Raw genomic sequence first — 72,089 nt, forward strand, 5'->3', positions numbered from 1 at the left:
TGAATTCTTTTCATTCAACATCAAACATTAGATCACAGCTAAGGCAATGCTATGATAGTAGGGTTGTTAACCAAGTAAATGGTCACAAACATTCAAATCTCATTTCTGCAGCAACCTATTTTGTTATTTTCAATGGAGCAATTTAGCTCACTGTTACGCTGAAAGTGGACAGCACGTTCTGGTGACAGCACATGTGCACTTTAAACATGGGAATCGGGAAGTTTCTTCTCGCGATACCCCGTGCCTTCAAATTTTGTACAATAAGGGATGGCGTGGTGGCACAGTGGTTAGCACAGCTACGTCACAATGTCAGGGACCCAGGTTCAATTCCAGCCTCGGGTGATTGTCTGTGTGGAGTTTGTACATTCTCTGTGTGTCTGTGTGGGTTTCCTCCGGGTGCTCCGGTTTCCTCCCACAGTCCAAAGATGTGCGGCTTAGGTTTATTGGCCGTACTAAATTGACGCTTAGTGTCGGGGGGATTAGCAGTGGGGTTAAGGGAATAGGGCCTGGGTGGGATTGTTGTCGGTGCAGGCTCGATGGGCCATATAGCTTCCTTCTGCACTGTAGGGATTTTATGACTCTATGAACAGTATGTAGCTATCTGCAGCCTTCAAATATATTGGAACTGTACATCGTTCTGGTACTGAATTGATATATACAAACTAGAATCACCAGAAATAGTTAGGGCCTGTCCATTTCAATGTAAATGCCCATTTAATGGTAAGTCTTCATTACTAAACTCTGGCACTGAAAATTAAAAGTGTGGAGTCTCATTCCTTCAGATTTTAATTGTTGTTGGAGATTTACAAAAAATAAAGTAGGTATTTTGTTATTACTTCTGGGTCTCATCGCTTAACCCAACTTTTCTTTGTCTCTCAATTTCACTTTCCATACCAGATTAGGCATTGAATGCAATATTCTGGCACTTCTTAGTTCACGCAGTGTCACTTATTAATGATTTTTCAACGTGGTGATGCACAGTTTTCCCTGTTGACACAGGACCCAGGTGCTCTGTGGAGGCTGCTGGGTGTCTTGGAAAGTTGGTTGATGGGGACTTCCAGTGCAGAAGCCCATAGAAAGTCTACAGGCAAATGCAAGGACACCTGGCACTACTACTTCACCATGTAACTGTAAAAACCTGCCCGTTACATTTCCTCTTTGAAAGTTAATACATACTCAAATTTAACTTGCAGCAATAGTGTATTGCAGTATGTATGTTCATCAGGAGCTGGCTCAGTGTTTAATTCTCAATTCAAATTAATCTGACATTTATAATTCCTGAAAGAAGAACCTGCAATAGCTTTTTTAAAGTTAATTTATTGGTGTCATGAGTAAGCTTACATTAACGCTGCAATGAAGTTACTGTGAAAATCCCCTAGTCGCCACACTCCAGCGCCTGTTCGGGTACACTGAGGGAGAATTTAGCATGGCCAATCCACCTAACCAGCACGTCTTTGGACTGTGGAAGGAAACAGGAGCACCCGGAGGAAACCCACGCAGACACGGGGAGAAAGTGCAGACTCTGCACAGACAGTGACCCAAGCTGGGAATCAAACCTGGGTCCCTGGAGCTGTGAGGCAGAAGTGCTAATCATTGTGCCCTAGATTAGGCTAGATTTCAATTTTGGGGTTCTGAGAATATTCCTATTTGTTGTTGATAGAACTACTCAGATTATAACATTGTAAGTCAATGCTAATTCTGTCCGACCTTATATAATTTTAATTCCTGAACCAATCATATATCTAATGCCATTTAAAATTGCTTTTTAATAAACTGTTTTTGAAAACGATTCTGTGTATGGACAGCAAATGCTCTCCATATTTCTGTGTTCTGCATGTTCAGTTACAATGGCCCAGATTGTGTGATGAAAGTAAATAATTTGGCTATCAGCGCTTTCCATTGTTAAAATGCAAATTGGACAGCAGCACGGTGCATGTGCAGTTAAACACAGGAAATTGCAATCACTGTTGCCCCGCTCCTGCAGGAGCTTAGCTATAACTGGAATTTAGCACTGAAACATATGGAATGGTACGAGGCCGCTTTATGAACACGGTATATACACACAAAATCACCAGAAGAAGTTAAGACCAGCCAATTCCGGTGTAAGTCCCTATTCAATCATGTGCAGATCTTAATTATTGCAAAACTATCTCTCTGGCAATAAAAAATAAGTATGATTTTAATTATCAGTGGCATGATGGCACAGTGGTTAGCACTGCTGCCTCACAGGGACCATGGTTCGATTCCTGGCTTGGGTCACTGTCTGTGTGGAGCTTGCACGTTCTCCCCGTCTCTGCGTGGGTTTTCTCCGGGTGCTCCAGTTTCCTCCCACAGTCTGAAAGACGTGCTGGTTGGATGCATTGGCCATGCTAAATTCTCCCTCAGTGTACCCGAACAGGCACTGGAGTGTGGTGACTAGGGAATTTTCACAGTAACTTCATTGCAGTGTTAATGTAATCCTACCTGTGACACAATAAATACACTTTAAAACTTATAAAATGTGAATAATTAAAATAAAAGCTTTTTGTCTCTTTCATCTTTCTCGATCCCATTTTTCTTTCCATCTCTATTTCACTTTCGATATATGAATTGTACAAAATAATTTGTACTTCCTGTTTCAGACTCAGCGTTGCCCAGTAACAATTCTTTCATTTGATTGCTTGGGGAGATACACAATTACTTTCGCTGTTTACACAGGTTCCCGGTCCCTTTTGAAAAGCATTGTGCCAAAATGGCTTTCTAATCACAACAAGTTCCAGTACAAAACCCATACAAAGCCTGTGGACATGTGGAATGTAATGAATGGTTAGTGCCAGCTGTTCACTGTCGATCAACGTTGCTGCTAGGATGGTGCACTGACCTAAAAGTAGCCACACGGGCTATGCACAAATTGACCCTATTCAGGTAATACATCTATGCCACGCAAAAACACTCAGAAAGCACTTAAAATAAATTTCCTGCTCATTCCAAAAGGAGGGTTCATTGCCACTGATCATAAAAATTCCATCCTATAGAGCATTAGATTCGCAGATCAGCTACATTACAAGCCTTTCTGCATTATTTTTATAATTTAATGAATCTTCTCTTGTTGGGTTTATCATCGAATCATAGAATCCCTACAATGCAGAAGAAGGCCATTCAGCCCATCAGGTCTGGACTGACAACAATCCCACCCAGCCCCTATCCACATATTTACCCTGCTAATCCACCTAATCTACACATCTTGGGACACTAAGAGGCAATTTAACATGGCCAATCAACCTAACCAGCACATCTTTGGACTGTGGGAAGAAACCGGGGCATCCGGAGGAAACCCACGCAGACATGGGGAGAGTGTGCAGACTCCACACAGACAGTGACCCGAGGCCGGAATTGAACCAGGGTCCCTGGCGCTGTGAGACACCAGTGCTAACCATTGTTTTTAAAGATATTACTGATCATTATAATTTCACTTGATTAATTCAGAGTAAATCATTCATTTCAATTTTCAAAAACATATGATCATTTGGAAAGCAGAGTATATTGTGCAAATACAAATTAAAATTTACTGCAAACACAGCTTTGTAGATATAGAGAAAATCAATGCTCCTGGATAATTGCACCATTTTGCACCACTCAGTGCAGAGGAAACTTTTGAATGATAATGTATAGATCATTCGGGGACAAAAGCTTTACCTGCAAGTAATCAAATGAATAATTTGTTTGGCATTTCAGATGGCAGCTTCATAGAATTTACTTCATTAAAAAATCTTGAGATTATATAAAATTATTACTGAAAGGTGCCACAGCTGGCACATTAATAGATGACACAGTTGTAGCCAGACAAGAATGAACAATGCATTCACGGAAATTGATTGCAAAATCATTTTGCGTGATCACTGTGCAAATTTGTGAATTATGGAACAAGATCCATTTTAAAAGCTACATTTAATAATGAACGCTTCAAGGCTAATCCCTCTTAGGAATTTAAGCATAATATCCTGTTGCCTCTTCCAGCAGAGTAATGTGTACGCTGCAGGACCATTTAAATTTGTATCCGCAATTTTTCCATTTCTGGTTGGTAAAAGGAAAATTCTGAACTGACCGGTGTTCATTTAGATTAATCACGTCAACATCCCTCAAATAAAAGCATATCTTCAGTATATCGGAATAGGAGACCACTTAATTCTCGAGCCAGTCCCACCTTTCATTGATATCAGACTGATCTGTGTACCAATTCTAAAAATCCATACCACGCTATAGGTTGATTGGCTATGCTAAATTTCCCCTTAGTGTCCCGGGGTATGTATGTTAAGAGGGCTTAGCGGGGTAAATATGTGGGGTTTCGGTGATAGGGCCTGGGTGGGATTGTTGTTGGTGCAGACCCGATGGGCCGAATGGCCTCCTTCTGCACTGTAGGGTTTCTATGATTTCTATAGTCAAGAAAGCCCACCAATACCTTTACTTTCGCAGGAGGCTAAGGAAATTCAGCATGTCCACTACGATTCTCACCAACCTTTACAGATGCACCATAGGCAGCATCCTCTCCAGTGTGATCACATCCTTCCTATAACAAAGCAACCATAACTGCATACAGTATTCCAGCTGTGGCCTCACCAAAGTTTTGCGCAGGTCCAACAAAACTTCCCTGCTCTTACAATCTATGTCACGACTGATAAAGGCAAGTGTCCTGTATGCCTTCTTAGCACAGTGCCACAATTGTTAGCACTGCTAACAGCGGTAGGGACCTGGGTTCAATTCCCAGATTGGGTTACTGTCCATGGTTAGGTGCATTGGCCATGTTAAATTCTCCCTTAGTGTACCCGAACAGGCGCCAGAGTGTGGCAACTAGGTGATTTTCACAGTAATTTTATTGCAGTGTTAACGTAAGCCAACTTGTGACTAATAAACTTTTAACTACCTTATTAACCTGTCCTGCCAGTTTCAGGGATCTGTACAAGAACCCCCAGATCTCTAAGCTCCCTAGTGGCCAGCGATTCATTGAGTACTCCCTTGTCTTGTTACTCCTTCTAAAGTGCATCACCTCTGTGTGTAGAAGTGTTTCCTAACTCTGCTCCCAGAAGATCTAGAATTATTTTTCAGTAGATTTAGGGAATGTCACCTAGTGAAAAAGAACAGCAAAAAACCCTGCAATTCTGGGCTTATACTTGCAGACAAAGGGAGGAGGAGGAGACCTATGTGCCTATCAGGGTTAAGCAAAAGGGAAGATTGGCAAGAAAGAGTTAACATTTTGAGTTGAGTAGAGCACCAGTTCTGAAGTCATATTCAATTGAAACATTGAATTGAATGTTTTCGATTGGGCGAGATTTTACAGCCTTGCTCAACCCAAGACTGGAAAATCCTGTCCAAGCTCAACGAACGTTTCCATTATCCACCCCTCACCCGCTCAGATTCCGTGGTGGTAGAATTCCGGCGATTAACTGTTTCTCTCTCCACAGATGCTCCGAGACCCCCTAGTATTTCCAGCACTTTGTTTCTGTTTCATATCTCCAGCATTCACAGTATTTTTGCTTTTCTTTTAACAAGGAAATTGAGAGACTAGCCTGTGATGTAATCAGGTCAAGACTCTTTTGCTTAACAACTCTGCTGCAGACGGAGACACAAAGGTTGCTCCTCTCTTCCCTCCACCTGCAAGTATAAGCTCTCAACAATTTGGGCCTGTAATTTAGTTATTCGGGAAAGACAGCCTGTTCTTCAAAGTTAAATGCGAGGACTAGCTTCAGTGCATCTGCAAATGCACTTCTTCCGTCGGGAAAAAAAATACAAAAGTCTGAGGTCACATACCAACTGACTCAAGAACAGCTTCTTCCCTGCTGCCATCAGACTTTTGAATGGACCTACCTCGCATTTTGATCTTTCTCTACACCCTAGCTATTACTGTAACACTACATTCTGCACTCTCTCCTTTCCTTCTCGATGAGCAGTATGCTTTGTCTGCATAGCGCACAAGAAACAATACTATTCACTGTATACTAATACATGTGATAATAAACCAAATCAAAAATGCAGGACTGCAGTGAAATCTGATGCAAAGTGTTGAATATATATTGTAGGGAGGCTGCAGTAGGGGCTGATTTTCTTTGGAGGACAAGCAAGTCTAATAATACAACAACATCTTCAAAGCAGTGCTGGTGCTGATTGAAAAGTTTCAGAAAGTTAAAGGCTCCTTTACACAATGTAGCTCCTCCTTCTATAATGAAAGATAGGATCTGGGAGACAAGTGAAAAGCAAGTAGCATGATATCAACATATAAAAACATAGGAAGATAGATACAAATAAAGTAACCATGGTAAAAGGTATAAAAATAGTACCAAGAATAAAAAATGTGGAGAGCAGAAAAAGGTGAATTATTTAACTCTACTTTAATATTCAAATCCATTTGCACTTTAAAAAAGTATTTCAATAAAACACTACAGATCAGTTTCAATTAAATTGAAGATAAAGGCAGTCACAAGCTATTCTTATGGTTAGACTGAAAAATATGCACTTGCAGCTGCACCCGTTGATCATGTATGTAAACTCAAGATACAAAGGCCAGAATTTACCCGCCGTTCATGCTGGTGGGATTCTCCGGTCCCGCTGCAGTGAACGGAGATTGGCTGAGCACCAAATTCTCCATCCTCACTTTCAGTGGCGGCAGGGTGCAAATGGCCAGAAAGTTCCAACTAAAATATTTAATGCCACAAATGAAATGAAACCACTTGATGGGCAAAGAACACAGCTCGAAATAAGTTTACAGTGTGAAAGGTGCACTGAAGTTCTCATGAATGTACAATGGAAAACTGGCTCAGCATCCAGATTGCATGCAAGAGTAGTTGGTTAGAGCTCTCTAAAATGGTAATCTTGGCACTGCGATAACCATGTTTGGTATTTAAATAATGAGTTTGTATTGACTCACTATTTTGGACTAATAAAAGTGTGAATGCAAATGTTTTGAAGAAAAAACATACAAATAACATCAGAACAGATTTTATTCACTTTATTAATCATTTTTCATACATTTGGCCTTCTACAAAAATCCTAGTTGCACAATTTCCAAAGAACAAAGTTGTGAGGAGAAGAAAGAGGAACTTTATTGATCACAGTCTGGAGTTGACGCTGGTCTTGCTGTGAGCTATGCCGATGATTCCCGGGAATCTCATGGGACCAGCATGTAGTAACCAGAAACCAGCATAAACGTTTGGAGCCTATGACAAGTGCCAATCTCGGACCATTATTTCCTCTTCAAGTCCCTCTTTACACATGAAAATTACAAAGTGCGAAACCACTGTACTATCCATGCAAATTTGGCACAGAATGCTAGAAAAAGGAAGCAATTGCAGAATTTTTCAAATTGTAATGCAACTTATTCTGATAGCATGAAGATGCATTCACAGATACAGAAAACATAGCGCTGGGCTCCGTGAGGGAAATAAAACAAAAAAGTTGCCATCAGACATTGTAAAAATGACTGATTCTAGTGATCAAAACTTGTGTGTAAATTTACAGTCATTCAGAACTGTTAAAATTCAGGAATTGAATGACTATTTTTGTGGAAGGGGAAGAAGGGGGAGAAGTGGGATTATGTTAATGAGTAGCTGAGGTTTAGCCAAATTGGAGTAAAAGATTCACAAAATTCAAGCGTACAATCTGTGCCAAAACCTGGCATCCTGCTGTACTTCTGCTGTTGTTGCAATGTATGTTTTTGGGAAGATCCTGGGGAATGTGACTTTTAGTATTATGATTTGTTGGACACCCTACAAGATCGAACGTGGATCTAGCTCTGTTTATAATATTTCAAAGGCCAGCCCACAAGTACAACCTGCAGGCAGATGGGTGAGAACTATGGATAGCCCCCATGGTTCTTCCTCTGTACAATGTATTCTAGAAGGAATAACATGGTAACAGTGTTGGACAAATACGCTCCTAAAATAGTGTTTTTAAAAATGACAGAAGCACAGTTTAGAGGCACGTGGAAAACTATACGGTCAATTATGGCAATGAATAAAATGCTAAATATTTAACTAGATTGTTCCATTACACAGAGGGTTCTGGACATTTGACAGAAAAGCTGGCGTTTCTCGTTTAGGTTTCTCTGCAATTGACAAAAATAGTATTTCTTCAATTTAGAGCTAATTGCATCAAGTTGACGAGGTATGAAAAAGATGCAAATGATCACTGAAAATGGGCATTCTATTACGAAACTACTATTAAAGTACCAATGTACAGGGAAGATATGACCAAATACAATTAGAAAATGCTTGCTGTTAAAGTATAAATAGTGATTTGTCTAAAAACAGTGCAATTATGTTTCCAGCTTACAGCAAATAGAAGTGCATCCTTCGAGAACTTGAAAACTGCACCCAATATATGGGGAAAAGTGCATTTGCTGTAATAAGAGAGGTAAAGTGTGAAATTTTATTTGAGACATGGATACTTCATATCTCAAAGGACACTTTAAGCTTTCTCAATTTTATTACTTAAAAAAAATTGGAGTATTACGTCAATCTACTGATACTTTTGCAGCATAATTTTGGCAATAGCAATAATCACTGATTTTAAAGTTATAACTTTTTTTGAAAAAATACATTATTTCAACATTTCACCATATTAAATCAGAGCAGCTCAAATCTATTCTAAAAGAAAAACTTTGCATCTTTTAAACAAACAGCAATGCAGACATAATACAGGAAATTAGACATGGACATATTCATCAAGACTGCTGCTTTTTCTCAGTCTTGTTTCTCAGTTTTGCGTTTCCAGGGATAAATCAGTTCCCCGAGGAACAGTTTCTGACACAGGGTTGTCCACGAATCCTTTGGATAACAGCTGTAGGTTGGCAGTCTGTAATGTCTGATTATCATCCCGTAGGTCAGGGGATTAATCTGTCATGAGAACAGCACTGATTAATGGAAAAAAAAAACCACTTTTCCATTTGGTTATTTTGAAAAGTCTATTTTTCTGACATTTAATATTCTCTCCCCAGTTTAAAGCTTTGGGGAAATGCAAAAATGCAAGTGTTGAGTGATAAAATCAAAAACTCCATCCAATAATTTCATATCCATTTCGGTATAAATGACAGCTTGATGTGAGTAAATAACACACAAAGAAGCTACCACTTCTTTTGTTCCTGAATTAACATACTTATCCAAAGTGGTTTCTTGATGACTAATGAGCTTTCAAGGTTTTAATGAACCAATTCGTGGATAACAGCACTGAAGGACACCCTAACCTACAATACTTGACATGTCTCGGAAGTTTTCATAACATGCACGGCAAAAAAAAAATTTAATATAATGAAATTTTTGAAGTGGTTCATAAAGGTAAAATTGACCACACTATTCAGAAAAGGGTGAGTCATGGTGCCTGCAGGTGTCAAGAAAGATGTACGTTTTGGGTAAAGAATTTGAAGGTGGCCGGGGCGGATGTTGGTAACAAGCCAGACAATTTTGGAATAAGCACTACGGATGACAAATATGCAGCTGAAGGTACATTTGAGGTAGAGGGCTCGAGATAAAGAATTACATGAATACTGAACTAAAACAGATTGCAGAGGCAGAGAAGACTAAGTCATGGAGGAATAAGGTGGTGAGGACAGCAATAATACACTGGAGGCTTTGTTCTGAGGGTAAAGCTGTGCAGAGGTGGGATTTAGTGTGGGTAGTGAAGCCTTTGATGCGTTGATATTGTGAAGAGCGAGGCTCAGGAGGAGCCCATTAAATAATCAAGTTTGGAGATGACAAAGGATAAGCATTTCAGCAGCAAATGGGAGTGAGGTGGGGGAAAAGGCAGAGATTGGAAGAATTGACCTTGGAGAAATCAGATTAGAAAATGTACAAAACAGATTATTCCTGTGTATATAAAATTCATGAAACTTTAATTTTAAAACAAACAAGTACTGTGGCCCTACTACAATCCTAAAAGGTTAAACCATCTGCCTTGTAGAAAACCAAATTAAGTTGTTCATTGTGGATAAAGTCAGTCACGATAAAATTACTGATACCCGTACCTGCATTAACAAGTGAAGAGGCTTGCCAGCAACCTTCTCAAAAACTTTAAACTTAACACCAACTGTGGATAAAGTAGAAAAAGATAAAACCGAGATCAACTTCTGAAATTCATATTTTCAATTCTAAATGATAAAAGGATACAGCAAGTATTTTGGTGTGGCACTAAGCTTTCTAGGAAAATTTAACTACTGCACAATTTCTTAGACAAATTATGAACAATATAACAAGCTCTGAGAAGGAAGAATCCATTGGATTTCATCAAATATCAATCCGGTTATCTGGCATGGTGGCACAGTGGTTAGCACTGCTGCCTTACAGCGCCAGGAACCCGGGTTCAAATCCGGGCTAGGGTGACTGTCTGTGTGGAGTTTGCACGTTCTCCCCGTCTCTGCGTGGATTTCCTCCGGTTTCCTCCCACAGCCCAAAAGACATGCTATTGGCCATGCTAAATTCTCCCTCAGGTGTACCCGAACAGGTGCCGGAGTGTGGCGACTAGGGGATTTTCACAGTAACTTCATTGCAGTGCGAATGTAAGCCAACTGTGACTAATAAAAACTTCAAAACACATTTAAAAAAATCAACATTTCAAAGTAGATTGGTCCAATGCGCTTGGTTGAACATGTGGATGGAGACTTTAACCACCCCCAGCAATAATACCAAACTTCAAAGAAATGACACCTGGGAGAGCTAAGCGTTAATCAAAATATCATGCATAGAAATTTAGAAATAGAAATTCATTTCCACAGAAAGATCAGAAAATGAATAGAGGTGTGTAAAATTCTGTTTATACAAGTACTAATGGAACAAAAATGGCAACTGCTGGAAAATGTCAGGATGACACTTTGTCAGCTCTGATCATCCAGACTCGAAACATTGGCTCTATTCTCTCTCCACAGATGCTGTCAGACCTGCTGAGATTTCCCAGCATTTGCTGTTTTTGTTTCGGGTTCCAGCATCTGCAGTAATTTGCTTTTATCAGAGTATTAATGGACTTGTGTTTACAACAATAGAGTTTTCCCGTTGTTCCTGCAAGCATCTAAAATGTGAAACCAAATGAACTAATAGCCCACATTTTGTAAATAATGATGGTGAAAGGAATAATCCTCACTGTTATCATGGATTACATCGGACAGCAACTACTGGAGCCCGCAGATGTGCAGTTAAATATAGAAATCTGGAAGTTGCTGTATGCCTTGCTTTTCTAGAAGCTACACTTGGCAATGAAATCATCTAAAGGTATGAAGTTGTTGTATTTCATTATTTATTTATTTAATGGGATGTGGACATCGCTGGCTAGGCAAGTATTTATTGTCCATCCCCAATTACTCTCGAGGTGGTGATGGTGGTGCCCCCCCCTCCCCCTCCTCTCTTGATCCGTTGCAGTCCATAATACACCCACAGCACTGTCAGAGTGGGAGCTCCTGGATTTTGACCAAGTGGCAGCGAAGGAAGGGTAACTGGTTCCAAGTCAAGATGGTGCGGGGCTGGGGAGGGAACTTGCAGGTGGTGGCATTCCTACTTGTGTACTAGTTATCCACTAAGTGGGTCAGAAAAATATAGGATTGGTGCATTCAGAAATAGATTAACAACGTGACACATCTAAATTATTGCTAAACAATGTCTAGCAGTGAAAATTTATTTTTCCAAATCTGCAGTCTCATTCGCTCAGAATGCATTCGCTCAGAATGTACGAAATTATACTATTTAAATATAAGGGGTTATCCCATTTAAAATGGAGATGAGGCAAATTTTTTTCACTCATAGGGTGAAGAGTCTTTGGAACCCTCTTCCTGTAAAAGGAGATGGAAGCAGATTATTTTTAAGGCAGAGGTGGACAGATTCTTGGTAAGCAATGGGGTGATAGATTTTTGGGGGTAGGTGGGATACAAGTTTGAGGTCACTATCAGATCAGCCATGATCTTATTAAATATGGAGCAGGCTCGAGGGGCTGAATGGACTCCTGCTCCTTGCTCAGAAAAACTGATTATTTTAGTTTTTACTTCTGTTTCTTTTATCTCTCAATGCCATTTTCTTTCCCTCTCTCCATTTGGCTTTTTGCATACGATTTTACAATAATTTTTTTCTAAATTTATATTCTTGGTTTAGACTCTACTTGCCCCACTGTTGCTTTCCTTACCCACACACATCACAGATCCCCTATACAGGGCATTGCGCTGAGAAAACTCTGTAAAGGCTGTGGAAATTTCATGGGACAGCTGAAAGTGCAATGAACGTGAGCACATTCCTTTATCACTAACTGCAAAATCTAGGCCATTGCTTCCCGGAAAACAAAACCATACTTATTCTGCGATTACCTGCAAGGATATAAGGTCGGCACAGTCTAAGTCCTAATGCATATAACGGGAGAGAGTTAATGAAGTCCACGAGCAAGTGAATGAAACCCTGCACGACAACCACCACCAATCTTAACTGTTGAAAAATCAAACAAAAAAAGTGTCGGTGGCAGACTATGAAATCCAAACAAAATACCGTAACACAAAATTCATCAATTCACATCACAATATGATTAAAACACATAACGCTACAAAAAAATTAATCTCTAATCATGCTCTAATACAGAAATATAGTGAAGCATAAACTACAGCAGCTTAAGAGATCCACTATGTAAAAACACAGAAGGCGATTTATCATAGATTATGTGCACTAATGATGTGCATCGCGGTCATGCTCGCTGAAGTACAACCAAAGCTCATTACCAGTGTAAATACAAGGTAGTAGAGTGCTGCAGTTGGCAAGAGGAAGAGGAGAATGGTGAACAGCAGTGTTCCAATAAACAGCTGGAAGCAAAAACAGAAGACGTGACTGTCATACAAAAGACCATTATTTAGCTTCAAAAACAAAAAAGTATTCACTATTAAACATTAGATAAGTTAATAAGTCTAACATAAGCAAATAGCGAGAACTGGTTATTGCAGTAGTTTACAGTTTCTATATTTAAGTTCTTTATAATACTAAACTTTCTGACAGAAAACAACAGATCATCTGAATGGGATAACTATGGAATGAGGACAGGTTACAATTTTTCTGTACTTAACATTATTTAGATCACATATGAAAGTTTTAGCTTCTTTCTGACAAAATCTGCAGTGCGTTTACAGTTAATGCTAAAATTACTGCTAATCTGAAAAATCAATGAATAACTGACAGTTGATTGTTAGGGAAAGTTTATGTCCTATATTTAGATAGTTGCAAACTTCTGAACTCGGTGCAGTGACTTACTTTTTCAGCTGTCATAGAAATCACAGAAACCCTACAGTGCAGAAAGAGGCCATTCGGCCCATCGAGTCTGCACCGACCACAATCCCACCCAGACCCTACCCCCATATCCCCACATATTTACCCACTAATCCCTCTAACCTACGCATCTCAGGACACTAAGGGGCAATTTTAGCATGGCCAATCAACCTAACCTGCACATCTTTGGACTGTGGGAGGAAACTGGAGCACCCGGAGGAAACCCAATGTCAATGTATTAAAAACCCATTGAAGAGATAGAGAATTCAGTAAAATCAAACAACAACAAACTAACCAAAGAAAGACATAGGCATCAGTGTCAGTGACAAAGACATTAGCTCAACATTGATGGTTGGGAAGATACTGGAACCTTTACTTAAAAGGTGCATTAGTGAATCACCCAGAAACTGAGAAAATAATAAAGAATGAATTTTAAGGGGAGGTCACTTTGCTCAACATTCCCAATTCTTTGAAGTAGCCAAAAGACTAAATCGGGATAATGTACTGGATAGAATTCATAGAATCCCTACAATGCAGGAGGCCACCCATTTGGCCCATCGAATCTGCACCGACCACAACCCAAGCCCTATTCCAGTAACCCCACACATTTATCCTGCAAATCCCCCTGACACAAGGGTCAATTTAGCATAGCTGATCCGCCTAACCTGCACATCTTTGGAGAGTGAGAGGAAACTGGAGCGCCCGGAGGAAAACCACGCAGACATGGGGAGAACGTGCAGACTCCACACAGGCAGTGACCCGAGGCCAGAATTAAACTGGATCCCTGGTGCTGTGAGGCAGCAGTGCTAACCGCTGTGCCGCCCTACAATACAATATATATCGATATATTGATGAAAATACATGAACATATGTCTTTGATATGATACGGCAGATTTGTGGCTAACTTCAAAACATGTGGAGTCACCGGCCAGGTAGCAGACTGAGAATCACAGAGACTAACGGTAGTTCTGCAGACATGGGGTAGGCAAGAAGTGGTATTCCATAGGCATCAGCGTCAGGACCAATATATCTAATTGACATTTTTTTAAAAAAAAGAGTGCACAGATGATTTGTTTAAGTGATTGACCCTTTAAATCTTTTTGTGCGGCAGCGCACACTTGGTAACTTAAAAGAGGCTGACTTGTGCAGGAATTTATGTTGTTGTGCAACCGCATGATATACAGCTTAGAGGAAGCACTGGTTGGGCCTATTTCTATAAACAATTTGGAAACTGGAAGCACTATATCGAAATTTGCACATGGCACCAAATTGAGGAGCATAGTTAACATGGAAGATTGTGAGAGAATGTAAGAACATATTGATAAACCTGGAGAATGGACATGCAAATTAAATTGAATATAGATAAGTGCGAGGTGGTACATTTTGGTAGGAGGATTGCGGAGGCCATTTACTCCATGGAAAATCAGAGAATAAATGGGGTAGAGGTGCAAAGAGATCCAGGGGACGGCATGGTGGCACATTGGTTAGCACTGCTGTCTCACAGCTTCAGGGACCCAGGTTCAAATCCTGGCTTGGGTCTGTGTGTGTAGAGCCTGCACGTTCTCCCTGTGTCTGCGTGGGTTACCTCCAGGTGCTCCGGTTTCCTCCCACACTCCAAAGATGTGCGGTTAGGTGGATTGGCCATGCTAAATTGCCCCTTAGTGGCAGGGGGACTAGTTATGATAAATGCATGGGGTTACGGGGATAGTGCCTGGGTGGGATTGTGGTCGGTGCAGACTGGATGGGCTGAATGGCCTCCCTCTGCACTGTAGGGATTCTATGTGGGTAGATTTGCAGACCTTAAAATAGCAACACAGGTGAACAAAGGTATAAAAAATGAAAAACAAACAAAACATCAGGGCCCATTCTCAGAAGAATAGAATTTAAAAGCAGAGAAGTCATGTTAAACCATATAAAACCTTTGTTTGATTGCAGAATGCTGTACACAGTCTGGACTCTGTCATTACCCAGCACTCAATGGGAGTGGGGGCATAAAAGGATGGAGTTTGACCACACCCTTAAATTGTAGGCAAATTAGATACCTTAGTTCAAAAATCAGCAACTAACCATTTCACTGGAAAAAAAAGTTTCACCCCATTAATTTTATCAGACGTGTGCAGCATCAAAAGGTCAACATCTCTGCCTCCTGTCCTGCCAAACTGAGGTCAAGACTAGATTAATTATCTCTCTAGTCCAGTCATACACATGACTAGTTTGTTGCCCAGCATACGGACCTGTGCAGTTTTCATTATCCACAGGGAGAATTTATATTCTAGTTGTGCAGCAACTCATCCCACAGGTATGCAGACAAGATATCTGTAAAATACACTGCTCACCTGATGCATGGAAAACCTAATGATTGGAAAGCACCAAAACATACAGGTCTCCATCTTATAAGCTCAGTTCATCCTACTCGCAGTGTCTCACTTCAGACCCATATCCTCTATTTGACTGCATCTGCTTATACTGCTGCCTAACTCGTTGTGAAGTTAGTGTTTGTAAAATTATTAAAAAATTATAAATACTTGCAAAAATCTCAAGTTGCAAAATTGTCTGTTTAAAAGGTGGTTTAATTTTTTTACTGTACAAAAGAGCAGCATGTGCAAAAATCCAGTACAGGCTGAAACAGTGCATCAGGCAAAAACAACAGGATTGCTTCGGTAACAGGCTTTAGACATTTGAATCAGAACATGTTTTTGAATTTTAACCAATCAATTTAAAATAGGCATTTGAATCACAGCAGCCTATCAAATTTGAATTTTATGTTTTGATAATCTGTAAACCAATCCTAGTATGCAAATTTTGGTATGTTATAGGGGGTATAAAACCACTCCCAGCTCCAGAAAACAGCCAGAAAGACAGCCACTGCCTCTGCCAGCAGCTACTGCCACAGTTTACAGCTCTCTCAGAGAGGGAGAGAGAGACAGACAGACAGACAGAAAGCAACTTTCTGCCAGTGTAACAGCCACATTTATGTCTTAAGTGAAAGCCTCATTTCATCTCAGAAGAACAGACCAACGGAGCACAGGAGAAGTCAACAACGGAGAAAGAACATTCCAGAAGGCGACAAACCTGACTGCATTTTGAGTGTGACTAAAAATTCTATCTTCTTTTTGTTAATAAGTGGGAATTATAATTATCTAAACAGCATTCCATTAGATTAGTGTTTTATTCCATTTGTCAATAGTTTAGTTAACCTGTTCACTGTTAATTAGATAAAATGAAGTGTTACTTGGTTCTTTTAAAGAGAGTGTCTCAGGTAGTTATTTTGATTTAACCACTAAAAATTGCTGTAGGCAGATCGTACTATTTCTCACATACTCTTTAAATGGATTACGAAAGGGAGGTACTTCTCTTTGAGTGGTTGAGTATTAGTTCTCTGAGAGATCACCCTCCCCTTCATAATATTATGCATAATCATCTATGTGCACAACACTTATTTCCACATATTCATGAATGCTTCTATGCATTCCATGAATGAAATGCACTTTAATATACTTAAGGCCTGTACCCAATATCTTCTCTAAGCTGTGTACGTGCACAACTGTAAAGTTACCGTGCAAGTCCGTCAAAAACTGTCCTCTTTAAGATGTCATGCCAAACATGCATAGCTGCACAAAAAGATCTAAAGATTCTGTGCACTGCAATAAACAAGCCATAAACTTAGAAAGATTAATGGTTGTACAATAAATAATCTAATAGATACATCAACCTTGCAGTGTCCCGGTCAGTCGAGGATGATAGCAAAACAAAAACTCCACCTGATCTAAGTCATATGAGCAGGAGTCAACGCGTTGTCTCAGAACATTCCACTTCTTTCCTCTGAACAATCGCCAAAGAGATGATAGGCCATAAATCATCAAACAATAGAGTCTATATAACAAGAAATGCATTAAAATAGTGTCTTATAAATAACACACTTCACAATATCAAGTAAATATCTTCATGGAATGCAAGTGCTTTTCAAAAATCAATTTACCAACTCAAAACTTTGCCATTTATGCATCAAATATCCACAGTTTTTACACAATACATTTACTGTGGACACTGTCATGGGAAGGAAACACCTGTCTTATGAGTTCTATTCAAAGCTTTTAAATATTTAGCTTCTCTTTCGATGGACTAATAGGTTGCAAGATTAAAGAAATGAGCTGGAATGTGCCAGTTTGCAGGGAGGCCTGTTATTCTCTTCTACATTCGTTCTACCTTCTCCGTTTCATTATGTTCCCATGATTTTGCCTTTGAGGTTCAAATGGTTCTTTCCTGCGCAGCATGTTTCCCCCCTTGAATCAGTTCCAATAAAAGCATGCTGACTTGAAACTTAACTCTGTTCCTCTCCCCACAGGTGCTGCCTGACTTGCTGAGTGTTTCTATCAGTACTTGTTTTTATTTCTCATTTTCTTTTAAAAAGTCCAAAGATGTGCAGGTTAAGCTACAGGGATAGGGCCTGGGTGGGATTGCTGTCGGTGCAGGCTCGATGGGCCAAATGGCCTCCTTCTGCACTGTAGGGATTCTATGATTCTTTTAGCTCTTGCACTTTATTTTAAATCCTCAAAATCTCCATGAGTTTTTGCTTTCTGGCTTTATTCATATATAGGAACAGGGTTAAGCAATCTAGTCCCTCGATGAGATCATGCCATCTAGTCGTAGACTTCCAAATCAGTGGAAACAGTTTCTATCTACGCGATTTAATTCATTGTGAAAACATAAAAGTGACCCCTTAAGCTTAAAAGTGACCCCTTAAGCTTTTAAATCACAGGGAATACAACCCTAGTTTCCTCGTAAATTTAGTCTTGGAATCCAGGTATCATTCTGATAAACTTGTGCTGCACCCCCTCCAAGACCTTCTCATGCATCCTTCTTAAGGTATGTTGCCCAAAACCGCTCAGTTACTCCAGGTATGATCCAACTGGTTTATTCTTCTCAATGTTGTCGGTTCTAACATGGACAACTCAATTCTTCCTATCCCACTCCAATATCCTTTCAAGATGTTCCTGGCACCAGACAGACAACATGCTATGTGAAACTCTCAAACCTGTTTACAAAGAATGCTACCTGACCCATAATTATTGAATCCCCGACAACCACATTGTGTCTCCATGTCCTCCCGCAGTAAATTGCTAATGGTCAGTCTATCTGTCTGTCTGACAATCTTTATCCTCACCCTCACAGCTAACAAGTACATTTTGCCTGTTGGACAGCATCATCAGTTTCTGCAGATCCTCACTTGGGTTCCCCTTATACTATCAGTCACACCAATCCCCATTCTGAACCTGCACTTCTCTACAAGGCGTGACTGAAGTCTGGAGCAAACTATTCACTTATTGCTTCCCTTCCTTTACATGAAGGAGAGTCTCCAGCTCCATCTAGCTCAACAACTTTGAAGAGGAGACATCTACAACAGATGCGTTTACTCTGGTTAGTCGCGCTGTCAACACATTTCCACGTACAGATTTCTGATCTACAAGGAAGTCAAGGGCGAAGCAGGCACACATACAAGTGGAGTTAAGGCCATAATTAGATCAACCATGATCTTATTAATGAAAGAGCAGGCTCGAGGGGCCGAATGGCTTCCTACTGCTCCTATTTCTTATAGCCGCCTCTTCATATTTTAATCCAGATTATTTATACAGTTTTAGTTTATTGTAACTTTTTCTCTTTTCTACACACTAACTTGCACTAACCATTAAATTACTGGACTTTTAAAAAAATACTTACAGCCTCAAAGTTCCATGAACCACTACAAGTACTGGAGGCAAGAATTTTCTCCTCTGCATTGAATTCCTTCTTGCATCAATCTCAACATGCACACTCTGTGCCAAACATCACAACAGTTGTTGCTACTTCCACCTAAAACACTATTATACTAACTGTTAAGTTTGTTAAAAATAGATTAAGTGACCAATTTAGCGAATTCCAAACTCATTAACATTCCCCTTACAGACATAGGGTTCTAAGTCAGCTGTTAATATTGTCCTTTGCTTGTAAAGGTTTCAAGAGCTGATCAAGACCCGAGTGTAGAAGTCTAAACATTACTCTATTACATGGCCTTTATAACTGTTAAGACATCTGCAAAACAGAACAATTAGATTCTTTCAAACAGTGGCGGACAGAAACTATGACATTTTAATTTATAATATTTTCTAAATCTTTATAATGAGGTTTATTGTGTCAGCTGTGTGCCTATACTCTGCCTCCTCATTTCAGATGTGCTTCAACTGCACAAGACCTGGGCAGGGGAGGAATTTGGTGAATTGGATCCACAAAATAGTAAAATGTAGAGTGAAGCCTGCACAGAAAGGAGGTGGGAGTTTCAGACAGAGGACAAAATGACAACACACACACACAAACACGAAGCAAAAAAAGAGAAGCAGAGAGGGAGAGCACAAGACAGAGAATGAGTGAATGGGAAAACAACCAAAGGTTGATTGTTGCAAAAATTTTATTTTTGAAAAACACATTCACAAGCAATGCCAAATGAAAATCAATAATAAAACATTATGACCAATTTTCACTGCACACTCTGAAAGCTGAAGTGATGAACATACTGGCTTGTAGCCTGCTGCACACCAAGAGTGGGAGGTGATCAAGTGCCCATATGTTTCATATAGCACACCTCATTAAGAAATGCAAATTGGGATATATAGTGTCATTGGGCAAAGTGTCGCCACACACAATCTTCCCATTGGAGAGCAACACAATCAGTGATCCTTAAGGTGGTCACTACAGACTGCTCAGAGGCTCAGAAAAGAAGCCATCAATTAATTTCCGGAGTGCCAGGGGGTGCATATATATTCCTCATAGCCACCCCCAAAAATCTTCTGCTTGTTGATGGTCCTTTTGTGCTCCCCACCTCACCTCCATAATTTCTTCCCCACTTCTTTACTGCAAAATTCTGATTGAGTGGATCTTCTTCCTTCTTGATCAGTGAACTAATGATTCAGTACCTACAGTTTGCCAATTACACATAAATGAGGCCCAACCATTAAAATGGATGGCCATCTCAGGGAGGACATCTTACAGTGGCATAGTGGTTAGCACTGTTGCCTCACTGCGCCGGGGACCCAGGTTCAATTCTGGCCTCAGGTCACTGTCTGTGTGGAGTTTGCACATTCTCCCCATGTCTGCGTGGGTTTCCTCCAGATGCTCCGGTTTCCTCCCACACTCCAAAGATGTACAGGTTGGGTGCATTGGCCATGATAAATGCCCCTTAGTGTCAGAGGGATTAGCAGGATAAATATGTGGGGCTACGGGAATAGTGCCTGGGTGAGATTGTGGTCGGTGCAGACTCAATCGGCCAAATGGCCTCCTTCTGTACTGTAGGGATTCAATGATTCTATGACATCAGGCTGACACTCTATCCATCAACTGTCTGATGTTTGTGCAAATTTAGAATTGGCCCCAATGTTTTATTTGGGGCAAACAAATTATTGTAGCTATTAAAGATTTTGTGCAATTCTTCAGCATGCAATAGGATGGGTTTGTCAAGCTAAAATTGTCAATTTTGCAGGTATATGATTGGAATATTGCCCCTCACCCATTTTAAGCAAAAATAGTTGGATTTGATGATGCTTGGGAACAACAAATTCTATGAAGAACTAACACAGAAAGGAGGCGGGAACTAAATACATTTTTCCTAGTTTTGCTTGTAAAGTTTAAAGTTAAAGTTTATTTATTAGTGTCACAAATAGGCTTACATTAACATTGCAATGAAGTTACTGTGAAAATCCCCCAGTCGCCACACTCCGGCACCTGTTCAGGTACACTGACGGAGAATTTAGCATGGCCAATGCACCTAACCAGCACGTCTTTCGGACTGTGGGAGGAAACCAGAGCACCCGGAGAAAACCCACACGGGGAGAATGTGCAAACTCCGCACAGACTGTGACCCAAGCCGGAATTGAACCCGGGTCCCTGGAGCAGTGAGGCAGCAGTGCTAGCCACTGTGCCACCATGCCGTCCTTACACAAGTACACAAAGTGGGAGAAAGTATTTGCACTGATCACTATTCATACTTCTAATACAGCCACAGTGGAGGCAGACCGCAGTCACAAGCTGGATCAAGAAGAAAGAATAAAGAAAAGTACAGCACAGGAACAGCCCTTCGGCCCTCCAAGCCTGTGCGATCATGATGCTCCAGCTAAACTAAAGAAAAAACCTTCTGCCCTTACTCAGTCCGTATCCCTCTATTCATGTACCCATCCAGATGCCTCTTAAATGTTGCTAATGTACCTGCTTCCACCACCTCCTCTGGCAGCACGTTCCAGGCACCCACCACTCTGTGTGAAAAACCTCCCTCACACATCTCCCTTAAACTTTCCCCCTCTCGCCTTGAACCTGTGCCCCCTTGTAATTGACACTTCCACCCTGGGAAAAAGACTGACTATCCACCCTATGTAGACCTCTATCAGCCAAGGTTTTATATAGCTGCAATATGATTTCCCAACTCTTGTACTCAATACCCCGGCTGATGAAGGCAAGCATGCCATATGCTTTCTTAATCACCTTGGCCATCTGTGTTGCCACTTTTAGGGAACTGTGAGCCTGCATGTCCAGATCTTTCAGTATGTTAATGTTCCTAAGGGTTCTGCCATTTACAGTATAATTCACACCTAAATTAGATCCTCCAAAAATGCTTCACCTCACATTTGCCTGGATTAAACTCCATCTAACGTTTCTGTGTCCAAGTCTCCAATCTATCAATATCCTGTGTTATGGCCTCTGAAAAATTCCTGCACTATTAGCAACTCTACCAATCTTTGTGTCACCCGCAAACTTACTAATCAGACCCCCCCACATTTTCCTCCAGATCATTCATATAGGGGTTCCAGCACTGATCCCTGCAGAACACCACTAACTACAAATCTCCATTCTGAAAAACCCTTCCATTGCTACTCTCTGTCTCCTATGACCAAGACAGTTCTGTATCCATCTAGCCAGCCCAGTTCTTAGTCTATCAATCTTCCTGAAATTTTATACTTTTAAAATAAAATGGAAAGCTGCAATGATGAAAGAAATTGTCCATGTCTATACTTGCTTACTTAAGTTGTGTAGGATGACAGCCTAGGAGTTAATCTTTTTCGGAACTAAAAAAAGTTTTTCAGTCCTTGATGATTGTTCAGGATTAACAGATGTTTCATTCTGTTACAGTACATCGCCACAGTTAGTTACACTAAGTATTTCATTAGCTGTAAAGTGCTTTGAGATGTCTGGCGATCATGAAAAATGCTATATAAATGCAAGTCTTTTTTGTTATGTCTCCCTTTAATTGTATTATCTAAAAATCAGGTAATATAACTTTTCTCAAAGATAGCAAAACATAGAAAAATTTAACCAAACCAAAGAGTTTTTACTGTTTAGAAGAAAACCCCCAAAACAAATTGTTTTGAAAAACTAGATTTTCTGTCTGTACTGCTGACACTAACCCTATTCATTTTCAATAAGGTATCGTCAGTGTTACAAATTTAAGCCAAACATGCATTAAAGCACAATGGAAGGAAATGGTCAGAAAAAGCCAAATCTTAGTACACTATTCACCAAGTTAAACGTTGTGACATTTACACATCCTCAATATTCACACCCACTGCAATTCCTTCAGCAAGAACAGCATGGGAAAACTGAATATAAAGTGACAAACAGCACTTTAATATTCAACACACATCAAGTTAATAACATTGCAACAGCTGACAAACAGGGCCATTCTATGATGAATATGTTTTCTTCTTGGAAACAGTGACTGAAGAGTACCTTTGTTTAAGATATAAAAATGTTAATTATTAGTACACACTGGGTGAAACCCTGCACAAACAACAATTGCCTTTTGCTCTCCAGACCAGGCCTCCCAGGTCAGGCTAAAGAAAGGCAACGATTGCTTTCAAAAGAAATGTTAATAAGGAAATCATAGATAGCAATATTGTATAAAGCACGATGGCTGATTGTATCACCAATTTGTGGCTGCAATTACAAAAAGCCACATTGTACAAACTACAAGTGCTGCATTTGCAACATCCTTACATGCGTGAACAAACTGGGTTGGTGATGTCGGTACTATTTCATAACATGATACCGAAGCAATGCAATAGATAATCAGGCATACAACAATATCTTTAACATCCGTATTTTCAATATTCACAGAAGAAATTCCCAATTTTATAACTCTGCTTGATAGGAACTAGGTAGGTCGACAGGGGAGGGGTTGGTGGAAGTTGAAATGAGGCCAATAACTTACCGGCACTGATCCCACTGCCTTTCCATCCTGTCCCAATGTTAACCTGCTCTTCTGAGAAGGCAGATGGAACACCTACAGGAATTAAGCAGGGTCTTGCCTGCTTAATTCCTGTAGGTAGGGGAGGTGATGGCCTTGTGGTATTTTCGCTAGACTACTAATCCAGAAACTCAGCTAACGTTCTGGGGCTCCGGGTTCAAATCCCACACATTAGATGGTGGAATTAAGCTTAATTATTTGTGTCACAAGTAAGCTTAAATTAACACTGCTAAATTCCCTAGTTGCCACACTCCGGCACCTCGGGCACACTGAGGAAGAATTTAGCATGGCCAATGCACCTTACCGGCACATCTTTCGGACTGCGGGAGGAAACCGGAGCAAACCCATGCAGCCACGGGGAGAACGTGCAAACTCCACACAGACAGTGACCCAAGCCGGGAATCAAACCCGGGTCCCTGGTGCTGTGAGGCAGCAGCAGTGCTAACTGCTGTGTTGAATTTGAATTCAACAAAAAAATCTGGAATTAAGAATCTACTGATGATCATGAAACTATTGTCAATTGTTGGAAAAACCTATCTTGTTCATTAATGCCCTTTAGGGAAGAAAATCTGCCGTCCTTACCTGGTCCGGCCTACATGTGACTCCAGAACCACAACAATGTGGTTGACTCTCAACTGCTCTTCAAGGGCAACAAGGGACGGGCAATAAATGCTGGCCATGCCAGCAATGCCCGTGTCCCACGAATGAATAAAAATAACTTAGTAGATTGAATCAGACAGTGGCAATAACACAATCAGCAACTTAAGGCAGAGGAGTGAATAGATGAGCAGTTTCTTCCGAACTGCCGGGATCTGTTATGGTGGGCCGGACAGGGCAAGCCAACAGAAGAGTGTGAAAGATATTATTTTAGGTTTTCTTGTGGGCCTGCAGGGGCAAGAGTACTCTTCCAGGTCTGGCAAGGATGCCTTGGGCAATCTTTTCATCAGGCTCTCCACCAGTACCCCTAATTTTGGACAGGACTGTGTCCACCCCGCCCTCCCCCATCGGGCCCATCCTGAAACAGTGGATCTGCCGGGAGTTAGAGAGGATTTATTCAAGCGAGGCCTCGATTGCCTCAAACTCCTGGGTGTGCCACCCACTTTGGAGCTCGCACACACCATTCCCACCCCCTCCACCTTCAAAATTGAGGCCAGCATAGCAAGAACATTTTTAGTTACGATCTTACAGGCATCAATGTGGTATCTCCCAGTGAGATGCTGCCAGCCAAAAGTAGCAATCTAACCAACAGTAACATTTCAAAACCAATTTTGCTTCCTAAAACATTCACTAGAAACAAATGAAAAAAAACAATCAATCATTGTGTTGCTAGCTGAGGATTATGACACTGTTGGTATTTTTACCATTGTTTTCATGGCAATATTGAGGACACTCATTCATCATTGGAAAGTTCATCAGATAACTATACAAATAGAAGTTGTTACATGATTCTTATGCTGTGACCCAGACCGTAAATCCAGACTTTCTTCACAATCCTTTTGTTGCTCTCCGTTAGTCATGTATAAAAAAACAACAAAAGTTACAGGAAGCACGATGAATATAGATTAGACGTCAGAGGCTGATTCATTTTAAATTTTGCTTCCTGCTGGAGGGGAGCATGATCGGCACCAGGTCAGATACATAGCACAGAATCATAGAAGCCTACAGTGCAGAAGGAGGCCATCCAGCTCATTGAGTCTGCACTGACCACAATCCCACCCAGGCCCAATTCTCAAAGCCCCATGCATTTACCGTAGCTAGTCCCCCTGACACTAAGGGACAATTTAGTATGGCCAATTCACCTAACCCGCACATCTTTGGACTGGAACTGGAAAGTAATTCAAGCAGTATACTGTAACACGGTGGCGCAGTGGTCAGCACTGCTGCCTCACAGCGCCAGGGACCAAGGTTTGATTCCGGCCTCGGGTCACTGTCTGTGTGGAGTTTGCACGTTCTCCCCGTGTCTGTGTGGGTTTCCTCTGGGTGCTCCGGTTTCTTCCCACAGTTCAAAAAGGTGCTGGTTAGGTGTGTGCGTGTGATCGAGCATCTTTTGGCAGCTCCTGCAGCCAAACAGATGCCAGATGTCATGCTTTGCACTCCTCTGGACCCCACCAGCAAGGCTGAGAGGGGTTTCTGACCCTTGTGCAAACCAGAACGCCCATATATATATAAAGCTGCAACATGACTTGCCAATTTTAGCACATGATTATTGGAAAATATGTAAATTATTTTTTAAAAATAGCCTTTCATAAAATTTGGTTTTGGGGCATGAGCAATACTAGCAAGGCCACTTTATTTCCTATCCCTGGTTAGCCTGATGTAGTGGTAGAAGCAGCAGAATCAGGCCTTTCCTTGTGACGAAGGCACTCCTGAAATGGTGTTACACAGGGAATCTCAGAGTACTGGCACAGTGATGAAACCTGCTGGTGGGAGAATGTAAAAGTCTACCCCAGATGTTGGAAAGGTTGGAGTGGCAGGAACACCAGTCAAGTGATCTGCCCTGCCCTCAATGATGTTGAGCTTTAAGGTGTTATGCCAATTCTTACTTGAACCTTATAGACGATGCAAAGATTTCAAGAGGTCAATAGGTAAATGATTCATTGCTGAATACACACATTTGCTATTATCAGGTGTGACACTAGTCACTGGAGTGATTTCCAATAATTCAGTTATTACGGAATAAAAACAAAACTTTTTGACAATGTTCTCTGCTTGAGGGGAAAAATGTACATGAAACAAACTGTGCTCACTGCAACAATTCACACTGCTTGTCATTTGTACCAACAAAGCTGTTATAAGGGCTTTTAAAATCTTAATTAATAATCAGAATAGAATTCCTACAGTCCAGAAGGAGCCTGCACTGACAACAATCCCACCCAGGGCCTATCCCCATAGCCCACGTATTTACACTGTTAATCCCCGACACTAGGCGCCAATTTAGAATGGCCAATCAACCTAACCCGCACATCTTTGGAGTGTGGGAGTTTCCCGGAGGAAACCCTTGCAGACACGGGGAGAACGTGCAAACTCCACACAGGCAGTCACCGAGGACGGAATTAAATCTGGATCCTTGGCGCTGTGAGGCAGCAGTGTTAACCACTGTGCCACCCCATTGTTCTGAACATTAAAAAAATATATGGCACCTTTCATGAGTGCAGGATACCTCAAAATGTTTTCCAACCAATATGGTTGAAGTATAACTATTGTACTGATGAAAACTGACAGCCAATTTGTGCAAGATCCTACAGATTGTAACATCATAAAGACTAAATAATCTGTTTATTAAATGTTGGTTGAGGGATTAATATTGATCAGGGCACAGGGAAATCTCCCACGCTCATCAAAACAGTGCCATGAGATCTTTTACACTCACCACAGAGGTTTTATGGGACAGAGGTTTTATGGGCCTCAGTTTTAACATTTTATCCAAAAGATGGCACCCCCAACAGTGCAGCACACCCTCAGTACTTCACTGGAAAATCAGTCTGGATTTTACGCTCAATTGAACCCATGATCTTCTGACTTCTACCAATTGAGTCATATATAGCCATCCTCTGGATACAGACATCGCAAGTCTATTGATTCTTGTACTCAACAAGACCTGCCTTGTAAGAGGCAAGCAATCGTCTCTGAGCTCACCAAAATACAATCATTTACTCAGTTCAAATTTTCTGGTCCTTAACTTCAATTGTTTTATTACTAGCCAGTAATCTTTTGCAAGTCCTTGGTTAAAAATAACTTACCTGGCCCCATATACATAAAAGCAGTAGATGTGAAAAGTCAGCAGAGCAATGATGTCTGAAACAATGGATAAGGCAACTGTCAGGCCGAGACATGCTGATAGGCCAACGTACCACAGGATCATCTCAATAAATGGAGACATCAGATGGATATAACCTATGAAATAAATACACACTGAACTGCTGTCGCCACACTGTTACAAGATGCTTTGGCAAAAGTTCTAAACAAACATCATTTTACAAACAACCAATCACCGGGCAGCGATTGTGACCCAGAATTTCATTAGCATCAAAACTTATCCTCGAATCACTTTCCATAGCCATTATTGTGATTTGATATTTTGCTGTTATGCAACTATAATTGCCATTTATCACATTCTTCCCAGGAATTACTAGGGAGAAATTCTGTGGCCTCTGCATATTTTCCAGCAGCAATGGTTCTCCGTAGGGAGACAAAAATGGAGGAGAATCAAGTTAATAATAAAATGTTTGCTTCCTTTTGAGCTCACCAAAGGCAAACTAAACATCTCCTCCAGTCTCTGAATAGCCTCTCCAGTCTTCCTGACATGGTAAGGAATTGCCCTATGACAATTCAAGAGTAATTTTAACCTCAAATTACAACAAATAAAGAATGCCATATGTAAACCTCACGAACAATGACAGTGACATTGCAGCTGGTATTGTGATCTCTGATACCAACTTTGCTTTCAACTTACTGCAGCATCGGTAAGTTTGCTATCTCAAATCCAACAGTGCCTTGGACTTGTGTCTTTTGATAGAAGAGTTAGTTTTATTACCATAAAGATGGGGCATAATAGTCTGATTATTTTTAGCTAGAACTAAAATTGCCAATAGCTAAAATGAGGTGTGGGAAGAAAAAGAGCAAATTTATGTAGGAAAACACTCAGTAACTAAAACAAAAATTATTCTGTGCCGCTATACACGAGTTTCAAAGGGCTTGGTCAAAGGAGATAGTATTACTTTAGAACCTTAAAGCATTAAAAAGAATGAATTTCAAATTATATCAGAGAGATGGTAATAAAATGCTTTGACAAAATGCTGCTGCCACAGGTGCTGCTGAGCGTTTCCCAACATTTTTGTCTTTTGTTACAGAGTTTTTGTTTTTTGCTCAAGAGAAAGCGAATTCTGTTAGCTTTATAACCGTGAAAATCTAAACCATCTTTGTCTTCAGAGAACATAAGAACAAACCAGCACATCCTGAACCACTTACTTTTAAAGTGTATGTGTACTGTTGTGTAGACAAGGTGATGCTTTCAGGAGGTGCAGGAACATAGAATTACTTACTTATCCAAAGGTGGATGTGATAAAGGAAGAAACGCCCCAGCACTTCATCAAGCGCTTTGTTCATTTTTAAACCAGCAGGAGCTCCCATCAGCCACTCCAGCAGTTCCTGTAACTCCTTGGCAACATGCTGGTATAAAAATATATATGTTAAATCATAGAATCATCTAATCATACAGTGCAGGAGGCCGCCATTTGGCCTATCGAGTCTGCACTGACCACAATGCCGCTCAGACCCTATCCCCATAATTCCCATGTATTTACCCTAGCTAGTTCCCCTGACACCAAGGGGCAATTTAGCATGGCCAATTAACCTAACTTGCACATCTTTGGAGAGTGGGAGGAAATAGGAGCACCCACAGGAAACCCATGCAGACACGGGGAGAACGTGCAAACTCCACACAGGCAGTGACCTGAGGCTGGAACTGAACCTGGGTCCCTGGCACTGTGAGGCAGCAGTGCTAACCACAGTGCCACCATGCAGTCTTATGTGCACAGAACTTTGGCATGTAAAATACTCAACAGGCTTAGATTTCACACTGCATGCAGCCCATCAAGTGAATAACGTCAAGCACTTATTGTCAATGTTTTTACTTTTAGACAGGCAGTAAAGATTCAGCCATGCTCTTTTCGCATTAAATATTAACTGATTGGCTAGTAGTCCACTGCCAGAAGCTGATGCACTGCTGTTATTTACGCTACTTTATTGATATTGTCTGAGACTATTAACTGTACTGTAGTTGTAATACAATTTAGTTTCAATCCACTACTATTAGATGTTAAATCATAAATTTAATAGTCTTCACAAAATGTATATCTGATGTTTATGTCCAATTTAATGTCTTCTTCCATGTGTATCATCTCTCCCAGTTGTCCTTCACTGCTGTATACCATCTGAGTAAGTGTGCAGGCAGCCGATGGGCAACTCTACTGCTAAAATTTCTCTTACTTTAGTCATATAGCTAAAACTGGACACTTGTATGAACAACTAACATCATCGAAGGATATTCTGCACTCTAATGGTGAGTCAAAGCTGCTCTCCTCTAAATTCAGCTTAAAGGATGAACTCAAACCACAGGATGACTCCTATGTTGTAGTCATGAACTGAGCTGCCATTTCCCCTTACAAGTTGAAGTTTATTTATTAAGGTCACAAGTAGGCTTACATTAACATTGCAATGAAGTTACTGCGAAAATCCCCTAGTTGCCACTCTAGGACATTAGGGAACCAGATCGGTGTTGGCAACAATCGACAATGGTTTCATGGTCATCATTAGACTCTTAATTCTAGATTTTGTTTTTATTGAATCCAAATTTCACCATCAGCCATGGTGAGATTTGAACCTGGGTGCTCAGAGTGTTACTCTGGGTCTCTGGATTACTGTTCGAGTGATAATATCACTGTGCGATCTCCTCCCTAAAATGTTCTAAAGAAAATGGGGGAAAGGCAGGGTCAGAATATTGAATTTGATGATCAGCCATGATGAAAATGAATGGCAAAGCAGGCTGGAAGGGCTGAATGGCCTAGCCGTGCTTCTCGTTCCTATGTTAAAACAGATATCCATAAGTACATTGCCCAAGAGGCCACTATTTACATCTGATCTTTGACAGTGAATGCCTACAGATTACTTGGCCATAAAAAGGGGTTGATATTATTGTCAAATCTAACCCTATCCACGTCTAGGTTTTTCAGCAGAGGTTGTTGGGATAGCAATCTGGAGTAACACTGCTTTCTTAGATAGTTCATGAATCATCCTCTATGCAGCTGGAAGTCAATTAACCCAGGAGGCTGAGGGGAGACCTGATAGAGGTCTACAAAATTATGAGTGGCACAGACAGGGTGGATAGTCAGAGGCTTTTTCCCAGGGTGGAAGTGTTAATTACAAGGGGGCACAGATTCAAGGTGAGAGGGGGAACGGTTGAGAGAGATGTGTGGGGTAAGAGCTGGAACGAGCTGCCAGAGGAGGTGGTGGAAGCAGGCACATTAGCAACATTTAAGAGGCATCTGGATGGATACATGAATAGGGAGGAAATAGAGGGATACGGACCGAGTAAGGGTAGAAGGATTTTAAGTTTAGTCAGAGTATCATGATTGGCACAGGTTTGGAGGGCCGAAGGGCCTGTTCCTGTGCTGTACTTTTCTTTGTTCAAAGATCAGAGATTAAACCTAAACCCTTCCTGTTCGGCCCAGTCACTTACCGATAACCATGCTAAGTTATTAGACATCACTCAGAAAAAGTTTACAAATTAAAATCTGTATAAGAATGCAAAAGTGGCAAAGTTTCTCTCAGCAGTTCACATTTTTCAAACCAATAACATGTACAAAATTTCTTACATCAGCGACTGGAAGGAGGGCATCCGCTAACTGGCCAATGCGGTTCTTCTGATAAAGCCAAGAGATGAGCAACAATCCAAGACCCACATCAATTAGGAATGAAACAAAGAGGTTGGCTTTTCTAGGAGAAAATATAAAATGTTTTCCAGCATTTAGAACATGCTGTCTTATCAAATACAAGATGGAGGGGTTCAATGACTAGTTGAGGATATAATGCCAAATAATGATGCTGCCAGAATCTTGAAATCGCTCTGAGCTTGTTTGGAGACCATAAAATAGTTCCTCAGTCCACTCAAAATACTCGAAGAACAAAAAAACCCACAAATGCCAAAGTTGTTGATAAACACATGGTTAAAATTAAATAGCTTAGTACCCCACATACATATGATTTTGCCTCCAATTTCTTTGCTTTATAAAAACTTTTCATGGATATGGGCTTCGCTGGCAATGCCAGCATTTGTTACCCATCCTTAATTAAACGAGTGGCTTGCTGGGCCATTTCAGTGGGCAGTTAAGAGTCAACCACATTGCTGTGGGTATGGAGTCATATGTAGGTCAGACCTGGTAAAGAGGGCAGATTTCCTTCCCTAAAAGGACATTAGTAAGCTGGATGGGTTTTAACGACAATTGATGATAGTTTCATAGTCATCATTACTGAGGCTAGCTTTCAATTCTAGACTTTTATTAATTGGTATTAAATAATTGATTTTAAATTCCACCAGCTGCCATGGTGGGATTTGAACTCTGGATTACTACCATACCAAGCTTCTTTGCCTCTCCAACTAATATTCCTCTTTTAAATTGCCTCTTTCACCAAGTTTTGGTCATCTCTGCTAACGAACACTTATGTGGCTTGGCGTTACATAGTGTTTAACAGTGCCCCCGTGAATTGTTTTGGAACATTTTATTATGTTAAAAGTGCTATAAAAATGCAAGTTGTTGCTGTTGCTATATGTTGAATAGTGCTTGTGTGGATCTCATGAGGGGGAAAGATTGGGTTCGACAGCAGCTCAATAGCTTCAGAATTGCCATCTAAATTCACACATGAAGAATAGTCACTTGGGAAAGATGTCAGGAGGTGACTGCTAGCTGTGGAATCAGTCTCTAGTATGTGTTAACACCCTTTTGATTTGATTTATTGTCACGTATTGGTATACAGTAAAAAGCATTGTTTCTTGCGCACTGTACAAACAAAGCGTACCATTCACAGAGAAGAGGATGTAGAATGTAGCACTGTTAGAGAGCTTATAAGAGTTAGAGTTTTAAAAGCATAGAACCAGAGTAAAAGATAGAATTAGAGGGTATGCTGGGCACAGCTCACAAGAAGTCGCCATGCTCTGGCCATCTTGAATTTGACTTAAATGAGAGGATGAAGGCAACAAAAAAAATTTAAGTTTAATTTTATTTATTAGTGCACAAGTAGGCTCACATTAACACTGCAATGAAGTTATTGTGAACATCCCCTGGTTGCTACACTCCTAAGGGAGAATTTAGCATGGCCAATGCCCCTAACCAGAATGCCTTTCAGACTGTGGGAGGAAACTGGAGCACCCGGAGGAAACTCACGCAGACACGGGGAGAATGTGCAAACACCACACAGACAGTGACCCAAGCCGGGAATCGAACCCAGGTCCCTGCTGCTGTGAGGCAACAGTGCTAACCATTGTGCCGCCCCACCAGAACAGGGCATGATAAGACAAGGTGCAGTAAAACACATTATGTCAAACAATGACATAATTTTGATGACCTCAACTGAAGAGTTATGCAGCCTGCTAAATCTTTCTTGATAATCGGGCCCTCAATTCTGGTATTATCCTTGCAAATCCTTTGCATTCTCTAATGCTTCAACGTCCTTTTGTAATATGGAGGCCAGCATGCCAAATAGAGTTTAAGGTTCTACACAAGTTTAACGTAAATTCTTTACTTTCTGTTCCTCTAGAAATGAACCCCAGCAAATTGTTTGCATACTTGAAAGCTTTGTTAACCTATGTTGCTACATTTTAATTATTGAATCTGTACCCATTGATCCCTTTGTGCTTCTACTCCATTTAGCTTATCTTCCAAGTAGGTAACCTAATTATTCCTCCTAAATGTACCACCTCACACTTGCCCATCTTGAAATTGCTTTGCCATTTACATGCCCATGCTGCAAGTCGGTTAAATACTGCTCTCTTGTGTCAGTTTCCCTTTGTGTTAACTATTTATATTGTACTTCTGATTCTAGGGTCCAAATCCTTTATTTAAATGCAAGTAACTCTGGTCCCAACATCATCCCCTGTGGAACACCATTGCCCTATCTTCAGTCCATCTGAGTAACCACCTTTAACTCCAGTCTCTGTTTTGCAGCCAGTTTGCAATCCATTACATTACTTATCCCAATTCCTCAAGTTCCGACTGTGGTCTAACTAGACCTAGTTAAAAAACTTATTTACTTCCCTTCAAATGCTTTAGTCTTTTTTTCCAACAAGTCTGAAGTCATAGCTAACAGGATGGGGTGTAAACTTGTGCCAAATTATCTGCTAATCACTAATTCCGAAAGCCAATGGACCTCTATCCAAAAATGTCTGTATATCGGTACAAGCTGACACACAGTTTAGCAGGGCAAGGTAAACATATTTTAATTGCTTTAGCTTTGCAAACTGGATGCAGTAGATCCCAGTAATTGAGTTTAGAAAAAAAATGCAGCTCAATGGTAAGAAAACTAGTTTGATTTGATTTGTCACATGTATTAACATAGTGAAAATTATTGTTTCTTGCACGCTATACAGACAAAACACGCCGTTAATGGAGGAGGAAACGAGAGAGTGCAGAATGTAGTGTTGGAATTACAAACTACACATGCCTTAATAACAGCTTCATTGCCCATCCCTCATTGCCCTCGAGAAGGTGGTGGTGAGCTACCTTCTTAAAACAATGCAAACTCCAGTGGTGTAGGTAGCTCCTGCATTTTGACACAGTGACAGTAAAGAAATGGCGATATTGTTTCAAGTCAAGATGTTGCGTGACTGGGAGGGGAACTTGCAGGCGGTGGTGTTCCCATGTGTCTGCTGCCCTTGTCCTTTTGGGTGGCAAAGGTTGCGGCTTCGGAAAGTGCTGTCTAAGGAGCCATGGTGAGTTGCTGCAGTGCATCTTGTAGATTTTTGACACTGCCATCAATCAAGCGAACTGCTATCCTGGTTGGTGGCGAGTTCCAGTTGTTGGAACTGCACTCATCCAGGCAAGTGGAGAGTATTCCAGCACACTCCTGATTTTGTAAGTTGTAGATGGTGGACAGGCTTTGGTGAGTCAGGAGGTGCGTTACTTTCCACAGAATGTCCAGCCTCTGACGTGCTCATGTAGCCACAGTATTTGTGTCTGGACCAGTTCAGTTTCTGGTCAATGGTAATCCTCAGGATATTGATAATGGGAGATTCAGAAATGGTAATGCCATTGAATGTCAAGCAGTGATGGTGAGATTCTCTCTTGTTGGAGATGGTCATTGCCTGGCACTCTGTGACACAAATGTTACTTGCCACTTATCAGCCCAAGTCTGAATGTTGTGAAAATCTTGCTGCAAATGGGCATGGATTGCTTTAGTATGAGTTGTGAATAACGCTGAACATCCCCACTTCTGACCTTATGATAGAGGGAAGGTCATTGATGAAGCAACTGAAGATGGTTGGGTCTAGGACACTACCCTGAGGAACTGCTGCAGTGATGTCCTGGGGCTGAGATGATTGACTCCCAACAACCAAAACCTTTTTCCTTTGTGCTAGGTAGGATTCCAACCAGTGCAGAGTTTGCCCCAATTCCCATTGATTCCAGTTAAGCTCAGGCCCCATTATGCCCTACTCGGTCAAATGCTGTTAATGGCAGTCACTCTCACCTTGAGTTCAGCTCTTTCGGTCATGTTTGAACCAAGACTGCAATGGGTCAGAAACTGAGTGACCCTGGGGAAACCCAAACAGAGCTTCAGTGAGCAGGTTATTGCTGAGTAAGTGCTGCTTGTTTCCATCACTTTGCTGATGATTGAGAGTAGGTTGATGGGGTGATAATTGGCTGGGTTGGATTTATCCTGCTTCTTGTTGTGGACAGGACATACCTGGGCAGTTTTCTACATTGCTGGGTAGATGCCATTACCAATTATAAATGTAATTACAATGCATTTTTTCTAAAGTGGCAGTATTAGCATTGAAGTGGTTTGGTTTCTTTCCTGTGGAGAAGTTAAGTCTGTACTAAATATTGTATGCAAACTGTCATCCACAGCTGTGGCGACTGGTGCACCTTCAAGGATTTAGCTCTTCAGGCTAAAAAGATCAAGGATATAGGGAGGAAGGCAGGGTCAGGATATTGATTTTGATGTTCAGCCATGATCAAGATGAATGGCAGAGCAGGTTCGAAGGGCTGAATGGCGTATTCCTGCTTGTATTTTCTATGTTTCTATGTTAATTGATATAAACAGACTCTGATTTTGTTTGTCCTTCTGTTTTAGTGTGCCAATCTAACTGGATATATAGTTGGCACCTTGGCTAAATAAACCCAAGGGGCTGTTAAATGGACCCAAGCCAGATGGTGAAGTATGAAATTAGACACAGATCCCTTTTTCTTGACAATATGTTTATTCACAGAATGCAGCATTGCATACCTGTCTCCTACCTACCAACACCCTAGTGTCCCAGCAGGCAAGACCCTCCATCCATTTACCAATAAACATATCAACAGTGGCCAGTTGTCACTTTATGGTCCAGGTTTGTTAATGTGCTGAATGCGTCATTGGCAAAGGAAGAAGCTGAAGCCAGCCTGTCTAAAGGATAGTTGAATTTTCTGCATTTATACACTAATTAGCAATTATACTCGCTGCAGAAAGGGCTGGTATTAACCACAAGGACATTTTTAATACCAAGATTTACACTCATTCAATGCCACTCAAGGAGCAATTGAAAATGTGAAGTCTTCATCCTGCAGGTAGTAAATTGCTTTGAGATGTTCAAAATTTTATTTATTTCCCTTATTTTTTCCCTTAGGTTAATATAAACTTCTTTTTCCTCACATCACTTATTCCCCTATCCAGATTTGACTATAATCATCCTTTTCCATCGCTTTCATTCCTCAGTTTCTTTCTCAATCCTTCAATTTCATGGATCACGGAGGTTGATCCCAAACACCAAGATCCCAGATGCCCATGTATCAGCTCACACTTCCAGAAAATTGCAGCAAAAAAAATTCAACTACAAGGTCAAAGTCCTGAAACTGCATTTGGCTATTCCTACAACACATGGATGGCAGTGGTTCAAGAAAGCAGGTCACCTCCACTTACTCAAGGGTAATAGAAATGGCAATAAATACTGACTTAGCCCACAACATCCATATCCATGAACAAATATAAAAAAAGACTCCGTTTCCCTTGCATGCAGTTTTCCCACCCAGGCAGAAACTGGTTCCTGTGCCCTAACCTTTCCCCAGTTCACACCTGCTTCACTTATTCATAACTAGAGCATGCACTCAATTGTCACAGTATTTGGGTTAGGTACCAGATTTATTCCCATTATGGAAAAAGGCTAAACCTACAGTACCTCATGAACTCGGAGTGACTCTGTGCTTTTGTAGTACTTGTGGTTGTCTGCAAGTGATCCAAGCGATGTGCAAGCTGTACACAGGTTGAGAGCTTGCTCCATAGAAAACGAAGAGGCCATATATTTAATGCTCTGCAGCAAAAAGGACAAAAAGAACATTCTTTAATCTCTAATGCATAATGTAAATACAGTTCAGTAAATTCAGCTTCAAAATGTTCACCTGTCCTTGAAATGTCAAAAATTGGAAACGTTTACTTTATGATTTACTACAGCTGTGAACTTTGTAGCTATATGAAAATAAAGCAATTAAAAAAGCAAATTGTACAACTTAAATGGCTTTTGCACAATGGTTTCTTTGCCGACTGAATTAATTACATACAACACTAAAAGTAGCACTAAGATTAAATTTCTACCTTATCAAGATTGTGTAGATAAATGTCCAGATTTTGCTGGAATAGGGTACCTCGCTGTACACCACTTGCTCATGTACCTTTAGGTTCTAATTGTTTTTTTGTCCACAAATTAGATGGGTGTGTGAACATATAATACAGCAAGGACAATAGGGCATTAGATATCACGGTGAACAATGGGGCGAATCATGTAACTTCTTAAACAGTGAAACTGAAGGATGAAAAAAGGGTGAGATGGAAGGTGAATTAAAGTGAGTAAATTCAACATCCAGTCAAGTACAGAAGAAAAATAAAGAGAGGGAAAGAAAAATTGGATTAAGAGAGAGGTACAGAGGTGAAAGGAAAAGTTTGTTAAAATATCAATTAGCTTTTATGGAAACAATCTCCAACAACAATTTACAACCTAAAAGAATGAGGCTCCACACTTGCAATATGTTTCGTAAGATTACCTCTCATTCTACTGCTGCTTCACAGTGCCAGAGACACGGGTTCGATTCCCGGCTTGGGTCACTGTCTGTGTGGAGTTTGCACGTTCTCCCCGTGTCTGTGTCGGTTTCCTCCAGATGCTCCAGTTTCCTCCCACATTCTGAAAGACGTGCTGGTTAGGTGCATTGACCTGAACAGACGTCGGAATGTGGCGACTAGGGGAATTTCACAGTAACTTCATTGCAGTGTTAATGTAAGCCTACTTGTGATAAATAAACTTTAACATTTTTCAAATATAGACCCAACTTGCTCAACATTTCCTTACAAGACAGCACTTTCATCCCAGGAATCAGCCTAATGAAGCTTCACTGAACTGCTTCCAATGCAAGTATATTCCTGCTTAAGTAGGGGATCAAAAACTGCCTGCAGTACACTAGGTATGGTCTCACCAATGGCCTGTGCAGTTGCAACAAAACTTTCCTACTCCATCTCCCTACAATAAAGGCCAACTTTCTATCTGCCTTCCTAATTACTTGCTGTACCTGCATGCTAACTTATTGTAAGCCATGTACAAAGACACCCAGATCCCTCTGTATTGCAGCATTCTGAAGTCTCTCTCTATTTAAATAATATTCTGCTTTTCTATTCTTCTTGTCAAAGTGGACAACCTCACATTTTCCCACATTATACTCCACCTTCTTTAAATCTATAGGATATAATTCTCCTACTTGCAAGCCTGAAGTGTCTGACATGAAATTAGTTGGATCAGTCTCCATTTTTATGCGAATACCAATCATACCAATTTGACACTCTCACGACTGACTGACGTGGGAAATTTCTATTATACTGGTACAGTAGAGGATATTCTGCTGAGACTATATCCGAGACACATTTTTGTGTGAGAGGAGGAAGTTCTACTTGCGCTGTACCAGAGGTAGAGGATGTGGACAAAATTGTCCAAAAGGTAAAGGAAAGGTTTAATTTATCAAGGAAAACCTATTTTACCTCATTAAACAGAAAAATCATAGAATCCCTGCAGTGCAGAAGGAGGCCATTCGGCCCATTGAGTCTGCAGTGACTCTCTGAAGACGATCTTATTCAGACCCTCTCCTCCACACTATCCCCGTAACCCCGCACATTTTACCACGGCTAAGGTATATCTTTTGGACACTAAGGGGCAAGCTAGCATGGCCAATCCACCTAACCCGCACATCTTTGGAGCGTGGGAAGAAATCAGAGTACCCGGAGCAAACCCATGCAGACGCGGGGAGAACGTGCCAACTCCACAGTCACCCAAGGCCGGAATCGAACCTGGGTCCCTGGCGCTGTGAGGCAGCAGTGCTAACCACTGTGCCACCCAAAACCCTTCTAAAAATCTCAAAAATAGAGGTGATCCAACTCAGTGTGAATTTTTGAAGAGCTAATCATTTCGATTATCAAATTTGTGGAGACATCCAACTTTGAAATGCGAATAACTCTTACATTTCAAATAGACCAATCGTTATTTCAGATTATTTAATCTGGGTACAATCAGGCTGCCAGCACCAAATCAGGCATCTTATTTTGCAGTCCTGTTTTGGCACATTACATGAGAACCTAAGAAACAAGGAAGAGACCATGTTGCCCATCAAGCCTGGTCATTCAGTAAGATTTCAGCTGAACTTCTACATCAACTTCACTTTCCTACACTATCTCATCCTTGATTCTCTTTGTGTCCCAAAATCTATCAATCGGAGTCTTCAATATAAACGATTGAATGGCCACAGCCCTCTGGATTGCAGAATTCTGAAGATTTATACTTCAGGTGAAGAAATTTCCCCTCACCACTGTTGTGAATGAAAATTACATTTGCACCATGCAAGTACCAAACAAGGACCATGTCCAACAAGAGAAAACCCAACCATCTCCCCATGACATTCAATGGCATTACCATCACTGAATCCCTCATTATCAGCCCCCCCGCCCCCCCGGAAGCCTGTCCACCATCTACAAGGCACAAATCAGGAGTGTGACGGAACACACTCCACTTGCCTGGATGAGTGTTGCACCAAGAACACTCGAAGTCTGACACCATCCAGGATAAAGCAGCCTGCCTGACATTCAACACCAACTCTCTCCACCACCATAACACAATAGTAGCGGTGCATAGCATCTACAAGATGCACTGCAGCAACTCACAAAGGCTCCATTAACAGTATCTTCTAAATCTAGGACTTCTACCACTTCGGACAAGGGCAGCAGATGCATGGGAACACCACTACTCCAAGCCACACACCATCCTGACTTGGAACTATATCACTGTCACTGGGTCAAAATACACCACATGGACTGCTGCGGTTCAAAGCAGTGGTTCATCACTACCTTCTCAAGGGAATTAAAGATGGGCTATAAAATTGCTGGCCTAGCCAGTGATGCCCACGTCTCGTGGAAGAATAAGAAAAAAACATCTAATCGTGAGGCTGGACTTTCCAGCCAATGAGAACAGTTTCTCAGCATCTACCCTTCAAGCCCTCAGATCAATCTAATGTGCTGGGAAATAGGTTGAGGCTTGTGTTTTTTAATTTTAGACTTGCTTTAGTGACACGTTTCTAATCCTGTGAACAACAGCAGCTACTAATAAAGGGACAGCATAGGCTAAATGCAAAGTAAACCTCCTCCACTCTGTGCCAACACTGAACCGCATATTTCTCTCCCCACATTTCCCTAATTTCTTATTCCATAATTTGTAACGCAGAGTTAAAATTTTATGTTTTAGTGTCACAAGTAGACTTACATTAACATTGCAAGTTACTGTGACAATCCCCTAGTTGCCACACTCTAGGGCCTGTTCGGGTACACAGAGGGAGACTTTAGCATAGTCAATGCACCTAACCCGCACATCTTTCAGACTGTGGGAGGAAATCGGAGCACCCAGAGGAAACCCATGCAGACACGGGGAGAATGTGTAGACTCTGCATAAACAGTGTTCCAAGCTAGGAAGCGAACCCGGGTCCCTGGCGCTGTGAGGTAATAGTGCCACTGTGCCACCCAGAAAGTATTAAAATATAATTACTTTTATAAAGTGAAATCAAACATGAATAGGTAAACACTTTGGTGGACAGCTACTGAAACAAAAATGTCCTTAGTGCAAATGTTCAACCAGGAGACACCTGGGTCCCACAAAGTCTACATATTTTCAGATTTCCTCCAATATAAATTACCTGCTTTTGCGGATACTAGAAATAAAAGACAGCAGGAAGGAAAGTACCACACACACAGGTACTGATGCTTGCTTCACAAGTTCCACAACAACACTAGCTTCACGACCTTCTGACTGCCAGTGTGTAAACTTTATCGGTGTCTCATCATATTTATCAATCATAAACAACAGCTCACACTTAGCGACAGTATCAAATATTGTGGCAAAATCAGAGCTAATAGCTTCTGAGTTTACTCCAGCATTATGGTTCTCCTCTGCAGTCTTAGTGTCCAGACAATGTAACTTTGACAGCATAACCTTGCGTTGATCATAGTGGATTAAGATAACATTTTCCTTGTTTTTACTGCCTTGTTGAACCAGTTGATAGTCGAAAACCGATTTGTTCTCTTTCTCCTGCGTTAACTGGAACCAAAGATCATGAGGAAAGATGGAACTCAGATCTTCCAGAAACTGGCTGAGGTCTTCCTTTGCCTGAGAGTTGTGGCTGCTCCAGGACCCAAGCACAGAAACATTTACCTTCGTCACCTCCCTAATCTGCACAAGGTATTGTTTCACTTGGCCGGGGATGAAAGGATAGTGAATAACTGCTAGGACAACTGCAGCATTCTGCTCTGGAATCCAACGGCCTATCAGTAGGCCACTTTCTGCTTCGGGGCAGCAACTTGGAAAGAACACCTTGATAACCATGTTATAACTTCACGAATCCCTGGCTCTGTGTCTGTAAAAAAAAACCCAGAGATGTGGTTACTTAAATACTGATCTGTAATGAGAATGGTGGACGTTTAACAATCACTTTTTGTTGAATATACTTCATGCTGCACAAAAGATAACTAGCAATAAAATTAAAATGACATCCATCCCCAATCCTAATTTGTTATCACAGTGTCAAACAGCCAATATTTGCACAGTACTTTCAGTGCCCTGGGCAAAATCAACTGGGTCATTGCTACTCAATGATTCCTGGTTTATGTACAAACATGAGCAGAAATAGGCTTGATTGTTAACACGTGCCCTCAAGAACATATTAAAATCTGCCAATTTAATGCTTATAAATATACGTCAAAGTTTACTCTAGAGGGCGAAGACAAATCTGTTCTGAGTGATCAAATATCACACCCGGCCTCTACCCCTCCTGCAATGTCAAGTGCAAGGAGCTTATGTGCTTCTTTGCTTCAAAGGATATTATCTTGCTTCATTCACTAAAGTCTTCTCCTTCCCAACTTCCTCGAATTTCCCTGCCACATGCAACTGTTCCCCAATTATCTACAACCACTTTCTCACCTTGAACTTTGCCGTGGACATTCATTCCCTTGATGAGAATTATCCTTCCCTCTTTCCATCCTCCCCAACTATCTTCTCATTACCAAATCTGTTCATCTCCAAGATGCTTGCCGGAATCGTTGCAATCCAGTTGTAGTCTCCACACCCAAAATTATCATTTCAAATAACTGCATAGAACAATCTACGTTTACAGAGAGTGGCTATTTCTTCCACAGCTCCTTACTTATTCTTTATTTGAGCAATCCAAAACAAATCCCATTGCCCAGTTTGCTACCTGTAGCCCTATATTCTCTTCTAATAAACGTTTTGAAAGCAAAGTGATGGTGTCTACCTCAACTAACCCTTGTGGAAAAGCATTCTATGACTTAACACTATTACATAAAGACATTTCTCTTAACCTCTCATCACTCTTGATAACAATTTTAAATTGGGAACCCCCTCACCAATGACCTGCCAAACAGAAAAAAATAGCCTTTCCGATTCTCCTAATTAAAACACAACATAGGTTTCAATCTCTTCTTTGCCTTCTCTGTTCCAGTGGAAACATCTCATGTCCACTTATAACTATAGTTTCTACCCCTGGTTTCAACCTGATTTTTCTACTTTGCAATGTCCTACCCAGTCATCCTCTTTGCTGCATTAAGGCCACTTTTGTTAGTCAACATGGCATTCTCTGTGAGAACTGAGATTCATTATTACCCCCTCAATCGGTGTGGTATGTAAAATAGTCAAGAAATTCACTTCCGTCTCTCTTCATCTGTCTTAAAATCGGTGACCCCTTACTTCTTAACAGTGATCTCCAGTTCTAGATTCTCCCACAAGAAGAAAACATCCTCTCTACATCCACCATGGATAGATTTAAATCAAGACACCTCTTACTCTTCTAAACTCCAGTGAATGCAAATTGTCCAATCTTTCCTCATAAGACAATCTGCCTAAGTTTGGTATCAGTTTAGAAAGCCTTCTTCTGAATTGCTCCTAATGTATCTTTCCTTAAATAAGGAGGTCAATAGTGTACACAACACTCCAGGTGTGGTCTCACCAATGCCCTGTACAACTGAAGCATAACTTCCCCGTCTTTGTAATCAATTACCCTCTCAATAAATGATAAATTCTATTAGTTTTCCTAATTACTTGCAAACATGAACCTATATACAATATAGCACCAGAACCATTCTCGGAAATCTTTTCTGCAACTTCTCCACTGCTTTCATATCCTTCCTAATTTTGGTGCACAGAATTCAACTTGAAACTCCAGCTGAGACCAAACAATAGTTCCATTAAAAAAAATCACCACAACTTCCTTGCATTTAAATTTATTCTAAGCTTCTACTTATAAAGCTCAGGATGCTGTACACCTCATTAAAGCTTTCAAAAGCTGCTTGCCACCTTGAATGATTTGTGCATGAATGCCTCCTCCACCCCTGTACCTCCCCCGCCCCCCCCCCCCCCCCCCCCAAAAAAAAAGGTCCACCTGCTCCTGCACCTGCTTTAGAATTGTATACATTATTTTGTATCTCCTTTCCTCATTTTCCTGTTCCGGGCAATAGGGAAAAGGCAGGGGTGTGTGACTACTTGAGTTACTCCTGCAGACAGCCAGCACTGATACGACAGACCAAATGACCTCCATCTGTACTGGACCCATTCAATCTACACAATAGCTAAGCCATTCCTTTGCAAACACACAGCACTGGTGCACAGATTTCCACTTACAAGGTCAAAAACAAAAAATGCTGGAAAACCTCAGCAAGTCTGACAGCATCCGTGGAGGGATAACAGAGCTAACGTCTCATGTCTGGATGACTCTTCATCAGAAATCTCTCTACAGATGCTGTCAGACCTGCTGAGATTTTCCAGCATTTTCTGTTTCAGATTCCAGCAAATGCAGTCATTAACTTTTATTTACTTACAAGGAGATTGATGCTGCTTCACTGCATTGGGGACACATTTCCCTCTCTTTCCATTGGTTTAAAATCCAGCATTAAACACCCTGGTGCAGCAGATAGTGGGATCCAAGAGTGTGGGGCGTGTTCCCCTGGGTTACTTTAGGGGTGTGGAGGTGGGTTTGGGGCTAAACAATGAGGAGAGTAGGAAGGGGGAACAGTTAACAGGAGGGGGGTTTGGTTATCAGGGGCTCTATTCTGAGGGGTGGTGGGTAGTTACACCAGAAAGGGGGGGGGGGGGTAGTGAGGTGAGGGTGGTGGTTGGGAATAGGTCGGGGGGGGGGGGGGTGTCTGGATGTGTGGGGATTATTGGGGGATTGGATCTGGGGAGGAGGGGGTTACCTGGTGTGCACAGGTTAGGGGGGGGGGGGGTTAGTGAGGTGGAGGCTGGGTCGGGGGTTATCCGGGGGGGGGTTACCGCGCGCTCGCGCTCTCTCTCTCCGCCCCGGGCTGCCGGCCGCCGGTTGCTATGGAGACGGAGCCCGGGCCGCCTCGCCGACACACTGAGACCGCCCTAGAGCCCATGGCGGCCCCTCCTCACACACATCCCCTCGGCGCCTGGGGGAGAAAGCAAGGCTCAGACCCGGGATACCATACCGCCACTGAGTGCACCACAAAAAACCGACCCCACCAACCCACGTCCGCCGGAAGCCAGCGCAACCCCGAGAGCAGTCCCGACTGCACACGGGCCCTCAGCGCCGGGGTCCGGGCAGCAGCCAGACAGACAGTGAGTCACTGAGCTGTGTGCAGGAATGTCCACAAACCCCTGCAGACAGGCTGCAAACAACCACTCAGTGCCACACAACCTGAATATTGCTGAAGGAACGGCCTAGTGGTATTACCGCTAGACTATTAATCCAGAAACTCAGCTAATGTTCTGGTGTAATAGCAAAATACTGCAGATGCTGCAATCTGAAAGAAAAACAGCAAATGCTGGAAAATCTCAGCGGGTCTGACAGCTTCTATGGAGAGAGAATAGAGTCAACATTTCGAGTCTGGGTGACCCTGCGTCAGAATTCTGGGGACCTGGCATTCAAATCCCACCAGGTGGTGGAATTTGAATTCAATAAAATGTATTAAGAATTAATTGGAATTAAGAATCTACTGATGACCCTGAAACCATTGTCGATTGTCAAAAAAACCCATCAGGTTCACTAATGTCCTTTGGGGAAGGAAAGCTGGCACCTTTATCCAGTCTGGCCTACATGTGATTCCAGAGCCACAGCAATATGATTGACTCTCAACTGCCCTCCAAGGGTAACTAGGGAAGGACAATAAATGTTGGCCAGCCGGCGACGAGCAAATGTCCCATGAATGAATTAAAAAAGTGAGAGACAAATTGCTGAAACTTTTCCCCATGCACTCATCAGGACAAACACAAGAATACCAAATTTCCAATGATCACAATAATTTAGTCTGCAGGAGCAAGGTGAAATGATTAAGGATGGTTTAATGAGGTACACTGGATACGTGACTTTAGTGGTCAAGGACTAGCATACAAGAGCAGGAAGTTTATGTTAGAATTGTATAAAACACGGATTAGACCTCAGCCAGCGTACTTAAGTTGTGGTCATTGCATTACAGGAAGAGTGTGGTCACACTACAGAGGACACACAGGAGATTTAAAGGATGTTGCCAAGAATGGACAATTTTAGCTATGAAGAAAGATCAATAGGATTTGCAGCGGGGGGAATGGGGGGGGGGGAGCAATGCAGTTTGGAATAGAGGGAGGCTGAGGGGAAATGTAATTGACGTGTAAAATTATGAGGAACCTGGATAGAGTGGGTGGGAAGGAGCCATTAGCAGTGAGGTTGATAACTGGGAAGCATCAATTTAGAATAGAGGGGAGTTGAAAAATTGTTATTACACAGAAGGTGTTGGGACTTTTGGAACTAACCACCTGAAAGGATAGTAAAGACAGGAACCCTCATTTCATTTATAAATAAAACATGGATATGAGGTGCTGTAACCTACAGGACTACAGATCAAGGGCCTGTCAAATGGGATAGCTGGCTTTTGGTGTGAACATGATGGGCTGAATGGCTTCCTGTGCTGTAAATTTTCACAAGTCTATTAAGAATGTGCAATATTAGATAAAATTTATGCAGATTAAACAGCAGTGAAATCGGCCATTTCCTCAGCCTGTCTATGCTGCCCTTATTTTCTATTTGAGTTTCCTCCTTTCTAATATTATCAGCATTACTCACTATTGCTTCTCCCTCTGATACTTATCTACTATTCCCTTAAATGCTCATTCTTTTTTAAATGCACTATTGTGATGGAGTAGCTGGTTTTAAATTTGGAATGTTTTTATTATTACTTAGCATACCCACACTTCAAGATTTTCTAACTTATCATCATACATATGTTGAATTATTGAGTGTATGATTAGCGTGTTAATTTAATTGCTTTAAAATGCATTTTGATTTATGTTTTCGTTAAATCAATTGAATATTTAAAGAATCACAGTAATGGCTCCTAGAGTTGAATGTAATAAATGCTCATAAATGGCCAAATTTGTCTAATTTTTATTTTAACAGCACGGTGGATCTCATGATACTCAGAGTGATTGGAGATTGTTGTGTTTTATCAAGACCTATTAAGTAACAGTCTCCCTCCAAATAAGCAAAGACAGACAAACTTCCCTCAAAGGGTAGGAGTGACGTAGTGGTATTGTCTGCCTACTCAGTTCAAGGGCAATTAGGGATGGGCAATAAATGCTGGCCCAGGCAGTGATGCCCACATCCCACATCAAATAAAAAAACCTTGCAAAGCAGTGTGGCCCTCTACGATGTCCTCTACTTCCTATATTTACATGTCTCTCCAGAAGAATATGGTCCTCATGTCACTCTGAAGGGTCGTGTCCCATGACCTTATTGGATGTGATCTCTCTGTTCTCCCATTTGGGGTCCCAAAGAGGAATTCATTTTTTTCCCAGTCTTTATTTTATGCATGGGATTTTTCGTGTTTTAAGTTCAAATGAACTTTCAGTGTAAAATATATAAGAGAATATCTGAACTGCATTTGCCATAAATGCAACAGATTTGTTGGTAAAATAACAGAGAGTTTAATGAGCTTAGGAAGAGTTGCCATGCCACAAATTGCTGGATGATTAGTTCCACTCCATCATTAGCTTTGTGGAAACTGCAGCTTCTTCTCAACTTCCCCATGAATTTGCTGCATTTACACATTAATTAGCAATTAAACTCGCTGCAGAAAGGGTTGGTATTTAACAATAAAGACACTTTCAATGCCGAGATTTACATTCATTCAAAGCCACTCAACTTCTCTGATCTAAGAAAAGAAGCAATTGAAATTGTGAAGCCTTAATCCTGCAGGTAGTAAATTGTTTTTAGAGCTGTTCAAAATTTAATTTATTTTCCTTATTTTTTTCCTTTTTGCCTCTTTTTCCTCATCTGGGGCAGCACGGTGGCACAGTGGTTAGCACTATTGCCTCACAGCGCCAGGGACCCGTGTTCGATTCCAGGCTTGGGTCACTGTCTGTGCGGCGTCTGCACATTCTCCTGGGCTGGAAATTTACCGCTCCACCCTGGAATTCTCCGTTGGCCTTGGTGGGGGGGGGGGGGGGGGGGGGCGGGGGGATTGTACGAGCCTCGCCCGAGTGAGGTTGTAAAATACCGGCTCTTGTGTCTGCATGGGTTTCCTCTGGGTGCTCGGGTTTCCTCCCACATTCCGAAAGACGTGCTAATTAGGTGCATTGGTCATGCTAAATTCTTCCTCAGTGTGCCTGAACAAGCGCTGGAGTGTGGCAACTAGGGGATTTTCACAGCAACTTCATTGCAGTGTTAACGTAAGCCTACTTGTGACACTAATAAATAAACTTAAAACTTAAAGCAAATTTTCTCTCACTCACTTTATTTATTCCCCTGTACCCGATTTGACTATAAATCACCCTATTTCTATCCCTGTTGCTCCTCAGTTTCAAACCATGCAAAAGTCCGTTGACCTCGGGTAGGACTTTCCGGTCTTGGGGTGAGCGTGGCTGGAAAATCCTGCCCTTAGTCTTCAGATAGCCCCACAGTGAGGAATAGAACCAGAGCCAAGTCTTTATGCAGCTTTTATTTGGAGATGCAGATTACAAACAGGCTCTCCAAACCCTAACAAGTTCAGCTCCAGTCAGCTGCTATATAGGAACACAAGTGAATCCCCAATTAATGCCACTACCTGAATACAATTGAATACAAATCATTTACAATGAACATACAGTGGGCTGGAATGTTATGTTGAACCTTGCCGGACATTATGTCATCACTTCAGTTTTTCAGTTCCCTCCCTAGCCTCTGGGAAGGCAATATAATATTAAAACAAGATTTAATTTTAATTCACTAGTCTAATCACACAATGTTATCGACTTCCTCTATAGGAGATTCTTTACGAGTGTGAAAAGACCCCAAACATAGCACCAGATCCTGCTACATGGAACAGCTCAAAGAAAAATATCTAATTATAAACAGACGCAACATTAAGCTTACTAAGAAATAGGGGCAGGAATCGGCCATATATCTGCGAGAGCTTCCTTCGTCATTCAATAAGACCGCGCCACATCTGCCATCTTAACTCCACTTTCCCGCCTTATCCCCATTCCTTTCATTTTAAAGAACGTTTCTGCTAGACAAACATTTGTTTCTTAGTATAACAGATTTCAGTACAGAGAAAAGAATCCAGTGTATAATTACCAAGAGTGAATGCGGGAAGCTTGGCTCGAAGGGAGAGCTGCACTTGTCAAACGTGGCATCACCTTGTCAGGAAAGGTTGCTGTATCTGTAAGCAACACTCGAGTTATGATGATTGTGCATTTGGTGATGGGGTAGATAGGATGGGTGTGATACTGTGTCTGAAACTGCACATGGTGAATTGATACAATAGGGAGTGGTTGGATTGTTAAAATTTTGTCAAATTCCAAAACTCCACAAATTAATTTAAATTTGACTGCACTCTATACATTAGGACCTTGCTTTCTATGCACCTACTCTGACTCAGGTGAAAACCAGGGGCAGATTTTGTTAGTTAAGCACTTAAGCTGTGCATTTACAGTGAAACTGTTTATTTACAAGGGAATTACAACAGAATGCGGATAGAGCTAGCTAAAGTGGACTGGGCGGATAGATTAGCAAGAAAGACAGTACACAAGCAGCAGCAGACATTTAAGGAGGTAATTCATGACTCTCAGCAGAAATATATCCCAGTAAGGAGGAAAGGTTCTCAGAGAGAGATAAGCCAACCATGGCTAACCAAGGAAGTTAAGGAGAGTATTGAGTTAAAAGGAAAAGCATACAAGGAGGTAAACGGCGATAGTCCCGGAGACTGAGATAAATGTTAGTGATTAGCACTGCTGCCTCACAGCGCCAGGGACCTGGGTTTTATTCCGGCCTCGGGTCACTGTCTGTGTGGAGTTTGCACATTCTCCCCATGTCTGCGTGGGTTTCCTCCGGGTGTTCCGGTTTCCTCCCACACTCCAAAGATGTGTGGGCTAGGTTGATTGGTCATGCTAAATTGTCCCTTAGTATCAGGGGATTAGCAGGGTAAATATGTGGGTTACGGGAATAGGGCCTGGGTGGGATTGTGGCTGGTGCAGACTCGATGGGCCGAATGGTCTCCTTCTGCACTATATGGATTCTATGATTCTATGAAATTCAGAATCCAGCAAAGGAGGAGTAAAAAGATAATAAAGAAAGAGAAAATAAACTAGCGAGGAATATAAAAACTGACAATAAGAGCTTCTTTAAATATATGAAAGGAAAGAGAGAGGTCAACATGAACATAGGCCCCTTGGAAAATGAATCTGGGGAGATAGTTTTGGGGAATCAGGAAATGGCAAATGATTTAAACAAATATTTTGCATCCGTCTTTACTGTGGAAGATACTTCGAACATTCCATTAATACTAAAGAACACGGGGAGGAATTAAGTACCATCACCATCACTGGAGAAGTAATATTAGATAAACTAACGGGGCTAAAGGCAGACAAGTCCCCTGGCCCTGATGGCTTGCATGCTAGGATCCTAAAAGAAGCAGCTACAGATATCGTGGATGCATTGGTTGTAATTTTCCAAAATTCCTTAGATCCTGGAGAAGCTTCAGAAAGCGAGGGAGGCAAAAAGCAGGTAAATATCGGCCAATTGGCCTAACATCTACTGTTGGAAAAATGTTGGAATCAATTATTAAGGAAGTAATAGCAGCACATTTGGAAAATCATAATCTAATTAAGCAGAGTTGGCATGGCTTCCTGAAAGGGAAATCGTGTCTGACTAATTTATTAGAGTTTTTCGAGGAAGTCTCAACCAGAGTGGATAGAGAGGAACCAGTAGATGTGTTGTATTTGGACTTCCAGAAGGTGTTTGACAAGGTACCTCACAAAAGCTTAAGTCATAAGAGTCCATGATGTTGGAGGTAGTTTATTGGCATGGATAGAGAATTGGCTAACGGGCAGGAAACAGCGAGTGGGGATAAAGGTTCTTTTTCAGATTGGCAACCTGTAACCAGTGGGGTTTCACAGGGATCAGTGCTGGGACTGCCACTGTTTCCAATATATATTAATGACTTGGAGGAAGGGAGCAAATATACTGTAGCCAAATTTACAGACAACACAAAAATAGATGGAAAGACAAGTTGCGAGAGGGATACAAACAGTTTACTAAGAGATATTAATAGGTGAAGTAAGTTGGCAAAAAGTTGGCAAATGGAGTATAATGTGGGAAAATGTGAAGTTGTTGATTTTGGAATGGAGAACAAAAGAACAGAGTATTATTTAACCAGAGAAAAACTGTAGGGAACTGCAACACAAAGGGACTTGGGGGTACTTGTGCACAAAACACAGAAAACTATCACACAGGTACAGCATGTAATCAGGAAGGTTAATGGAATGCTGGCCCTTATTTCAAGGGGGTTGAAGTATAAGAGGAGGAAAATCTTGCTGCAACTGTACAAGGTACGGGTGAGACCACATCTGAAGTATTGTGAGCAGTTTTAATCCCCTTATTCAAGTAACGATATTATTTCATTGGAGGCAGTTCAGAGAAGGTTCACTAGGATGATCCCTGGGAGGGAGGGAGTGTCTGATGAGGAAAGGTTAAACAGGATGAGACTTCACTCATTGGAATTTAGAAAAATGAGAGGTGATCTCATTGAAACATAGAGGATTCTTTAAGGGACTTGACAGAGTAGATGCTGAGAGGATGTTTCCCCTCATGGGAGAGGCTAGGACCAGAGGACATAGTCTCAGAATAAAGGGGTGCCAATTTCAGAATGAGATGAAGAGGAATTTCTTCTCTGTGAATCTTTGGAACTCCTTGCCACAGGGAGCTGTGTGGGGCAGAGTCCTTGTGTATATTTGAGGCTGAGACAGATAGGTTTTTGATCAACAAGGGAATCAAGGGTTACGGGGAAAAGGCAGGAAAGTGGACGTGAGGAATGTCAGATCAGCCAAGATCCTATTGAATGGCGGAGCAGGCTCGAGGGGCTGAATGGCCTACACCTGTTCCTATATCTTATGGTCTTATTTGGCGATATTTAATGTGGGTGCTCTTCTGATGATGTGGGTGTAGGCAACTAAAAATTCAGAATGACAATATTACTGTCCAATGCTACCCACAAGTATATAGACATCACTGTGTTAGCAGGAGCCAAGGCAAAGCACAAAAGTGCGCTTTAGTTCAATGCAACCATTCTGATGAAACTTTTGAGGTTATTGTGAATAATTGAGTTCTTTAGGAGATGTTTTGCATTTCAAAATGCTGGATACCTTCTGGTCCAGGAATTGTGTTACATTCCAAGTGGGAAAAAATAGCTGAAGGATGGCAGATTTCCTTCCCTAAAGGATGTTAGTGAACTAGATGGGGTTTTATGACAAACAGTCATAGTTTCCAGCAATGAGATTGGCTTATAATTTCAAAGTTTAGTAAGTGAATTTAAATTCCACCGGCTGCCTTGCTGAGGTTTGAACCTGTATCAGCAGGGCATTAGCCTTTAAGTTTAAGTTTATTTATTAGTGTCACAAGTAGGCTTACATTAACATTGCAATAAAGTTACTGTGAAAATCCCCTAGTCGCCACACTCCGGCGCCTGTTCAAGTACACTGAGGGAGAATTTAGCACCTAAGCAGCACGTCTTATGGACTGTGGGAGAAACCAGAGCACCCGGAGGAAACCCATGCAGACACAGGGAGGATGTGCAAACTCCTCATAGACAGCGACCCAAGGGTGGAATCAAACCCGGATCCCTGGCGCTGTGAGGCAGCAGTGATAACCACTGTGCCACCGTGCCACCCCGGGGTCCGTGGGGTCCTTGATTATGATGGCAGTTTTCCCGAGGCAGCGGGAAGTGTAGTGAGAATAAGGTTGAGGAGGCGGATCATATCGACAAGATGAGGTCATGAGACCTCTCAGAGAGGGCATGAAGAGAGATAGGAGAGTGACTGGAGAGTGGAACACGTTCAGAATAGAGGGAACCTGAGGATAAGCTTGGACTGGTGGCCTGGGAGGGGCATGTCAGGAGCAGCTGATTGAATGCTCAGTCTTGGTGACAAAGAATGTCATGAACTCCTTGCACTTAACTTTGAGCTGGAGGAGACAGGGAGGAGGATTTTAGCAAATGGTTTGCAGTAATCCGTGGCTAAGCATCCAACCCCATGACCCTATGCCAAAATACATTGACATGTGTCTTGACCATATGTTGACCTACCAGCAACACCTCCAGGATACCAGAGGCAGGGTCAGGATGGGAGTGATTCTCATATAGAGTCTGTTAGATAGCACCTAGGGTAGCAGAGCTAACACACTATGTGTTGCTCCCGTTGGCCTGGCTTCCTGTGTCGGTACACATTGAGAGTCCTGATGTGCGCTAGGTAAGCCTTCTCCTCACACAACACTGCTGTCTCACAGCTCACAAAGCACTCGCACTGACACAGGATCGCAAAGAAAAAACATACACCCACCTGAAATCCTGCCGCTCCATTCTTGAACACACTCGGCACCCTGTACAGAAATAAATCCTGGGCCAGGATTTTACACTTCCCCCATGCTGGGTTCGTGGGCAGGGGGAGTATTGTAGCATCACCATAAGTGAGATGGGAATACCATCACATGGACGGCATTCCCTCCGGAATCCCCCCCTGTCCCCACCAGCTCACAATTCTACTTCAGGGCAGCAGGCCCTCAGAGGGGGGAGTCTACCCTTGCCCCTGTTAAGGCCCTTAGGAGGCCATTGTGGAGTCTGCCTGTGTGTGCGTGGGTTTCCTCCCACAGTCTGAAAGACGTGCTGGTTAGGTGCATTAACCATGCTAAATTCTCCCTCAGTGTATCCGAACAGGCGCCGGAGTGTGGCAACTAGGGGATTTTCACAGTAACTGTATTGCAGTGTTGATGTAAGCCTACTTGTGACAATAATAAACCAGCTTAAACTTTATGAAGGGCCTATTCCTGCCTAACCTCAATTTCTAGGCTGAACATAGAACATAGAACAGTACAGCACAGAACAGGCCCTTCGGCCCACGATGTTGTGCCGAGCTTTATCTGAAACCAAGATCAAGCTATCCCACTCCCTATCATCACTCTATGTGCCTATCCAATAACCGCTTAAATGTTCCTAAAGTGTCCACTATCACTGCAGGCAGTCCATTCCACACCCCAACCACTCTCTGCGTAAAGAACCTACCTCTGATATCCTTCCTATATCTCCCACCATGAACCCTATAGTTATGCACCCTTGTAATAGCTCCATCCACCCGAGGCTGGCCGTGATAAATCTAGCAAAAACCCAAAACTAAACTATGTTCGATCTTGGGTGGGAAGGGGATTGGGGGGCACTTGAGCGAGGATGGGGGGGAAGTGGGTGCTCCATCGCACCCCCCCCCCCTCACCCCCACCACCACCACCATAAAATCCTCTATAAAACAAAAAATACCATGGAGGTTCCGCTTTCTCTGCAAAACAAAAGAGAAGATCCTGCCCAAAGAATCTAAACGGGGTCGAGGAGCAAAGGGATCTGGGAGAACAAATAAAGACTTCACTAACATTAGAGGAGCAGCTTAATAAAGTCACTGGAACAATATTAGCACCAGGGTTGTTTCTAGAGGGTTAGGATTGAAAAGTAGGGAAACTGGCGCTGAACTTGTAGCAATCCTTAATGGGCCATACTTGGAGTACAGTCTACAATGTTCTCCTTATAAAGTAGATATGAAGGCACAGCAGGCAGAGAGAAACGAGATATACAAAAACAATCCCAGACACGTGAATTATACTTGTCAGGAAAAGATAACAAGCCAGAGCTCTTCTCTTGAGAAGGTTTGACAGGTGACCTAGAATCATGGAATAGGTTCCCTACAGTGCAGAAGAAGGCCATTAGGCCCATTGAAACTGCACTAACTACAATCCAACCCAAGCCCTATCCCCGTAACCCTTCCCTGCTAATCCTCCTGACACTAAGGGGCAATTTAGCATGGCCAGTAAACTTAACCTGCATATCTTTGGACTGTGGGAAGAAACCGGAGTCCCCAGAGAAAACCAACGCAGAAACGGTGAGAATGTGCAGACTCCACGCAGACAGTGACCCAAGCCGGGGGAATTGAACCCGGGTCCCTGGCACTGTGAGGCAGCAGTGCTAACCACTGTGCCACCGTGCCGCCACATCTAATAAAAGTGTTGAATTCTAAAAGATTTTGAAGGAGCAAACAGATTGTTTCCACTTAAGGGAGAGCGTGAAACTGGAGAAATATAAGGCAGTCACTAAAAATAAAATGACATGGGGAATTCAGAAGAAACTTCCTTACATCAAAAAGTGGTGAGAATGGGGATCCTATGTTCACAGGGTTATGAGGGATGGGAGAAGGGACTGGACTAGATTGTTCGAATGGTCTGTTCTGGTGCTGTGCTGGACGAGGGTGCATAAGTGTACCTTATCCAGTACAGAGCAGGAAATCTGTGTCACAGTGATTACTAGATCTTTACGGCAGCTTTCTTTGAGGTCAGCAGCAAGTGTTATAATTTATTGCTGACAGCAAAATCTGGGGGTGCTGCAGTGGTTGGATTTTGGACTTTCAGTTCTCTTCACCATTTGTTGATCTAAGGACTCAAGGCAACTCCGGTTTATCTAGCTGTCAAGTGGGTGCCAGGGAAGTCGTGAAGAGTCCTCAATAAAATGAATGCCTTACTTGCAGGAATTGAATGTCTAAGGCAATGAAATGTTGGCTGATGCCGCCTCTGACCACACGATGGCTGTGCCGTGTTTTTAATACTGCTGAACGTAAGTTGTGGTGAAATTTTGGTTTTAAGAATCTACCTCGTGCAAAGTATCAGTGTTGAATCTTTTTCACAGTGAATCAATGCTGCCACCCAATGGAATATTTATTACATTGCAGTAGTTAATTTTTATTGAACAGATTCTGGCTGGTCGCCCTGAAATGTTACTTACTGCTCCATTACTTTTATAATATAATTTATTGATTAGAATGTATTTTAATTTGATTTTTTTTCTACTGTTGTGGTATGCTTTGATCGCCACTTATAAATGTGAGCTTTCTCTGAATCAAATGAGGGTGGCACGGTGGCACAGTGATTAGCACTGCTGCCTCACAGCGTCAGGGACCCAGGTTCAATTCCCGGCTTGGGTCACTGTCTGTGTGGAGTTTGCACATTCTCCCCATGTCTGCGTGGGTTTCCTTCAGGTGCTCCAGTTTCCTCCCACAGTCCAAAGATGTGAGGGTTAGGTAGATTGGCCATGCTAAATTGACCCTGGTGTCAGGGGATTAGCAGAATAAATAGGTTATGGGGATAGGGCCTGGGTGGGATTGTGGTCGGTGCAGATTCAATGGGCTGAATAGCCTCCTTCTGCACTGTAGGATTCTATGAAAGAGCCTGTATTTATATGGTGCATTCCAGGAGATCCCTAAAACGATTATTAACCAGTAAATTACGTTTGAAGTGATGACCCTGTTGTTATGTGAGCAAACATGATGACTAATTTATTCACAGCAAAGCCTCACAAACAATAAAGAAATAAATGTCCAGTGTTGGTTGAGGGATATGCATTAGTCAGGACGATCTTATTAGAATCATAGACTCCCCACAGTGCAGAAAGAGGCCATTCGGCCCTTCATGTCTGCACTAACTCTCTGACAGGGCATCTTACCCAGGCCCTTCCCTCCGCCCCAATGCCCGTAACCCCACACATTTAGCATGGCCAATCCAGCTAATCTACACATCTTTGGAGTGCGGGAGGAAACCGGAGTACCCGGAGGAAACCTGCGCAGACGTGGGGAGAATGTGCAAACTCGGCACAGACAGTGACCTGAGGCTGGGAATCGAACCCGGGTCCCTGGCGCTGTGAGGCAGCAGTGCTAACCGCTGTGCCACCGTGCTGCCCAAACTGTGCTTCTTCATCGCCATGGGATCTATCAGAGCCTACGCAAGCCTACCTTCCCATGTCAAGATACAGGTTGGGATTCCTACAGTTCCACAGGCTGTAACATTGATCTTATCAGCAACCTCGGAAACAGGGCCCGAGCTATTTGCTCATTGTGAATGCTTGATGCTGAAATGGGCATATCCTGTGGGATAATGGTTACCCTGATCAGGTCATCGTTCACTATATATCACACAAACATGTGAATGGGCCTAAGGTCACCACCTTTGGTCCTGAAAAGTTTTAGTTTATTTCTTAGTGTCACAAGTAGGCTTACATTAACACTGCAATGAAGTTACTGTGAAAATCTCGCAGTTGCCACACTCCGGTGCCTGTTCGGGTACATTGAGGGAGAACTTAGCATGGCCAATGTACCTAACCAGCGCGTCTTTCGGACTGTGGGAGGAAACCGGAGCACCCGGAGGAAACCCACGCAGACATGGGGAGAACATACAGACTCCACACAGACAGTGACCCAAACCAGGAATCGAACGCGGGTCCCTGGTGCTGTGAGGCAGTAATGCTAATCACCATGCCGCCCAGTCTATCTCCGATTACCCTGCATTGGTCAGGCGTTGCAGAAAATGGTGCGATTTGAAGCTAGCTGTTTCACGCTACGACTATGCAGCAGCAACAAGAATGATATTCACTACTAACAGGTTGCTGCTGTTAAACCAAAAATACGTTCTTCCTATTGCACAAATGAGCAATGTGGTAGATGAATTTCAGTGCTGGTGTGATGCCAGGTACATAGTCCTAATGACTGGTGGATCATATCAGACAGAATGTCCCTTTCATTGTTCGCAGCGGGCAAGGTACAGACCAGAGATGTACTTCTGAGGCTGTATCAGGCTCTGGTCACACCCCATTTGAGTATTGTGAGCAGTTCTGGGTCCCATATCTAAGGAAGGATGTGCTGGCCTTGGAAAGGGTCCAGAGGAGGTTCACAAGAATGATCCCTGGAATGAAGAGCTTGTCGTATGAGGTACGGTTGAGGACTCTAGGTCTGTACTCGTTAGAGTTTAGAAGGATGAGGGGGGATCTTATTGAAACTTACAGGATACTGCGAGGCCTGGATAGAGTGGACGTGGAGAGGATGTTTCCACTAGTAGGAAAAAACTAGTACCAGAGGGCACAATCTCAGGCTAAAGGGACGATCCTTTAAAACAGAGATGAGAAGGAATTTCTTCAGCCAGAGAGTGGTGAATCTGTGGAACTCTTTGCCGCAAAAGGCTGTGGAGGCCAGGTCATTGAGTGTCTTTAAGGCAGAAATAGATAGGTTCTTGATTAATAAGGGGATCAGGGGTTATGGGGAAAAGGTAGGAGAATGGGGATGAGAACAATATCAGCCATGATTGAATGGTGGAGCAGACTCGATGGGCCGAGTGGCCTAATTCTGCTCCCATGTCTCATGGTCTTATCCAATCAGCCCGTACATACAAAACTCAAAACACAGTGTCCAACATTAGATGTGATTCCACGATTGGACAGCATTTGCTAAAATTATCCCAATTGTGCTAAGAATTATACTGAAAACCAAATCAGTTGGGCTGAGAACCATAGAATCCTACAGTGCAGAAGGAGGCCATTCAGCCCATCGAGCCTGACATCAATCGTACCCAGGCCCTATCCCCAGAACCCCATGCATTTACCATAGCTAGTCCCCCTGACACGAAGGGGCAATCCATCTAACCCGCACATCTTTGGACTAAGGTTTGGCTCATTCACATGTGCGTTGGAAGCTCCCTTTATTCACACATCGGGCCAGACAAAAATAACATATTTTTTAAAAATAGAGAATTACTGGAATCATCCATGTAAGAAGAACACTTTTTGACTTTAGTCTGATTTTACTGTTAGATTTAGTCTGATTTTATTGCAGTTTACAAAGTTGCATTGGTAAATGATTGACATAGACTTTTTTGGAACAGTTATCATCATGAACCGACATCAAGACCAGGACAATCTTGTATGAGAATAAAAATCACTGATATCAGATATACAAGAAATATGGGCCACGATTCTCCCAAAAGCGCTGAATTGGCGGGAAAATTGTTCTGGATCCCGACTGTTTTCTCAGTTTGGCTTCTCACCTGAATCTCCACACTCTGTGCAATGCAGAGCTCCCAATCCTGAATCTCATTAAAAACCCAGGGGGGCGGGGCCTATTCGCGCTGGAGTTTGACAGTTCCAGAACTCTGCGCATGCGCAGTGGTCCTGATCTGTCAGACTCCCAGTTTGCTGGCCAGCTCGATCACTGGCCAGCCCAGGACCCCCACAGTGCTGCCCCTCCAACGGCCCTATCGTGGCCCCCAATGCAATACCTGGGCCATCCCTGACGACCTCCGCCCCCCACCGCCCCCCACCCCCCCACCCACCACCATCCCGGAGCGTCCTGATGCACAGCCCACCTCCCCCCCTCAGCAGTGGCGATCCCCCACCCCCCTACACCCCAGCAAACCCTCCGCTGATCTCCCTCGGGCTCAGACACCCCCCCAGAGGCAGGCCCCTGACCCCCCTGGGCAGACCACCCCCCCCCCTTCAGCCCGCCCCAATCGCTGCCCTCCCTCCATCCCAGAGCGATCCTGTCTGCAGAATGGCAGCGGGACCCCCACCGATCGCCCCTAGGCCCCAACCACAATAGACCCTACCTATCCCCTTGGCACTGCCTGATGCCCGGTGGGCAGTAACAAGGTGCCCCTGGGCATGGGCACTGCCAGGACTGCCAGGGAGCCCATGCCCAAGGGGCACCACTCCCTGCCGCCCGATCCCCTGGGGGGCCCCAATTGCCCCCCCCCCCTTCATTCCGGCCTCCCGCGAGTTCCCTGAACATAGGGAACAAGTCTGAACCTTGCTGGAATGAAGTACTCCTGGCGGGGAGGGAGATTCAATTGGGACCCGAAAGTTCCCGATAATTAGATTGAAAATACATTTAAAACATATGTCTTCCCGCCGGTTTCCAGCGTGGTCTGACTGGCGATTGTTCTCCGGCTCTGGGAGATGCGCATGCATTCCCGGCGCATGCACAAATCCTGGAACAAGGCGGCGACGCACATCTCCCACCGCGACCTGCCAGAAAAGTTGCGGGTCGCAATGGAAGAATCGCAGCCATGATTCATCCATCCAATTAACTGCGTGACTGAACAAAATTAGCATTCATCAGGTGACTGGTTCGATTCTGGCTGTGTCCAATTGTATTTCGAATTGTTTCTTTTTTGAAATGGTTAGCTCTTTTTCTCCCCCCTCGCTGAGAGACCTGACTCTCTCTCGGGTTGGGTTTGGTCACCTTCTACTCCTTATTCAGACAGCCATTTTTCATAAACTAATCTAAGTAAGGAGGGATCTCCATTGTTAAACCTTTCTTTTTTCCAATGCTGTTGAACAGATGCACAGCTCAAACATTTCGCAATTTTGTTCCAACGTCCTCTATCGCGGCCCCCACAGCAATACCTGGGCCAGCCCTCCCCCCCCCCCGCTTCTCCCCCACCGTCCCGGAGCGTCCCGATGCACAGCCCACCTCCCCCCCTCAGCACTGGCGATCCCCCACCCCCCTCACCCCAGCAAACCCTCCGCTGATCTCCCCCAGGCTCAAACCCACCCACCCCCCCCAGAGGCAGGCCCCCGACCCCCCTGGGCAGACCACCCCCCCTCCAGCCCACCCCAATTGCTCCCTCCCTTCCTGTAAACATTACTCTACTGAATTAGAGGGGACCAAGGTTCAAGGGTGGACCCTACGTTCTGCCTCCGGGTGATCCTCTTTTTCCATTGGCTGAATTGGACTGTGAGGATGATTAGGTATATCAGGGTGAACAAAATCAGTACTACCGCCAGGCGTGACACCTCCCTCCCAAATAAGGGATTGAGTTGATTTTCTGAACAAAAAAGCCCTGTGTGTCAGTGTTGGGAGTGTTGGATATGTTGGCACTGGATTGAAATCTTTACTTACAGTGAAAGGGAGAAAGTTGACTGCAGATTGTTGCTGGATGATTGAGACTCGTGCATTTCAAAGAGTCGGCTGTATAAAAGCTTTTTGGCATTGATTATTGTGTATACTATAGGTTCTTGTGTAAACAACCCAGTTTGACCAGAAAGTCTCTTTTGTCCTGGAGATGACCCATATCCTGCGTATTCACTCGTCTGGGTTGCAGCCTGTTTATCTCTGTCTGTTAGGCTGCAGCCTGTCATTTTAGTTCTTGCCCAATTGTCCCAGAGTGCTTTACAAATCGCCATTTTAGATGGCCCATTTGGCCACAGTCCCCCCCTTTGATCCTGAACGCGAAGCGTATCTGTCAGGAATTCCCCAGTCACTCAACAGTCAAGTAAGGCCCAGGCACTGGCATGCACAGTAATAATACATTCCTACAACATATTCCAGAAGCTACAGTCAACAACACTCTACAAATACAAACAACCACATATTCTAAGCACCATTATTACAATAAGATAGTTACCCACAAATACAGACAATCAGATATTCCAAACACCATTATTACAATAAGCTAATTATAAACCAACATTCAAACAAACATTAGAATAAAGTATTCGCAGATCTGAGGCACATTTTGGGGGTAGAATTTCCAACGGCTCATTAGTACAAATTGCAAAATGGCAGGCTTCCTGTAAACACTGCTCTACTGAATTAGAGGGGACCATGGTTCAAGGGTGGACCCTACGTTCTGCCTCCGGGTGATCCTCTTTTTCCATCGGCTGAATTGGACTGTGAGGATGATGAGGTATACCAGGGTGAACAAAATCAGTACTACCGCCAGGTGTGACATTATGCGAACAAATGGATGGATTTGGATGTTTGAGACCCAGTTCCAAAGGTCATCCCACCAAGAGGTGACTTTCATTTCTTTAATCCTCCTTTTCATCTCTTGGGTCTGCTGTACTACTTTGGTGAAGGTTCTGTGGGCTGTAGCCAATTTTGCCCGAATCAGGTTCAATTCCTCTGGCAGGAGTTTTAGGCTTGTGCCATATTTCTCATGGTCCTCCCCTAGAGTCTGTCAGAGCTCGTCAGTGGCATTCAAATCTACCCTCTCCCTCTTATGAATGTCTATTAGTTGAATGAGGCCCACCCTGGCTGGTATGTCTGGTTTGATACAGAATGTAGTGTTAGTAATGTTACAATGTGTCACGCCATACTGATATTGTTTCAGGGAGGTGGTGAGACAGGATCTCCCTGCTCCCTTGTAAGCCACCCGAGTTATGTCTGTGTCCAGGCTACGAGCTTCTACTGAGCAATTTAGGCGAGTGTTTGTTCTGAAGCCACACAGTGCATGCTCATTTAAGTAAACTGGGTACGGGCATGTGATTATTTTGTCAGTTTGCTGACATCTGTCCAGAGTAGTGCCTATGAGCCTCCCTTCTTTCTCCACTGCGTACAGTAAAGTGCCGTCGTGCCCTATCCAGATATTCTCATGGATAGTCCCTATATTCTCAACTTCAAAGACCCTCAGTCCGACCTGGTCGTCAGTGATTATGGGGAGCCCTAACATCATTCCCAGGGCTTTCCCTGGAGTCCCTTTGCAGTCGTCATTGAACCAGACTTTGGTCAACTGTCGCATCTGGCAGCCAGATAACTCGGGGTGTTTCTTACCCGTAAATAGGTGTTCCATCTGTTCGTCACTAATCCAAGACAGAACCTGTCCACTGCGTACCTGCTCTAGGTTTTCCCTGAACTGTTCTATCATCCACTGTCCATATGCACTACATAAAGTCCAGTTCTGTTTTTGGTCATCATCCTCTAATTTTTCCTTGATAATTTGATTGATTGTCTTGGTGTGTCCTTCTAATACAGCTACCATGTGGCTGCTGGCTGTGTTCCCGGTCAGTTCCCCTTCAGCATCTTGCTGATTGTCCTCATTGATGGAACTTAGTGTTTGTTTAACCTTTGGGTCAGAACCCTAAGTTTATTGTCTAGGTCAGCTAAATCAAGAGCGTTGATGGTTGCTACCCCTGCTCCGTATGCTGTGGTCATGTCATTGACTAACTCCCTCCTGGATCTTTCCTGTCTTTCATCCATTCCTACCTTCTGTCCTAACAGTCTGCAAGTTAAATGGAGGTATAATCTGCTCTCCACGGGAGAGCACTACTCCGGCAGTTGGGTCCCAGCGATATCCACAACCACATGTTCCAATTTGTAGTGGATGTTGACATACAGGGTTTTCCCTGTGTGTTTTAGTATCAATCCATTCTGTGGTCTGGGGGTAGCTTCAGGACAAATCGAGTGGGATGGGTCTGGGGTTGGCTTTGGCCCAGTTCTTATTTCGTACAATGCAAAGTTCCCCTCTATGAGCGACCCGGGACACCGCTGCCCGAGCTCCAATCCTTTTTCTGGGCTGTTGGCCAGACATCCAATTTCAGGGCACCCATTATTTGAAAATCCCCACCAACCCCCTTCTATGGTGACACTCAGATAACATTCAGTTGAACTGCCATTTGGTTTTTTGTATACCAGCCTCTGGTTGTTACACCCAAACATTATACTCTTCTCGGGGTGTACCCATATCACACCCTCCTCACATTCCCCTGCATCAGGTGGGGCAAACCATAAATAACCGGGATACCACAAGTTAATCTTGCTTGGAGTGTCCTGCGCACCTATCCCGATGATGAGTCCGATGAGGTAGATCGTAGGTTGCATCTCTGTCGTCGTCCGTCGCTGTCCTGAGGAGATCAATGTAATTTCTGCTATTATCGCATCTAATATTTGATGTATATACTTATATTTAAAGTGTCCAATGCCCCCCCCCTTTTTTCTTTGAACACTTATTTGACAGTGGTGTGGTCAGGAGGACCCGGGTATCTCAAGTGTCGCTTGCATGTCGTGGTTTTTAAAAAATTCTAATTGTGGAGCACTACGGAGCAATTTTTTTGTTCAGATCGATGAGAAGACAAGTCGTGGGGTTGTCAGAAAGAGCTTATTTAACTGACCAGCAAAATCAAGGCGGCCGGTTTTAGTCTAGCAGCATTAACTTTCGGGATTCGAACAGCACTGGAGTCGGTCTGTAAGGACCTAAAGAAGTATCTGTTCTCTAAGTGTGTTGGAATTTGAAGGCGGGCCGCATGTAAAATTTAGCACAAATGCCTCCAAGAGTTGAAAACGTGTCCCTTTAACATTAGGGGTAAAGAGATGGTCCTTCTATCATTAGAACACTGGAAATAAAATTCTCAGTGTCACTTGCAACGCAGAGCAGCTGCATATTGTACCAGGTTTTTGCACTGTAAGAGTTTTGTTTGTTTCATTTCCTGTTGAAAATGTAGCTCAGTCGTCTTGAAGATTTTAAAATTTAGCACAGCTGCCTCAATGACGTTGAAGTTTAACATAGTTACCTCCAAGATGTTAAAATGTAGCATAGCTGCCTCAAAGATTTTAAAATGTAGCATAGCTGCCCAAAGATGTGTATAATTGCTTAATGTTGTCTTAACTAGAGAAAACTGGCGAAAGAGCTGGCGTCGGATTGTTTAAGTAACCTGGTTAATCGTACTAGCAGTATACAACTGCTTGTAGGCGGGTGCTTCCATCAGAGATTCTTGTACCTTGCATTGGTCTGTACTGTAGGCTGAATTTCATCATTTGGAGCAACTTAATTCCTTCATTCAGCATTTTCGTTAACCAATTGTCCAGCAGAGACTCATCTTCTGAATCATTTGTCTCATGGGGCTCCATCATTATCTCCTCACCTGGTTTCCATACCCGTGTCTGCTTGTTGGACTGCACTGTGGGGTCTGCATTTGAATCAGGGTTCAGGGGTCCTTCATCCTCGTGTCTCAGTCTAATTAATCTGTGTCTGGTCCCTTACCCATGTGGGGGATGCAGCACCGGGTGTCCCCATCAAAGTAACCCGGTGTCATTTAGTCAGGGCCTCACTGTTGGGTCTGGGGCTGTTAAGGCTTATGTTTATGGGGGAATCCATAATGCTGCGAGGGCCGATATCTGGAGAGTCGTGCCAGTCCTCTAGGGTGCGCAAGTCTCCTGTGATGTCTGGGTCGATCAGTACCCCTAGGGGCACTTCAGGTGTGGACGAGGCTCTGAGCTCCAGTGTGGTAGGAGTAAGGGTCTGGTCTGAACCTGAAAGTGGATGAGAAGGTGTCCGAGGAATTCTACGAAGTGACCTCTTACCTCGCCGTTAACTAGGGCTCTCCCTACGCTATCCCACCTGGTGCTACAGACCCAGGTTGGGGAGGCCGGGCACCGTCAATCTAGGGTTCCATAGCCGGGGACAGTTGGATACAGTGATGGGCTCGTGCTTACGGTATGCATGGGGTGACCGGGACCTTCCATCGGTGGTGGGCGATGTTCTCTCTCGTACCTAGGAGCTGCCCTAACTGGTGGAGCCGGTGGTCCTGGTAGTCTCGGGGACCGTGTATATGGTGGCGGGGGTCTCCTACAATCTCGAGCGAAGTGTCCTGCCTGCCCGCAATTAAAACATGTCCCTCTATCTCTCCCTGGGGCTGCTGTGTAAAGTGGAGCTGTACCTCTCTGGTATTGGTGATCCCCTCCACCCTCGTTTTTCCATACTGGACCCTGGCTAGCCCTCATCGGAAGCATTCTCACCTCCCTTTCTGACCGTGACATTGGGGCTCCCTGAACTTCCTGTTCCCAGACTCGAGCTAACCGTCGGAGAACCCATGCTTCATTGTTTACCCGACGGGCGGCACGGTAGCGCAGTGGTTAGCACTGCTGCTTCACAGCTCCAGGGTCCCGGGTTCGATTCTCGGCTCGGGTCACTGTCTGTGTGGAGTTTGCACATTCTCCTCGTGTCTGCGTGGGTTTCCTCCGGGTGCTCCGGTTTCCTCCCACAGTCCAAAGATGTGCGGGTTAGGTTGATTGGCCAGGTTAAAAATTGCCCCTTAGAATCCTAAAATGTGTAGATTAGAGGGATTAGTGGGTAAATATGAGGGGGTAGGGCCTGGGTGGGATTGTGGTCGGTGCAGACTCGATGGGCCGAATGGCCTCCTTCTGCACTGTAGGGTTTCTATGATTTCTATGATTGTGTGTGGTCTCTGCGGGGTCAAAATTAGCGCAGGCTTTCTTGCCTTCCTCTGTGGCGTGCGAGACTAATGTCCTCGCCCATTTGGATGAATCAGCCTCATTTAATCTAGCCCGATCTAATTCCCCATATACTCCTGTGAAGTGGATCCATAGACGACCAGCAAAGGCTGGATGCCCCCCTTTCCTCTGTCTACGTTTATTTAACCCATCTACAGGATCCCCTTTATTAAACCCTACCGCGGTCAATATCGCTTCCTTAATTTCGTTTAAGGTTCCTTCCCCGACATTTTGAGGGGTTGGCAGGGCAGACCGTACAGATTTGCTTAAGCACATGACTATCAGCTTCACCTCTTCCCTTTCATCTAGCCCATGCATTATCTTCTGCTGCCTAACATCCTCAAAGAAACTGTGTGGATCAGCCGATGGCTCAAAAGTTGTGATTTTATTTGAGATTTCGGCCAATTGTGCCACCGTAAACGGGGTTGTGTATGCAACAGCTGAGCCCTGAGACTCTCCTACCCGACGTTCGGTCGTCACTGGGTGCATCGGTACTGGAGGTGAATCTGGGGGCGCAGTGGGTCTGACTTCCCCGGGAAAGATGATGGTGGACCCCAATCCTCGGTTTGCGTAACGTAAAGTCTAGCATTCTCCTTTAACTCTCCCCAATCTGCATCCTCTATCTCCTCTTCCTCTGCTGTCCGAAGGTACACATAAATCCGTTTTGAACTGATAATAGGGATTCCAGCCGTGAAATTTCTCGCTGGCATTTGGAGTGGGCAGCGGTTGCCTGTCTCTGTTCTTTACTGGCTTGATGTAGCACTTTTATTGCCACCTGCAGATCAGTGCACTTGGCTTCCAATCGTGCTACTGCCCGCTCGGCTTCACCTTTGGCCAAGACAGCGCGCTGGGCGTATTGGTAGGCTCTCTCATACTGAGTCTGAAAATTGCCCAGATGTAATAAATTTGCCTGGTTGGTTCTCCTTAATTCGTCTACCTCTCTGTCCTTTTCGGCTCTTATCTGCTCTATCCTCTCCTGCTGCTGTTCCTTTAGTTTCTTAATCTCCTCCTCCTTTTCCTCCTGTGCCCGCTTCAATGTCTCCAGTTCCTTACGAACTGTGTTTAATTCTTTTTCTGTTCCTAGCAGCTGTCCTAGGCAGCTCACAATGGCAATTTCTTTCTCACTTTTGTCTGCCCGTTTTCCCTGAACTTTCCTCAGATCGTCCCAATACTTCTGCCCTCGGGATCCCGGTCCCATCTCAGTATTGGCACAAGATTCTGCCCACAGGGGCCACCCTTTCTTCTTAATAAATTCCCTGATTTTTGTTTCCTATATGGGACACTTCTCTGTCTCTGTGCTGTTTCCTGCCATTCTGTATTCAACGACAAGGGGTAGGGAGTTGATCGGACTGCGGGTACGGCTTTGGGCTGTTCCGGTCCTAATCCCTCCGGATTCTAATGCAAACCTACGGAGTTTACCCTATCCTCCTTGTTAGTAACAATGCATGCACAATAAACAATTTCCCGAAAGCAGTTATTTGTCCAATAAGAAGTTTACACCTGTCGGCTCTGAGTTTTAAATAACCGTTCAATATAGATTCTGCGGGATTCGATATCGGAGCAACGAAGTTACTTCTTGTTGATGTCCCGGCGGAGTCACCAATTGTTGTGCCTGCCGCACAGTCTGTTTTAATCCTTATACGATGGACAAATAACTACGAGTAGACATCTTGTTAGTACAACCAATATTTATTTAAACACACAATCAATAATCACCCACTCAACCAACAATAAGTTATCTTTACAGAAAATACTAGAGTGCAAGTCCAATACAAGACCTTGACTTAACTTAACTTTGCGTGACTGGCAAGTACCCAAGCAGATATTAGCCTTTATCTGTGGGCTGGTCTCGGTCGTCCTCTGTGTAGTCTGGTCCTTTGGTCTGGTCTGGCACTCTGGCTCTGGTCTTCCTTCCTTCTCGGGTGTGGTGGCTCTCCTCGTGCTGGTCGTCGCTGGCGATGGTCACCGGTGTTGTAGCTCGTTCATGGGGTCAGAGTTTGAGAGATTCCTGGTTGCGCAGCACCCTTTATACCTCGTTGGGTTTTGCGCCCCTTTTGGCCATTGCCAATCAATCGATCAGGACTTGATCACCCTGATCGATAAAGTCCAACCGGGTGCTGCCACACCAATCTCTGGGTGTGTTCCCAACGGCCATGTCTGAAGGTGCTGGGGGCACGTAGAATACACACCTCCCTCCCAAATAAGGGGTTACGGCGCCCCTATGTCTGGTAAACAACCCAGTTTGACCAGAAAGTCTCTTTTGTCCTGGAGATGACCCATATCCTGCGTATTCACCCGTCTGGGTTGCAGCCTGTTTATCTGTCTTTTAGGCTGCAGCCTGTCATTTTAGTTCTTGCCCAATTGTCCCAGAGTGCTTTACAAATCGCCATTTTAGATGGCCCGTTTGACCACACCTGACACTAAGGTGCAATTTAGCATGGCCAATGTACCTAACCCGCACATCTTTGCAGTGTGGGAGGAAACGGAGCACCCGGAGGAAACCCACGCAGACACGGGGAGAATGTACAAACTCCACACAGACAGTGACCCAAGCCGGGAATCAAACCCAGGTCCCTGGGGCTGTGAGGCAGCAGTGTTAACCACTGTGCCACCCCAGTTTCAATGGAGTTTGATGCTGCAACTATTGACACTTAAAATTGTCCATGTTGTCGGCCAAAACAATGTGAATGCAGTCATCTTGTCAATAGTTTCAGGAACAAGGGATGGTAATAATGTCTCAAAGTCAGGTTTTGTGTTTTATAATGTTGTAAAATACACCATATGTTTATAATGAAGCTCTATCGTTAATACAACCTATCACTGTTGACACCTCTCCAGCATGTAATATACTAGTTCTCTAAATGTTTATGATGTTAAGAAGTTGCAGTATTTTGAACTTGGTGTAAAGAGAATGTTATCATGGTAAAGCGTTCTTTTTCCAAATAGGAGAAGTTTCCATTTGACCCATAAGCAGTAGTGAGGAAATCTTGTAATTTCTTTAAAACGTCTGGGAATCTAAATATATTGAGAATATTTGAAAAGGATTTTTAAGAGTTTACATTATTGTGAAACGATCAACTGCAATTTTCCTGGATAATAAGGAATACTGGCCCATGTGAGCTGGCTTGGAAACAGCACCTTCAGGAAATAAAATATTAAAACCATGTGGCGACCGTACACAAAGGAGAGCTGCAGACAAAGGAGAGCTGCAGACAAAGGAAAGCTGCAGACAAAGGAGAGCTGCAGACAAAGGAGAGCTGCAGACAAAGGAGAGCTGCATACAATGGAGAGTTGCAGACAATGGAGAGCTGCAGACAAAGGAGAGCTGCAGACAAAGGAGAGCTGCACACAATGGAGAGCTGCACACAATGGAGAGCTGCAGCAGAGGGGAGAACAGAGAAGGCACATTTACAAGGAGATCTGCATGTGAAATACAGTTAAACAGGATTGAGTGCCCAAAACAGGTTTGGAGCAGGGATTGCGAATAGAACAATTCTGCTAGTGCTGCTTCTGTTTTTCCAGAGCAGAGCTGGATTTATTAAAGGAGTAAATTAAAGACTTTTCTGGGGAATCGGTGTCTTTAAGGCTGTCATAACACTAGCTAAGCAGATTCTGCAGGAGTGTGATACACATCTCCGGGGAACTGTGATAGAATACAGCTGCTGATGAACACAATTGAAGGGTAGAATTGATTAAGGGGGAAAGGAAAAGTCCCTACGCATCAGAGGCCAAGTTAGAGAACTTTGAAATTGCAAGTGGTGTCGGGAGTGATGCAGGCGCTTGTGGCTGTGAAAGACATAGCTTTGTTGTATCAAAGTTTTTAGTTGAAGGATCATTTGCCTGTGAATTAATAGGGCCACAGGGAGAATATTATTTTTCTTTAATAGTTGTGGTACAACAAAGACCATTTTAAAATGCGATTATAGATTAATGTGCTGACCTAAGGACTAAACTACCCTTCTGATAATCGAGCGGGCCTGGGAGCTGAGCATCTAATACAATGATGAATACTTAATTAAAGTTTGAGTAAAGAATCACAACTATCATGGTTTAGAATTCAAGGAAGGTAGCCAGCTCTTCATATTACAGAACCAACAATCGATTGATTTGTTGATTGCTCGACTTTCTCTGATAATTGTTTCAAGTTCACAAAACTTGCTTGCATCTAAGTGTCCTTTTCTTCCGGCACAATAAGAGGTCTAGGACTGGATGGGCCACTTTTCATGGAACCATAGTAGGGGGTTACTCTGTACTTGAAGACTTTTACGCAGTTGTCTCCGGTGTCCATAACAAACAGTAGGCCGTAGCTGGAGCAAGCCAAAGCAGTTGGCGTCCTGAGGCTTGTGGACACAATGCAAATGGGAGAGCCACATTTTGGAAACAGCATCACATTCCTGTTCTGTTCATCCACGACCATTATGTTCCCTTCCGTATCAGTGCAGATCCCAGCAGGATTGCCAAACCGGTGACCGTATTTGGCGCCGAGCGAGTACATTAGTTTTAGGTTGCTGCCATACACCTTCACGTCACCACATTCTTCACTCACAGTGATTCCGCCATCGACTGCTGAACAGACGTACCTGGGCCCCCTTAATCCTGTGATGGTCTGAACATTCAGCACCTTGAAGGTGTGGTCGATGGAAAAAATATGAACCTTGCCTCCAGTATAATCAGCTACCAGGAGCTTCCCAGAAGGGTCCACTCCGATGCCTCTGGGGCAATCGATTTTTCCAATTTTTATCCATTCGCCTTCTGAGAATTTGGAATGGGGATTGAAGATTTGAATAACTCCAGCCACCATGTCGGTAACGGCCACCATTCCAGCCCTGGTCAGTGTTACATCTTCCGGTAGAAAGGGCTCTCTGCTCCTTCCCTGATTCTGAACACAGTGTAGAGATTGGAATACCTGACCAGATCGGTTTAATACATGGACCCAGGGGGAGCTGACACTGACAATATAGATGGTGCCATCGAGAGAACAATGGATACCACTCAAACCATCCGAATGCGCCCCTGCCGGGTTTTCAATTTTATGCATCAGCTCATTCTGACGGAAACGGACCAGATTCTCAATATTCTCAAGGTCCTGACAGATCTGCGATGCGGTTTGTGACAGATGATTCAAATGCTGCACAGTGACCATCCCCATCCCCCTGTGACGGTTTAATAATGGGCTTCTCTTCTGCAGAGTGTTCCCTGACTTAACCTGAAGGTTGTGCATTGTCCGCAATAGTTTCTCTTTGCGTTTCGAGGTTTCCAAGGAATAGTCCATTTTAATTCCTACCTGAAAATGAAAAAGAAATCGGTTTTAAAATACTGACACATGAGACTTAGCTAAAAATAGATATTGTAATCAAGTAACTTGTTCACATGCTATATCAGCTTAAGGCTTTAAAGTGTACATGTTTTCCTCAGTGTGGCATCTATTATAAGTGGTTTTGTCATCTATTTTCTACTCTTTCCAAAGGTGTTCTCAGGCATCTGCTGCTAGGTCTTTTCTGATCCATAATCTATGACTGTTATCATAGTTGAGATGTGGAAGAAAATATATATATCTATATTCATCAGCTCAACTACTTTATAGTCTTTTTTTGTGCTTTTCAAAATGGACATTTGCTGAGCAAACAAGATGGCTCCAGCTGGTCACATGATGCCTTCCAGCAGTTCAAAAGTAATAATGGCTGGGGACGATAGGTCTACTCCAGTCAACTTCAACAAAGACAATCATCTGCAGGTCTTAATCTCCCATGATGGTGTTAATGGCCTAAGCACTGACTGTCTTAACAGTGGTTTTGACAAGAGGACTTCACTTAGTTAACCCAAAATCAGTGTTTCCAAGAACAAAAGGGAATCCTGACTTCAATTAAACACCTCAAGATTCCAGTTATCCTTTGTCCAACATTGAGGAGATTTGTCACATGACCGCCTCCAAGCTGCATTATGATATTGTCTGTTGGAATTGAATTCCTGCAGTTATTGTTTTGACCTCCAACGTGAACAGAACTCCAGGCAACAACCTGCGCTGTCGACCATCAAGCTGGAGGCAACAGAAAGACCTCGGACCCTCATTAAACCTGCCAACTGCTGGAACTTTGGAAATCGTGCCTCTAGACCAACTCACTCTACATGCTTTCACCAGTCGTGGAAGGCTCCCCATAGCAAGACGGAGCGTTTTACAATCAGTCAACCTCCCCTCAGAAGGAACATTCCAATTGGCTTCTGATTCTGGACACATGTAAAGCCCCAATTTGTATTTTATTGTGGTTGTGGCCCGAACCCTCTTCCTTTTCTTTATCCCACATTTATTGTGTGGGTATAAAAAGGAGTGGACATTGTGAAACCTCTCACATCTGTGTAACAATATACACCAATCCTTTTCATTTCAACTTACCTTAAGTTTGCCGTACAAGTTATTAACGGAGGATTGGAACATTTCCAAATTTAAAGGTTGGGAAAAATACGTCACCATTTATAAAGGGAGAAATCAGAACACCTTTCTGTTTACAGATGGGTAGAGTGGGGAAATCAGGGCAGTTTAAATTGACTCCCCTCCTGCTTAATGTGTGAGAATGATCTATATCGATGCCATCTTTTGTTTGATTTTCCTCTGGGTGGAAGAATTCATCATCACCCTGATTGTGAAACTGGGAACTCACCATCTTCTCATCAGCTGTCCCTCAATGTAAGGATAGTGTCGATCCAGGAATGGACCAACACAGAAGACTACAGAGTTTCCGAACTGCCTGTCTCTGTATTTCGTACTGAACGAAAGGGAAGATTGAAACTCAATTGGTGACAAATGGAAGTGAACAGCACCTATCATAGAATCCCTACAGTGCAGAAGGAGGCCAGTCGGCCCATCGAGTCTGCATCAACCACAATCTCACCCAGGCTCTTTCCCCGTAACCCCATACATTTACCCTGC

The 72,089-nt window shown here is 43.0% G+C and overlaps 1 protein-coding gene across 1 annotated transcript; it reads right to left on the minus strand.

The window, feature by feature from the left end:
• Positions 1 to 6,964: 6,964 nt before the first annotated feature.
• On the minus strand, positions 6,965 to 44,345 carry pigq (phosphatidylinositol glycan anchor biosynthesis, class Q). The gene is made up of 11 exons (XM_078240053.1): positions 43,660 to 44,345; positions 40,470 to 41,186; positions 36,434 to 36,565; positions 30,882 to 31,002; positions 28,551 to 28,677; positions 27,249 to 27,402; positions 17,006 to 17,117; positions 12,707 to 12,787; positions 12,305 to 12,419; positions 9,989 to 10,050; positions 6,965 to 8,864 (listed from the first exon to the last, which is right to left on the minus strand). The coding sequence occupies exons 2-11, from the start codon at positions 41,153 to 41,155 to the stop codon at positions 8,712 to 8,714; spliced, it is 1,743 nt and encodes a 580-aa protein (XP_078096179.1). The 5' UTR covers positions 41,156 to 41,186; positions 43,660 to 44,345; the 3' UTR covers positions 6,965 to 8,711.
• Between the last annotated feature and the right edge of the window lie 27,744 nt (positions 44,346 to 72,089).

Source organism: Mustelus asterias, chromosome 23, assembly GCF_964213995.1.
Source record: "Mustelus asterias chromosome 23, sMusAst1.hap1.1, whole genome shotgun sequence".
NCBI lineage: Eukaryota > Metazoa > Chordata > Chondrichthyes > Carcharhiniformes > Triakidae > Mustelus > Mustelus asterias.

Bases quoted from the DNA above. Each gene is read 5' to 3' on its own strand.
- pigq (XM_078240053.1), bottom strand. From the start codon at position 41,155: ATGGTTATCAAGGTGTTCTTTCCAAGTTGCTGCCCCGAAGCAGAAAGT. The intron at 27,403-28,550 runs GTAAGTAATTCT...TTTATTTCATAG, and splicing joins TCACATCCACCTTTGGATAA to GTTATATCCATCTGATGTCT. The intron at 12,420-12,706 runs GTAATGAGCTTT...ATTTTTCAACAG, and splicing joins ACTACCTTGTATTTACACTG to TTAAGATTGGTGGTGGTTGT.